Source organism: Lemur catta, chromosome 17 (assembly GCF_020740605.2).
Source record: "Lemur catta isolate mLemCat1 chromosome 17, mLemCat1.pri, whole genome shotgun sequence".
Classification (NCBI taxonomy): domain Eukaryota; kingdom Metazoa; phylum Chordata; class Mammalia; order Primates; family Lemuridae; genus Lemur; species Lemur catta.
In genome coordinates this window covers 13,271,060-13,342,601 of record NC_059144.1, presented here as the reverse complement: position 1 = coordinate 13,342,601, position 71,542 = coordinate 13,271,060, and the positions used below count along the sequence as shown (strand labels likewise).

General features: G+C 46.1%; 1 protein-coding gene and 1 long non-coding RNA gene across 4 annotated transcripts; both read left to right on the top strand.

Annotated features, from left to right (window-relative positions):
• Positions 1-28,887: 28,887 nt before the first annotated feature.
• On the top strand, positions 28,888-33,156 carry FOXA2 (forkhead box A2). Of its 2 annotated transcripts, XM_045529089.1 has the most exons (3): positions 28,888-29,104; positions 30,099-30,168; positions 31,178-33,156. In XM_045529089.1, exons 2-3 carry the CDS (start codon positions 30,100-30,102, stop codon positions 32,477-32,479), a joined length of 1,371 nt encoding a protein of 456 aa, XP_045385045.1. In that variant the 5' UTR covers positions 28,888-29,104; position 30,099; the 3' UTR covers positions 32,480-33,156. The 2 variants fall into 2 exon arrangements, with proteins under 2 accessions (XP_045385045.1, XP_045385044.1); XM_045529088.1 differs by lacking the exon at positions 28,888-29,104 and having other exon boundaries at positions 29,764-30,168.
• A 2,573-nt stretch (positions 33,157-35,729) lies between these two features.
• Positions 35,730-54,351, top strand: LOC123622592. Of its 2 annotated transcripts, none has more exons than XR_006729556.1 (3): positions 35,730-35,779; positions 46,562-46,638; positions 53,758-54,351. It is a non-coding gene; the product is annotated as an uncharacterized LOC123622592 (long non-coding RNA). The 2 variants fall into 2 exon arrangements; XR_006729555.1 differs by lacking the exon at positions 35,730-35,779 and adding an exon at positions 46,024-46,062.
• The last annotated feature ends 17,191 nt before the right edge of the window (positions 54,352-71,542 follow it).

Sequence of the window (71,542 nt, the reverse complement as noted above, 5' to 3'; positions counted from 1 at the left end):
TCTCTAAGCAAGATATTCCACAGGATGTAGGGAAACTAAACTGACATCGGGTGCATGTCCAACTCATGCCCAGGACTGTGCTGGCCACCTCTTTCAGTTTTAAGGGTGTGTCTGCAGACCTTCTCCCCACCCATCCTCCAGGTGAGTGCATGTGAGGCACCTTCTGCCACAGCATTTCAAAAACCCCAAGGATTTATGTTTATTGGTGTTTCCATTCAAACTCATCTCTGACATCTTTCCCACCCGGTGACATCCCCTGCCTTCTGATAACTTGCTCAAACCCAGGGCGTAGCATGCATGGATCTTATAACATGCATGAAGCCTTGCAATAGACATGGAGATTGCAAAGAGAAAAGGCTGGCCCCTGCCCCAGCAGAGCTCACCATGGGAAGAGGGGGCATAGACACAGATTCTGCCTCAACCACACAAACAGTTAAGAGGATGAAATGTCACAGAAGTTAGAGAGAAAGAGAGAGGGCCTTGCTTGAACCAAGTCTGCAAAGAAGAGAGGCTAAACAGAGAAGAGATTGAGGCAGCATGAGAAGAAGCAATGAAAATAGCGAGAACAATCAGTATTTTGAATTCTAGTGTTTCATTTATGTTAGAACATGCAACACACAACAGTGTTATTTGTTAACCTCAATCTGTGTCAGTTATTTTGTTTTTAAAATTGTCTGAGTTTTTTTTTTTTTTTACTTTTTCCAAGAATAAAACACGTGCTCCCTTGAAAATTTCTGAATTTTAAAATTCAGAGCAAAACAAAGAAGGTAAGAGAAATCCTCCAGAAGTCCACAGGCTGAAACAACCAGTGTTGGAGGTTGGTAAATACCATCTAAAACATCCATCTTTGTGTATAGACAGACAAAAACACAAATAGACCAACAGACAAATAGATAGGCAGATAGAAAGATAGCTAGCTAGCTAGAGGTAAATAGATGACTTCAGAAAAACTGTATCATGTTATTTGACATTTTAATTCAGTTAAAGTATTTTTACTTTAACCAAAGAAAAAGATGTTGAAGTAAAATTTAAGGAATTGCTAGAATTCAGATAATGTTTTTCCCACTATGAGAAGTAATAGTTTCTAAACAATCCTTCTAAAGTTAAAATGAATATAAAGATCTCTATCAGATTATGGTCATTATTATTGTAATTACATTGCAACTTTGGACAATATCTGAGTCTTCCTATGAAAGATGATAAAATAAGCAACATTTTTAAATATGCTTTTTGTCCCCTGTATCTATGATGTTTCCACTAATCATCTAATTAGAGTTAGTTGTCATTATCTCAGCCTTTTTTCTGGGTCACTTGCATAGCTTTCAGCTCTATCAGGTATATTCTTGGCCACTCCTATTGCATTTATAAGTTACGTGTAGGAGTAGTTTCTCAATCTATATTCTTAGCTTAAAAAATATCTCTTTCCATTTTATACTATTCTTTCTATTTTCTTGATTTTGAGAATCTTTTTCAATTTTCACTTTGAGATAATTTCAGACTTACCAAAAAGTTATAAAAATAGCACAGAGAATTTCCATATACCCTGAACACAGGTTCCCTGAATGGTATCATCTTATGTAATAAACAGTACAAGTATCAAAATCAGGAAATCAATATTAATGCACTGTTAACTAAGCCTTAGATCTATTGCAGTCTTACCATTTGTCTCACTAATGTCCTTTAGTTAGTCTGGGAGTCAATCTAGGATTGCACATTGCATTTAGTTATCGAGTGCTTCCTTTTCTTTTCCCTTAATTCTTAATAAGTACTTCTACAACATGAAGCCATCACTTGTGGGGAGTTTTGTTTTGCTTTTTGGATTTCGCCTTTTTCCAGTCTGGCTTCTTCATCTCCATTTTTTGCATGTGGTGCAGCTGTTGTGGTTGGCCACTTATTTGGACAACATCCCCCTTTTTCTTGCTTACAGAACCCCAATCTTATTCAGGCCTTGAGGAGAGATTTTTAATCCAACACAAGATGTGCCAGGCCAGTGGGCTGCCATGGTTTATGACACAATCCTGGCCAAAGGGACAATGCAAATTCTGAACCGTGCTGTGAAGATCTGGGGAAGGGATGATTCTCTATAATGAGCAAATAGTTAGTGAGGGGGCGAGCACAGCCCTGCGTTGCCACAGCCCCTGACATTGCCTGTGCTGTGAGGACGTGATGCATTGACCTCCTGCACTAATTTAGCAATTATGAGGGAAAGGCTGAGAACATTGCAGAGATGTTGACCCAGAGCACTGATGTCAATGAGCCCTAAACCAAGACAAGTAGATACCTACCTCTTGACTTGTTATCTGAAAAAGAAAATCCTGTTTGTCTAAAACATTGCTAGCCAGATGTTCTGACAGTTGCAGCTGGACACATCCTAATGGACAGAGCATGCTGTGCTACGTCTTTTTTTCCTCTTTTGCTCAAGTTTATTTGCTTGGTTGGTTTGTCCCATTTCATCTTGCTCACATGAGTGGCTCTGTCCAGACTTTCTATTTCCTCTGACCTAACACAATGACATTGTTCTTGATTTCTTTCCCACCTTTATTTGAATCCTATGCCTACTCCCCTCTGAAGTATCATTTGAGGACTGAGGATTGCAGTCCATCTCTATTTCTGCAGAGATTTTATTCTATTCAATGGGAAGTTAGTGGAGAGCTGTAATGATGGAAATGATGTGATCACATTTACATTTTTAAAGGATTCCCTGTCTGCTGTAGGTTGGGGACAAAATAGAAAAAGAATGCTCACTTACCAGCTCCTGAAGGGGGCTGAGAACTATCAAAGAGATAACAGGTGGGTTGGGTGGTTTGGGCATCTATGGAGGTGGTGGAAGTTGTTTGAGGTCAGGGCCAACAGGCCTTGCTTGTGGATTGGACACAGTGTGTGTGCAAGTAAGAAAGTAAGGATAGAACTTGAGTTTGGGTTTGGAGCCCCTGCATGAGTGGAGATGACATTTAGTATAAATGAACATTGGGAAAGAAGGGAAATGGGGCATGTGGGATGGGAAAGCAGAGGTTCTCCTAAGCACAAATAAGAAAGAAACAAGACAGGAAGAACTCACTATAGGGAATTTTCTTCCATTCCTTGGTATAGACTTTTCCCGAAAAGGGTTCTTCTCTCTCTTGGTTTTGCATGTTGTGGCAGACACTGCAGTTGCCTACACATTGGGCAATGTCCCCACCACTCTTTTCCTTGCTAACAGATTGTCAACTTCATAGGAGCTCTAGGAAGAGACGCCAACCAGTCTACCTTAGAAATTGTTGGGCAATCCTGAGGGCAAGACAGGAAGAACCACAGCCTGACTTCTACCTTGTGCAGGGAAGGTATTATGTACGAATTCATTCATTCAATAGTAAGCCTCCAAAGACCTTGTGAGGTTGCCGTCTCACTCTACCCTCAATTCATAGACAAGGAAAATGAAGTTCAAAGAAGTTAAGAAAGCAGTCCACTGTGACACAGTCCAGAAATGGAACCAGCAGCTGCAAGCCTGACTCATCTCACTCCAGAGCTGTTCTAGCACACGCCACATGCTGTCTCCAAGACCCCACCAAGCCCATGGGAATGCTTCGTTTACCTAAACCAGAGCCTAATTACCCCCTCTACATAACCGTCTGGGACATGCCAGTCCAGGGGCAAAAATATCCGTGCTGGTACTTGCCGTGTCTGTCTCCCAGCACTCTGGGTCAGGACTGTGTGGGAATGGCGGTGGGCGGTGACGTTCTCACCTTCACTGGAAGGACTTCTAATAGGCTGTCACCCCCACTTCTTCTATTCTCGCTCCCCCACCTACAAATAGTTAGGAGAGACAGCATGGACACACTATTGAAACAAAGCATTAGTTGTCAGAGGTAGACTCTAGAGAAGAGGCCAAGGAAAAGATATAATTTTTTAAAAGGACTTAAAGTTTGATGTGCAATGTCTGTTTTATCAATGTTAGAGAAACTACCCCTGGGTAAGAGCAAAAAACACTGACCAGCTCAAAGAAGGCCTGTAAGTTGTGGCCCTTTATAATGTCCTAAGCACTCTGAAATGCCTTTGTTTGCACTTGTCTTCTTGTTACTGTAATGAGAAAGGTGTTGCCTTAATGACCCACATAATGCAAATTTTAATGGTAAAATTAAATTTTGGATAAACACTACGAAAAATCAAATATTAGAAATCCATTTCTTAAAAGCTTACAACAGTGACTTGTCGATGTGCTAGGTGAGCTTGAGTAAGATCATTTCAGATTATGTATACAGTGTTGAGCTCTTGCCATCTAATTATGTCAGAATTGTGTTTTCACTGAGGCTTCTCCCTAATGCAAGAATGCTATTAAAATTATTTTCACTGACATTCTCCTATTAAGCTGGCTTAGAAATTGCATTTACCTTCGACCAGGTAGTTGTTTTTAGAATTAGTGATGCCTCCCTGGGAACGAACCCCACTTCCCATCCACGACGGGGCTGCTGTGAGGATTAAAGGAGACACTATTACAGGTAAACTGCACAGCTCACAACCTGAACATGTTACGCACTTTAAGCAGTTAACATGTTATTACTGCTGTTCTCAGTCTCCATCCATAATTATGCCATCTGTGGCAACAAATACGCAGGTGAAGAAGGGCAGTTGTCAGGCTCCAAATTTTGCAGCTGTCTCTTGGTTACAGCCTGACATTTGCCAGCCACTGACCAGTGCGGAGATGGGAGGTGGGGAAGCTACCTCCAGGACCCCATGCCGTGGGCTGAGTTCCTGGAACATGTCTTAGTCTAGCCATCGTGACCGTCAATGATTAGTGAGGAGGGGTGGGTAGGGAGTGCTTAGATATAACCAAGGCAAACGCCAATAACCTAGGATAGCAAAGTTCAGTTTCACAGCCATGCAGGCACCTGAGAAATGGTTGTGAGAAATGACCCTTAGAGCCACTGCGGCAAAGGTGCTTCCTCCACTTACAGGACTCACAGGGCACGTTGATCATTCACGGACTAATTCAATTATTTATTCCACGTGTACTCTTGGATGTTTACCACACACCAGGAAGATACTGCAGGGAGCAAGGAAAAACAAGACTCCTAAGGCCGGGCGCGGTGGCTCACGCCTGTAATCCTAGCTCTGGGAGGCCGAGGCGGGTGGATCGCTCGAGGTCAGGAGTTCGAGACCAGCCTGAGCAAGAGTGAGACCCCGTCTCTACTAAAAATAGAAAGAAATTATCTGGCCAACTAAAAAATATATATACAAAAAAATTAGCCGGGCATGGTGGCTCATGCCTGTAGTCCCAGCTACTAGGGAGGCTGAGGCAGTAGGATCGCTTAAGCCCAGGAGTTTGAGGTTGCTGTGAGCTAGGCTGATGCCACGGCACTCACTCTAGCCCGGGCAACAAAGTGACACTCTGTCTCAAAAAAAAAAGACTCCTAAACCTCTGCATCTTACCCTCCAGGGAGAAAGCAGATAAAAACAAGAAAACAAATAATCAAACCGAATAACTTCAAATGAAGAAAACAAAACAGAAAATGTGACAAGTAGTGAGTAGCAGCGCAGGGGTTAGCTGAGACTGGGTGGCAGGAAGACGGTGCTTGAGCTGAGATTACCTGTTAATTGCTGTGTAATCCACTCCTCGTTGCTCCCAAGTCGCTTTCCTCCAACCCTCAGGACAGAGGGGGAGGACACAAAGCGGGAAGAACAGAAGGAATCTTGCCACACAGGTTGGCATCCTCAGATGACACCCAGGAGAAAAGGACATACGGGAGTGGGCACAGGACGGCTGGACAGCAGGCTAGAAAAGGCCCGGGGAAGTTGTCAGTAACTGGAGAGACGAGGAAACCTTTAGGGAAAACCATCTGTGGTTATTAGGCTTCTCTGATAGAGTTCCTTCTAGCCAGCCTGAATGTCAATCATACAAGTTCATGACTGTGGCAGACTCTAAGGTGGCCCGCAATTATCCCCAACCCCTGGTATTCACGCCCTTACATAGTCCCCTCCCCTTGAGTGTGCTTGAGGCTTTAGACTTGCTTCTAACCCAAAGCCAAATGGTGAGTGGTCATGGCCATGGTAGCACTACAGTCGGAATACCCGTCTTTCGGGTAGACGCTTTCCCTTGCTAGCTTTCATCAAGCAGGGAGCCACATTTGGGAGCCCATGTGGCAAGGAACTGAGATGGCCTCTGGCCAACAACCAGATAGAAACAAAAGCCCTCAATCCCACAGGAGGCAAGGAACCAAATTCTACCAACAGCCGCATGAGCTTGGAAGTGGATTCTTCCCTGAATGAGCCCTGTGATGCAATCCCAGGTCCAGCCAATCCCGGAATTCCACCTGTGGCAGATCCCAAAGCAGAGGGCCAGCCCCAGCTCCTGACCACAGAAATTTTGAGTTAATAAATGTGTGTTTCAAGCCACTATGTTAGTGGTAATTTGTTATGCAGCAAGAGAAACTGAGACAATGGCATGAATGAAGATTGACAAGATTGCTGAAGTGTTCAGAGAACTAGGAAAACATCATGCGGGAATGAAGACGTTGGGAGCACAGTGGGCGTTTTGCAGAACATTCTTTATTTCCTTTGCTATGACAGAGAAGATCCCATCACAGGAACACTGAGGATTAAGACTTGTCCCCTGTTCTTAAGGAACTCTGCTAAAAAGAAGTTGTCAGAGAAACTGAGATGACCAGGGAGTAAACAGGAAGTAGTCTGGATTAATTCCGGAAATGGAGAGTCATGGCCACAGTTGGATTTTTTGCTTGTTAAAAAAATTAAACAAGCTTGATTATAATAAAATAACATAAATATGATTTTTTTAAAAAACAAAGTAATACAAAAGGGTATAACATAAATAGTAAATTCTCCCTCCTCTCTTCTCAGACACTCAGTTCCACACTTGAAAGATTACCAGTCATTACAATTCCTTATCTATCCTTCCAGAAAATTTCTGCACATATGCATGCATATGTGTGCCTTTTTTATACAAATGAGATTCAACTGCACACACTGTTCTGCCCCTTGCTGTTTTTCTTAGCACTATCTCGTAGCAATCTCTCAGTGTCTCCATACCCCAGTTAGCGCCCCCTTTTATGTGGCTGCATAAAATTCCTTTGTATGAGTCTGCTTTGTGTAACTGATTCCCTGTTGACGAACATAGAGGTTGTTTCCATGTTTTCACTGTCACAATAAATGTGACATGTAAATCTTTGCTCATTTCTATAGTGAAAGGATAAATCACTCAAAGTGGAACTGTGAAGTCAAACAGCATGTGCCACCAATCTGTCCACAAAGCCATGACCATTTCACTCCCAGACTGTCTACAAGGTCGCATCATTTTTAGCCCAACTTTCGCCAACACTACATATTAACACATTTTGGAATCTTTTCCAATGTAACAGGTAAAAAATGGTATCTGAGTTTTTTTAATGTGCATACATCTGTACTTTTACAAGCTACTCGCAGGTTGAATCTACTCAAGGATCCAGAATCCAGGCTAGAGGTTGGATGTTAAGAATGAAACCCTTGGAGACTGAGGGAAAGCATAAACAATGTCAGGAAGGAACGGCTGCTCCAGGCTGATGCACTCCACACCCCACAGTGGCCCTGATCTTGGCAGCCCCCTCATCGAAGTTCAGAAACTTCCTTTTGGTCTCAGAATTGCCACACACTTTGCTTAGGATAAGATCAGGGCATTATAAGAGAAGCAGTATGCATCACGCAATTAAAACACATATTCGAGCACTTGATGGATGTCAGAAAGGATATGTGACCGGAAAGCCCTTCTACAGTGTCTTCCAGAAAGGAGAACTTTTGATTCTCAGGTAATTATCATCCTAAATGCAGCCATGCTTAAGGTGAAAAAAGTCCAGACACTTTCCTTCCACTTTCTAGCTCTTTCAAGTTGAAACTCCATACAGCAAAAGTTACTTAACAGGATGCCTCTATAAAAACCAATAGATGTTATTAAGAGAACAAACCTCACAGATTTATGGAAGAGGGAAAAAAAGGAAATGCTTAATTTACATGTATTAATTTTCTGTTTCAACTGTGTTGAGCAGCTTTGAAGTAGCCTATGAGCTCACATAGCTGCTGGCTCGCTGCAACACAAACATACGGCGAAAGCAAAGGGGCTACTCAGGTCTCTCAGTCTTGAAAGAGACTTTGCCAAAGACTGGATTATTTTTTAAATCTATTTTTGCCGTGAAAGGAAGCCACAGGCATCTGAATATTGGCTCCCTAGCCCGACACCTCATTTCTGCCAGGGCATGAAGAGAGCCTTCTGAAACTGCACCTCTGGAATTTGGGTTGGTTTAAAATGAGATTGGAGCACTTGGGTGGCTTTTGTTTTTGTTTCCCGGTTCCCCTTCACTCTGGTATTCCTTTCCTGCAAAGGACACTGTGTGCTCACCACAGGTACTCCCGATCATCCCCAAGCACAAATCCTGATTCATTTTTTAAAGGCTCATGATTGAAGGCTTGTCTTGTATTTTTGTTTTCCCCCAGCTATAGTCTACCTGTGCCAACAAAATGAGTGTATTCATTTTATTTTTAAAAACCTCCTACAAATCTTCAGTAACTCTTTCAGTATAAAATATTCATACCTTGACTCCAAATTACAGTTGGGAGCGTAACCACTCAACAAGTACTTTTAGTTCAGATTCATTTTAGATTCATACAAGCAGGAGAAGGAAGCTTGAGAAACACAAAGTATCCTTTGAAGGAAAGAAATCCTGAATGAAGAAATGGGGGGAATATATTGCCATCTCAAACCAACCCAAACGCCTCTGCTGCAGTTTCAGAGTTATTTAGGGTGGAGGAGCGGGCTTTGGCAACTAGGGAAGGTGGCCGCAGGATGGGGACAACCGAATTGAGGAACTGCTTGGGCAATGAGCTGATTTAGAGAATTAAGGTAAGTCAATTAAATATGACTGTGTTTCAACTACATCTACTTGTATCAAAATCACTTGGCACGTAATTACAGGAGCTATTCTGAGAGTTTAGTCACATCTACTGCAAACAGCTAGAAAGTTGATTTTACTATGCATTTGGATGCTGGAAAAAAATATGATCTAGATATTCAAAACCCATTTCTTGATTTCCGTGAAGTGCTACCTGGCAGGTCTGGTTGCAAATCATTTTGCAAATGCAAATCCCATTCTCAAAAGTTTCAGGACTTTTTCTTTCCAGTAATCCTCACAATTGTTCTACTTCTAGTGTAGATACTTTTAGAAGAAAAATATTGCTTTGAATCAAGCCTCTGGGCTTTTAAAATGGAGACATTTTGCAAATTAGAAATGAGAGGTTTTATTTGACAATGGTTTGAGAAAAATTTACCAGCATTTGTGAAGTCTGCTGGGCTGTGAGGTGTTTGAAAGGCACAAACATAGTAAAAGGCAATTCTTTCTGGCAATGAGGTTATACTTTGCTAACATTTTAGCAAACCTAACTAAGCCTTTACTGGGAAAGGCTGCACTTGAATGAGTTTCAGGGCTCACGTAACTGGAAGTGCAGAGGTAGGGAAGCTCTTGAGTTTATTTGATCCAGGGGCCCAGTAAGTCGTCAAAGCCCTGGATTCTGTTTTTCTCATCTTCCTTCTGTGTGGTCAGCTTCAAGCAGGATTGCAAATGGATTCCAGCAACTCTCAGGATTTACAAGTTTCTTCCACTATGTCCAGGAAAGGAGAGCAGAGTCCACTTTTCAGAAGAGCATTGCAGCTTTTTTTCCAGACACTTGCAGCCCATGTAGAAGGTAAAGTTGGACCTATTAGCTCAGGCCTGGGCCCCAAGATACTTGCCAGAGACAGAAGCCGTGGGCAAAGCCTTTTTCTAAATGGATGCCAAGGACAGAGTTGAGCTAGAAAATCCAAACCTGGGCACCCATTCCAGGGCCCAGAGGAAGAGTGGCAAATTTTAAGCAAACTCAGGCATCAGGAAACTAGAAGAATTTCAGAGTAAGGAAGAGAGAACTTCCTGGCAGCCAAGACAGAAAGCCTGGAGGCCCTGTCTCCCCAGGGTGGCATGTATGGACCCATCTCAAGAGGCTAGAATGGGGCAGGCACCATGCCGAAGGCCTTACCCCAGCCGGGTCTGGATCACCTCAGTGCTTCTTTCTCATAAAGGTTGTTCACATTTCAAGAACCCCGAGGTCCAGAGGATAGTGTCTGTGCAGTGGAACTTAAGCCAGTGGGGAGATGAAATATCTTAGCGCAAATTCAGCTAGCCCATCACTACATCCTGCTGTGCCCAAGCTGATAAGAAGCATCACAACAATTGTCACTCAGTATTTTATCTCCTCCACTGACTCACTAATATCCTACCAGCAACACTCTATCTTGATTCTCAAGTGCCCTATCTGAAACTGAGTTCTATTACAAATATGCTAATCACGTTCATTTGGCAGAACCAGCGAGGTTCATCCCCAGTGGCCTCAGAAAAGGCAAGGACGTCTAGTTTTCACTCTCCCAAACCAGGCAGGTAGCTGCACCACAAGGGTGCTGAACACTGTCAAAGTATTTAATGCACCCAGAGATGGAAAGGAAGAAAAGTAAAAGGGGCACCCTCTCTTCTGAGGCTCCTGGACCCCTCCCCCTCTTGCTCTCTTCTCAGTTGCAATGTTCATCTATTTTCCTATTTCTAGAACACCCTTGCTAGACATCCCAGATGTTTCTACTGAGTTAATCTACCACTTGATCATGTGACTTCCCAGCTTACAAAAACTTCCATGACTTCCCACTGCCCATGAGGAAGATCTAAGATTCTGGGGCTGGCATTCAAGGCCCAGCATAATCCAGCTCGTCTCTGACCTCCCTGACCATCTCCTACCATCTCCTTACACTCTGCCCATATTCCAGCCCTACTGTCTAATCACTGTTTCCAGAACATGTCTGCCCTCCTGCTTCACACTGCTGCTCATGCCATTCCTCCCAAAAGGGATGTTCTTCCATTACTTCCCTGACCTTCCCCTCTGAACAACTCCAGCCATTTGCATGATTCTCATTTGGCATCCCAAATTGCCATGTGTTGGGTGAATTTACAGGTGTGCATGGCCCTTGAGGGACGAGGTCACATGTCATGCTCACCACAGAACCTGTAGTGCTTCATGCACAGAAGGCACTCGGTAAATATTTGTAGACTGGGTGAGCAAGGGGAATTTACAATTCTAAGTCATCGCTTATTATATTAGTGCTTGAATTCAGCACTTCCTCTAAAAGGAACATTAACATATATGTCTAATACATATATTACTCCCATTATTTGGTTGTTAAGACTGCCATAACAAAGTACCACAGACTGGGTGGCCTAAATAACAGACATTTATTTTCTTACACTTCTGGAGGCTACAAGTCTGAGATCAAGGTGTAGGCAGGTTTGGTGTCTTCTGAGGCCTCTCTCCTTGGCTTGCAGATGGCTGTATTTTCCCTGTGTCTTCACATGGTCTTCCGTCCGTGTGTGTCTGTGTCCTAATCTCCTCCTCTTAAAACGACACCAGTCATATTGGATTAAGGCCCATACTAGTGACCTCATTTAACCCCAGTTACCTCTTTGAAGACTCCATCTCCAAATATGATCACCTTCTGAAGTACTGGGGGTTTGGACTTCAACATATAAATTTTAGGTTACAACTCAGCCTATTGCAATATATGTATATATTATATACATACGTGTGTGTGTGTATATATATATGCACAAATAAATGTACATAAACACAGACATTTGCCATTTTTCACAATAAATGGTAATAAGGTTGAATACATAAAAATAAAATTAAGAAGTCTAGACAAAGTATGAAAATATGTATGACACACTATTCAATTTTAAAAGACTGAAATATCAGGGGTACTGTTGTTGTTAGGTAAAATATGCAGTATAAGGCATATGAATTAAATGGTTTTATGTTGGGATGGTGAGATTTCATTTTATTTTCCTATCAATTCAATGATACTGTGTCAGGATTGACATGCTACACTACTATTCCCAGGTGCCAAGAAAAAAGTGGCTCCTTTATTTCCTGTAATTGAGCTCTACTGTGAAGTCCCTCCCACCTCCATTCTCTCTAATGACTGGGGGTGCCCCGCCTCCAACTGCTCATGGAAGGAGCACAGTCTCCTCTATTTAACCTGCATCTGCCAGCTTATCATCCCATCCACTCTAAAGTTGTCTTCCTGCCACAGCTGATTATCCTTCTCCTTCTGCCTCTTCCAGATGCCTTTAGGTTCAGGAAATGCTTAAGTACCCTCAGATGTTAGGGGAGGCCCTGGTCCCTCTGTAGGAATTCTTCTAGTTGTACTTCCCAAGTAAAGGACATCTCTCACCTGTCTAGATGTTATGCCCCAGGGCCACTGCAGAGTGCTGGCCCTGGCTGGCTCTTTGGGGGAACTGTGTGAGTTCCCTTTGCTAAACTGTCTATAGAGGATGTACCTAGATCAAGGATTGAAGGGTTTACACACACACATGGCTCTCTCTCACCTTTGGGAGGCTGCAGACCTTCTGAGTCTCAGCCATGTCCACCTTCAGTCCCCAACTTAGACCCCCCCACCAAACGGCAATTGTGCAAACAACAATCACCTCTGACCCTGGCAACCCACAGCGGCACAACAAATCTCATCCCTCAGTCACTGTAGTCAGCCTCCCTCAGTGCCCAAGAAATGCCTGGCTACCTTTCTTACCGTGGAAGGAGGTGAGGGAGACTCAAACACCATGTCAAGACTATCCATCTAAAACCCACTTCCTTCCTTGCTATTCTAAAGCTGTCCTGCCACGTTGGGGGACCGTGTGGGGAAGGGAAACAGGAGCATGTGTCCATATGTCTTTGGAGTCTTAGATGTTCCCACATCCCTCCCTCTTCCCGAGATTTGGTCGCAGGGAAGGACAGCCAGGGCCCCACCTATTACTCTTCCCCCTTTCCCTCTGACCCTCCTCTCTAGAATCAGGAAGCTTTTACCATCTGCTTCTTGTTTGTTGAGCAATGTTTTGACATGATATCCTGCAATCTCTCTTTGCCATGACTTATGGTAAGGCTTTAGGGTCTGAATCTGTCAGTCCTCACTTTTGGTATGTAAAGGAAGATTCTGGAGTTTAAAATTTCTTTTTCTCTTTCCCTAAAACCTGGTCTTCAAAATTATTTCTTTGTAGAGGACTCAAGAAGGAGAGAATGAAGCCTCAAAGTAGGTCAAAGGCATTTTGTTATTGGCTTTTGCTACTCAAAGAGTGCTCCCCAGAATAGCAGATTGGCGTCACCTGGGAGCTTCTCAGAAATGCCAAATCTCAGATCCTCCCCCAACTTCAGACTTGAATCAACATCTGTAATAAGACCTTCACTAAGATGCACTGATCTAGAAAAAAAATCAACACTTCCCTCGTGGATTTACTTTCACTTTCATAGTGGATGGGTTGAAAGAGAATGTGACTTAGGAGTGGGCAAAGAAGGCATTGGTTTAATATTTTCAATAATAAAGGGTTGTTCCCAGTCATTACTAACAAATGTGTGCCTTTGTAAAAACCAAACACATGGGAACAGCCAAACCCTTTCCATGCCCTGAAAAACAGTAAATGGTTTATGAGATGAGTTCTCAGACCCATTCAACTTGCATCAGGTTGCATTCATGAGCACCAGGCTGTTGGGTAGCCAGACAAAACCCCAGCTCTCCATGATCTTTGTGAGTAGCGTTTAGTATCTATAGGGGCTCCCTGTGAGTCATCACTGTGCACATGGCAGGCACCATCTCCATGATTCTTGGGGGAAGAAACAAGCATTATCTTCCCTGAGAGAGATGAGGAAACTGAGGCTTAGGAAGGCTAAGTAACCAGCCCAATGTTACTCAGCTCATAAGTGACAGAATCAGAGACTTAAAGAAAGATCATGATTCTAAAGTTCATGCTCCTTACCACCAGTCTGCTGCTACCTGCCAGTGTCTCTCTTCACCGGATGAATACCTTTGGTCTAGACCATCTGTTCGGCTAGCTGAGAAGCCTCAGGGAGGTGCAATTACTGACAGAACCCTGAGGACAAAGAATTCCTGGCAGGGGCTGAGGAGGGACCCTTGGGGATGGACAAGCAGAGCTCCCCAGACATCAAAGGGGGTGACTAAGAGAAGGTCCTGCCCACCATGTTGACATAGTCACAGGGAAAGGTGGTGCTGATGAGTAAGACTAAAGCAAAGCTGAGGTTTTCCCCAGCCCAGTCCCAGCTCCTTCTCACGCATTTGAGAAACAGTGGTTTCAATATGCAGGACTGGTACGCCTTCACCTTCTCTGGTAAAATTGTAAATAAACTCGACCATAGCTATTCCAGGTCCTTGGGATACGCTGCAGTTTTAGCACCACCCGTGGAACATTTTAACGTAGCATTTTCTACTGATCTGGTGGACAAAGATACCCTTCCCAGTCCACTTTCCAGCACATTCTCTCACGAGGAAAAGTGATGATCCACGCAATTCTCTACATGAAATTGGGAAATCGGATACCTCTGAGTTTTCGACCCCTAGAAAAGAGGGTGCTCCCTGGGGAAGAAGTTGTTTAAGGGAAGGGATCAAACCCCACCCCACCCAGCCCTCAGCACCTGCACAGACATCGCATGTGCACGGGTTGGCGCAGCCCTCCAGCCAATCACCTCAGCCCTGCTTGCCCTCCAAGTCCAACCAGGATGGAGGCCTCCGCTCTGACGCTTGTGATTGGCTGCTGCTGAGCACTGGCATCCAATCAGCGGCCCCAGAGAACGCAGACCCCGCGGCAGACAGCCGCGACCAGATTGAATGGCAATTCCCCGGCGAGGACCCCGGGAGAATTCATTATGGGGGTTGTTCTGAACACTCCTTTAAGCATGCAAATCCCTCCAGCACTGCTGTACTCGTGATGGAGTAGAATATGAATCAAAGGCTCAGCCCTTTCTTTTTATCCCCAGATCATAAAGTCTGAAACATCTCAAGTCTCTGTGTGTGTGTGTGTGTGTGTGTGTGTGTGTGTGTGTATTTTTCAAACAGAGGACGTTAAGGCTTTACTTATTCAGTACTGTCCAAAACGAGCTTAGGGAATGGGAAGTAGCCCGTCAGATGCTATCTAGCTTTAAAAAATTAACATGATTAATGTCTAGAACATAAAACTCAATTACAGAAAAGGCCGCTGGGATGGTGATAAAAATAAAGACAGAGTAGAATTTCCAGATAAATTCTGAAGGGTATTGTGACCGATTTAAGGTCCCATTAACCTCATGGGGATCTAATCAAAGGCTTTCCGTTAAAAGTAAATCTGAGACTGGGGGTGAGAGTTCTTACAAGGATAGGAGAAATTCCATCAGTACTTTGTAGAAATGGCCCTGAAAATGGGATGCCTCTTCTCACACATGGTGGGAATTATCACAGTCCTGGTATTTTGCATGAAGTGCTTGCAGTCAAATTGTAAGAGCTTTCCTCTATGGTCTATCCTCTATTTGAGCCCCCTGGTATACTCTCCTGGCCTCTGGGGGTTAGAGATGAGTTAGAGATCCAGCCTTTCTTGTGAGGATTTTCCACGATGATGTTATTTTATCAGTAGCCCTACTCACTGCGAGTGAATCACCTTTCCAGAAAATTCCAAGCAAGGCAATCTACCTTCTATTTAATAGGGGACAGAGTTCACTATCACTCAGTACCTCAGCTGACTCTTTCAACACTGAGCATTGGAAATATGTATTTCCAGAAGGTTTCTGCTCAAACTGGGTATATCCATCTGTCTTCCTTCAAGTAATGAAAAGGCCCTGGGCTCAGTGAGCATCTTGGTGGAAACGAGAGGGCTTTCCATCCTCCTCCTGGCTGCTAACTCTCTAGCGCACATTGTTCTCTCTGTTCCTAAATATTATCCCTAAAAAGTGGGAAGTAACATTTCTGCATTCAGAAGCACCTTTCTGAGTACCTCATTTAATAAGTCCAGTGGTCGTTGGCAGAATATAATTTTTTGTTGACTGTAGACAACTCACCACCCATGAACCTGAAAATTCAAATTTGGTAGGTTGATGCTGTCTTGAAGGAGTTGGAGGAGACCTGTGGCCTCTCCACACTTGGGAATGCAGTTGTGGGGTTCAGGGCATGAGGTAAATTTAATAGTATCGTAAGTCTACTTGCTTTTCCCTTGTATGTCAGCTATTCTTAAAGATATGATCAGAGAATTATAGCAAAGTCACATTTAAACCTCATGACAATTAAAAGGCATTTATCATTGTCCCTGTTTGATGCCTAAGGAGCTAAGGCTCAGCGAGGATGAGTTCCCTAGCTCTTGCCATTAGGAACTGGAGGCACTAGAACTTAAACAGGTGGTGCCTGGGCCCTGAGTACAGCCCCTGAGCCATCTTCGGTCTGCCAGAATCTGCACCTTTGTGCCTGAGGGTGTTCCTGGCAGCAGAACCCTACCCTACCCACAGAGGGCTGGAAGTGCCTGGAGAATTAAGACTCCTGATTGCCAGAGTTGGTGCATAAATACTGCAGCCCCCTCACCCTTGGTAGGGACGACACTGAAGTGCAAATTCCACTCTGGCTCCCAGAGGTCCCTGCAGGATGAAGCCTCAGTGTCACAGTGTTGCCACGTGCTTGATAGCATGCCCTTTACAGCCTGCCTTTCCTTTCCTGCCTCACTTCCTCACTCCCCTTCCAGTGTCTCCTGGGCCAAACACCCTGCTTGCACTTGAATCCTTGCAGCAGGGTCTACTTGTGCAGGAGCCAAAACTAAGAGACAGGCCTTTGATGCCAGGTTTCATATTTTCATTTTACCTGACACTTTCCTCACTGTGTCACTTTGGAGTTTTCTGGAGAAACCCTCAGAGGCTTAATCTACCAGAGAGAAAGATTCTCCTTCCAGAACTGGGCTGTCTCCATGATGGTGTGGAAAGCAGAGAGAATGGTCCATTCAGATATCCTCCCTCTCCACCGAGATTAATGCTAAAACCTCCTGAATGCTGGGTGGTCTCAGCTGGGTTCCCAAGAGGCAGCCTCTGAGCTAAGAACAGAGTGTGATGTGTTTATAAAGGGTCAACGGAATCAACTGGAGGGGTAGAAAGGAGGCAGGAGAGGGCAGAGGGAGGAGTTGGGCCTCCAACAGCCTTGGCTGACCCCATGGGAGCCCTAGAGCTAGTCCAGCCCTAAGAGTTGTCCGGGCTGGGCTGAGATGGCTGGGCCTTTGACACTGTCATCCATCAGCACCAGACATGAGCCACCCTCAGAAGAGCCAGGACCTCAGGGGAGGTGTTCTCTGCAGCTGAGTTGACCCCTGATGGGGCTGACAGGTGAAGACGGCCAGTGGTCTCTACCCCCAGCAGCAGGCCATCAGACCTAGTGGCACGTCAGTGTCAGTGTCCACCTGAGCAGTGATCCTGGCTCCAACGTCACTTCCCTCCACCCTGCTAAGAGAGAAACCACTCCAAACCCATCCTGGGCTTGTCTCCCTAACTCAAAATATTCAGTGACTCTTCAAATCCCAAGAGAAGAGGTCCAACTCCTTAGCCTAAAGGCTCCTCTGGCCAACCTACTCTTGTCTGCTGTGACTCACTGCCATTTCCAGAAATCCCCTTCCCCAGCACCCACTGCTGAGTTGCTCCCATGCCTTTGTACTGGCATTTCCCTCCACTAGAGGAGTGCTTTGTCCCTTTCAGCCTGGCACACTCTTCCTTGTCCTCCAGGGTTTGGCCCCCACAGCCAGGAGGCTCCCCAACTGTCCCAGCCCAGGAAGAGTGAACTGCTGTCATCTCTGAGGCACACAACCTTGCTGCTGCAGTAACATACTGTGTTTACATCTGTTTCTGGTCTACTCCCAGCCCTGTGAACTCATTGAGGACATTCATGGTGCCCCATGAGCTGTGAGCCCTTGGGATATACTGGGGCTTCAGTGTTTGTTGAATGAATATTGGCTGAACTGCTCTGGTGAATGGAAAAATACAACTTTAAATGAAAGCTAATACTGAGATTAGCTCATATCCTGGTCACAGCCATGGCCAAAAGTGAAAAGGACAAGGGCCATTCGATGTGGGGCTTTCAGCAAGCTTTTGCACCTGCAACAGTTCGTCAGAGCCTGCCCTACTCACATGGAGGGCTCCATGTGCCTGGGATGTATGAGACCCCTGGCCCCAGGAGGGCCCTTAACCAATGATGGGCACAGCAGTGAGCCTCACTCACACCCCAGGGTCCCCTTCAGAATCAGTCTGAAGCTCCTGTCTGTGGGACTTGGCTTGAGATGGCCCTTGCTCAGCTTCCCACCTTCCCTCCCTTTCTTACTGACTTCCCTTGGGAACACTGCCTTGGTAAAGCACATGCACATGAGTCCTCTCCTCGGGTTCTACTTCTGTCAAATTCTCTTGAGACACCAGTAATAATAGATCGATTAAAGAACTGGAGAGTATGTATACTGTACTGCGTTTAAAAACAATAGGTCATTCTATGTGTGTCAACATGGGAAGATCCCAAGACATACTTTTGTGGGGAAAAGCAAGTCAAAATATGACACATGTGCTAAATACCATTTAAGGAGAAGGATATACTGAACAATGCTACTGGAAAGTTAAGAAGTGCATTCTCCTCCCCAACCCCTGTCACCATGTGTTCTTGCCCACTCTGCTCCCACGGTCTGGCAATGAGCTGACTTCTGCATTTCCCTGCAATGGGAGAAGCAGCTGCTGATTGTGGGACCTCTGCTCCCACTCATCAACCAAGTCCCTTGGAAAACGGGATAATTCTTCATCAGTAGGAGCAAGGTTTCCATTTTTTACGAACAGGCGGCTATGTTAGTCAGCTTAAGAGAATGCGACCTTCGTGGTTACCTGCAATGAATCTAATTATCTAATGGGTGGAACTTGGCAAAGGTCAACCCCAGAGCGGGTCCCCAAGCCTGTCTGAAGCAGCTGGAGTGGGAGAGGGGTGGGAGACTGGCTCTGGCAGCTGAGGGTCCTTGTAGAAATATGGATGGAGGAAGCTTTTGCCAAATTTGGATCAACAGGAGAGCATCGTCTGGGTGAGAGATGGCTTTGTAGGTGGCAGAAAAGGGGAAGTGTAGAGACTGTTAAAAAACATAAAGGGAGTCAGGAAGGGGAATGGGTGAACAGCGTAGTACTGACAGGGTAAAGAGGGGTTTGCGAAAACATTTGGAAGCTGAGGCTTCTGGGACCAAGAGATCTCAGGAAGAGAGCAGAAAAAGAAGGGGGACAGTTTTAGTATGTGGTTAAGGGTTTAGAAAGAATTGGAAACAGGGACAGGTTGGGCTATCATCAGTAGGAAAAGCAAAATGCTGACTTTCACCTTCAAAGGGAGGGAAAGCCATGAAATTGAAGACAAGGTTGAATTCTTTGCTAAGAACTCACAAGTGGGTAGACACATTTGCTAATCCTGGAACAGTCTTTGGCCCACAGCTCAGAACAGCTATTATATCATTCATAGAGACAAGAAATAATCATCTCAAATATGTGGTGTCATTTTGAGCAACTGTGTTTGTTTTTTAAGAGGTTTGGTTTTGGTTAGAGGTAAGAAGACAAATCATAAACATAGTATAATGCATTTCCCTGTGTAAAATGTTGAGCTCTTCTCAGCTGTCGTGAGGAGAAACTGTAGAAGATGCAGGGGAGATGAAATAGCATTGATCAAATGTTGCAATGCACCAGACGCTGGGCTAAGCCTTCTTCATGAGCCTCAATTCATTTCATCCTCATCCAGCTCGAAGAGGTAGCTTCTCCCATTATCCTCATTTCACAGAGGAGAAATCTGAAGCTTCCTTGTAAGGAGAGCTATTGGGCTCTCAGGCCCACGCATATAGAGTTTCTTGGGCTTTTTGGATGAGAACCCACAGTGAGGAACTCGTTTTCCTTCCTGATGCAGATACATGTACGTTTATATCAGAATCAGAGGTTTTTCAAGACTACACATGCTTTACTATGTGAGATGCACTGAGAGGTTCTATTCTATTCTCTTCTTTTCCTACACTTTTAATGAAGTAAGTTGCTGTCACAACACATTACTAGACCATAAACTGAAGTTTGAAAGGCATTCTCCTAGGATTTGTTGTAATCTGATTTTATCCTTCCAAAACCAGTGCTTACAGGTAAACGGTGAGTTTTTAAATCAAAATCACATAGAATCTGTCCTCTATTTTTCCATCCAACCATATACCCACCCATCCATCCATCCACCCATCTGTCTATCCATTCAATAAACATTTATTTATCATATAGACTTATGGTCTGGAATCCTCATTATAGGAACTGATGCTATCACATCAACACTGGGCTCCCAAGATAGAAAAAGTCAAATCATCAAAACATGTGAAAAAAATCAATAAATGGCAGACACACAACCTAGAAATACCCATTGAGCAATTATAGATGGTTCCAAAGCTAGCATCTTTTCGGCAGCCCGCTACCCCTCTCCCCCCAGAAAAAGAAAATCTTCCTTCAGACAATCAATCACAAAGACAAAGAAACATGCAAAAAATGATAAGTGAAAACAGCCAGTCACTGTGGCATTCCAAGATGTCAGTATTGGAGGTCTCACCCAGCATGAAAAATGAATGGGGAAATGAAACCTGAAATCACACATGCCCAGAGCACTCGCACTTCTTGCTTCTGAATTTGTTGTGAGTCCTGCTAACCGTGACCACAGGCTGTTTAAAATTATACCATTTGCCTTATTTAATTTTCTTCTGCAGTCATAAATATTAATTAAATGAAGCCACATAGAGCCTGCATTTCAATCCTTTCACTTCCTGAGGACCATGAGCAATTAACAGCCACAGCAATTTAAGTACTAGCTGGTTCTTTAAGTCTGCCCTGCGACATCCACCTTTTTCTTTTTAAAATTAGGTCAGATTTATTAAATTTTAGTGGTTTCTTTTTCCTACCTAACTTCTCCTGGCCTGTGGGTGTTCCCACTTTGATTTCTCTTCTTACAAATAGAAACTATGTTCCTTCAGGGCAGGTAACTGGCTTATTTTCTCTAAAACATGATGCAGAGAAGTGTAAATTTCAGTTAATAAGAGCCAAAAATATTTGGGTGCAACATGTCAGCTATCCAGTGTTTGTTTATAATTGTTTTATAACAAAACCAGAAGAGATTATTGTTAAAAATAATGAAAGGTATAAAGTAAAAAGTGGAAGTACTGTCCCAACCCTCCCAGTCCCAGTTTCTGGGGATGTCATTGTTAACAGTTGGTACATACACTTCAAACCTTCTCCATGTAGTGACAAACACAGTCAGGGTTTATTTTATTAAAATTAAATCAAATTAATCATATTCTGCAACTATTTAACTCTTCATTATAAAATGTCTATATTTTCTATATGATTCCACAAAGATTTATATCATTATAATAGCTGGATGATACTCCATAGTAAACTTGGTTTATTGTTTATTTAACTATATGCCTGTAGAGTTAAGATCTCGGATATGTTGTAAATAAATTACACACACACACACATGCATATATATATGTGTGTGTATATATATATATATATATACACACACACTTTTACCATACACACAATTCCAATAACCTGGAAACTTTACCCACAAGCATTTTCTTTTCTCCCAGGCTTCTGATTTCTTCTCCACCTCACTAAAGGAATATTTATTGGGAAAAAGGATAAAATTATAAAATGGAAACAGATCATGATTTGGGTCAGAGAGCCTAGATTTTGATCAGAAGGGCTGGGTGAGTCCTCAACATCTCTCTGCACAAAGGAGCTGTGTGAACCATCAAGTCTGATGAAAATATTAGCCCTTACATCTCTTTGTCCTCTAAGAGCTCAGCCATGAGGAAGGGGCTAGAGTTAACTCTTGGGAAATGAACACGAAGCAAGAATTCTGTATTTCAAAATGTAATATATTAAAAGGGAGAAAAGAATGAAAGAAAATAGGGAGGTAGAGATAAAGCAATCACCTATCAATTCCTCCCTAACTGTAAGGATGGGGGAATGAATATCAGGTTTAAGGCAGAGAGCTCCCACCTCAACAAGCAACCCTGACTCATGTTCCTCATCATTAGCATCTACTTAGCACTGTATTTTGAAGACTTAGAAGAATGAATTTGCCAGGTTTTACACTTAAAGGGCACAGCTAAACTCTCAAGATTTTGAAAGGTACCATACTGACTTATTCATGTAGCCTCCTCTGGAGAACATGATGTATCACCAACATCATAATTTTTCATATAACATAATAGAATTCATCCAGAGTCTGCATCACATATTTTCATCTGTTAGACTAACAGAGCCAATCTATGCGGTGATTTAGTAGCCAGATGTGCAAGGGACAACTGAAAAATAAGTTTGTATTTTATATCCAGTTCCATCCAGGGATCTCAAAGCAGCTTGACACAATTTCCTCATCAGTTTTATCATCCTCAATCCACATTGCTTTAAAATCACACATTCATTCATGCTTGGTCTGAAATTCTTAGTGTTTCTGCATTAATTCTTCATGTGAATTTATAAATATGGTAGAAATAAAAAGAATTCACCCCCAGAAAAATATTTTTCCTCACTTTTAGCCATTCAGACATGGAAGGAAGGAGCCCTTTCCAAAATGAATGTCTCATTTAAATTCCCTGAAAGGGAAAAATGGCCTTATCAATAATTATGAATGCATATTGCAAACAGAATAAGCATGAAGAGAACAGGCTAACATTTTAAATTTTTCTCACCTTTGAGATTCACATTTTAATTCCTGTGCATTTCCTGTTATATATGAAGGAAAATACCTGGGTGGCATACCAAGAACAGTTGTCTTTCTTAATAAGGGGGGTAATTGTGGTGTCTGTGGGTTCTGTTTTAATTATTCCTGGTAATGTTCTTTTCTCATGCATTGGTAGGCAGTTTCAACATCTTTCAAATTCTGTAGCAGAACATTCCCACTTCCAGTTGCCAGCCAAAGGGACCCAGGTCTTTTCAAGCAGGAACAAGAAAACCTCATTTGAAACTCAATAAACAGGAATTTCTTCCTCACTTTCTCTTCTTTTTGATCTTTCTGTTTTGTTACTTAAATGCATATTGGGATCAGAGAAGAGGTTCTGGGGATGTTTAGGAGGTCAGTCCTGTCCCTTTTCCCTTTTAAGCAGGAAGCCCTGCGTGTCCTTCAGGGTCAGTCCAGCATGGAGGTGGATAGCTAGGCAGGATCAGCCTGGGTTTCCCAGGGCCTCTTTCTTACCGAGAAAATGTAAAGGGCCCAGGTGGGTGTTTTTCGATGCCTCATGGCTACAGCTGATGCTCTGCTTAGGCTGTTTTTCTGTACTTGGAAAATGACCATTTCCACGTGGCAAACTGATAATTGCCACAGGTCCCCTTTCCTCCCCTGTCAACCAGGGAGGTCTCTGTCTCCGGAAAACACAGCCTGGAGGTGGGGGGTGGGGTGAGCTGACAATGTGCAGGAGGAGGAGTGGGGGAAGCCGCCCTGCTTTACAGGACATCCACTGCACTGCTTGGGCTGAGCAGACAAGTCCTGAGTCCTGCGGGCTAGGGACAGTGAACCGTGGCTGCAGGGAGGGTCAGTGTGGCTGGGGGCAGCTGAGAGGGGAGGGATATAGATGCTTTAGGCAGAATTTTAAGAGCAACCTACATTTCTTATTTTATCAAGTTACATCTCTCCACCCAGCAAGGGACAGAGAACACGATCAGTGAGAGAAATGGCCTTTCAGGCCAGACTATTCCACCTGTGGTCACTGGGCCTGCAGCACTAGCCTCACCTGCAAGCCTGTTAGGAATGCAAAATCTCCAGCCCGCCCTGGACCTGCTGAATCAAAATCTGCATTTTAACAAGACTCCCAGGGGATTCCTATGCACTGAGAAGTGTGAAGGGCCGTCCCAGGCCTCATTCATTAGCCCAATCCTAGTGGGTCACTGTCACTGTAATGTGGGACCCCTCCTTGAAGCTCTCATTTTGTCAAGAAGCCCCACAACTCTTCCTCTGGAACTACTTTTGAGAGTAAAATTGATGGAGTGCTGAATAACACAGACACATGTATTACAAACATTTCAGAGCTACGTGCCCACTGTGTGCAAGACAGGGCAAGGCTCCCATGGCAGCACCCAGCACCGGCAGCTGCACTTCCTGCATTCTTCTTCCTCCCCAAAGCCAGAAAGCCCTAGCATCCTCCTGATAGAAAACTGATATTGTAGAGAAATTGCCAGTTGCAGGACAGAATTGGGCTACCACAGTGCTCCTTGTCTGGCTCATGCTAGAGCTATTCTGCTGACACCACACTGACCACTGGAGGGCTGAGCCCTTGGTTTTCCTATTGATTCTGGGTGGAAACAGGCAGAACGCTTCACCTGGGGTTTCAGTTCATCTCCACTAGCATATAGACTGTTTTTGAATGGTGAAATGTAGAATTTCCCTTTGGGATGGGATTTTAGCACTTGGAAATTCTGTGGTCACAATGGGAAGGAGCCTTGAAAGCAGAGAGGGGCTGAGACCTGTGGCAGAAGAAGGGAGTAAAAGAGGAAAACAGACTTAATCTCTGTAAGCATGAGGCTTTGCCTGTCCCCTCACCATAAAATAAGTGCTTATTAAATATGGGCCCAAAATATATGACTCCCCTTTGTCACTGCTTAATATTAGAGCAAGTTTTATATAGTTTTCTTGTGCTCACACGGAGCCCCTGTAGCACTTTGAGATGGGAATGAGAAGCAAACAACTGCTTCCTAAGCATCAGCATTGAAATCCACAGTTTGCCAACCTCTTTCTGATCTTATATCTCTCATATGCTTCATCCTTTCATGCTCATTGAAAGTGTATGTGTTTTTCCAAGTAAGCAATCAATAGCTCATGGAGCTAACGGGACAGCTTCTTCAATATCTCCCTGGGTAACATGAAGAATTCCTGAGAAAGAATGCCTGGGGGCCGATTCTTCAGGTAGTTTGTTCCTGGATCTCCATGAGTACTGTCTTTAATGGAGTTTACTGCTTGCTTTTTTGGCAAGAATAACTGAGATTTCTCCCAAGAGCAACATCCAAATATATGAAATAGCTCCCAGGGCCACAAATGCAGATGCATCTAATTTAAGCATCCCTCAAAGAGGAGTTTATTCTCACTCACATTGGCATGTTATTATTGCAACTAAAAGTTGTCATTTCTTTATTTTTATCTCTTTCAATTATTTTAATGACCTGCTATAATAGTCCCACATACCAGAACTGTGCTAAAAACGCAAGAATGGTGAACAGGATGTCAAGTATATACCAGAAATAATTTGTCAAACCCTGGACCTGAATGGGCAGAGCACTGGCTTTCTTCAAAGACCTACACAGACAGGAGTGGAGTCAGCAACTGCTCAACCCAACCACCGAGAATGACCATAAGAGATGAACAATCTATAACTAAAACACAACCTTCCAAGCAATAATCAAATTCTACCTGCATAAAGAAAGAGATCTGTGGGCCAAATTCCTCTTAACATCCCCTAGAAGACAGAGTCTTTCTCCTTCTCCTAAGCAATGTGCAAGGAACGCTCTGGGAAGTCGCCACCTGTGATTGACATGAATATTTCTTCTTTTCCTCCCTCAACTCAAAGAAGAGCACAATCCAGTCTCCGATACCATAAAACAAAATAATATTTGTTTGTTTTTCAGAACTCAAACCCTTCATCAATTTGGGTGGTAGCTTCTCTGATCTCCTTTCAAGGATGAGAACTGAGTGAATATTTGTGCAAGTTATTTTGCCAAAGTTTCCTTAACATCATACGTAAGTATTCTTATTACATATTTCACCATGCAATAAGAGAATGTAATAATAAAATAATAATGATACAAAATGATACAACCATACTGTAGAAAAATATAGTTTGAAGATATAACTCTAATACCCAAACACAATCAAGGTTATTAACATTTTATTTATTTATTTATAGTGTATTAAACTTAAAATGTTGTTTCTTCCCCCTCCCACTTTTATCAGCACTTTCCTACACTTTTGCAGAAGAATGCACCATGCTGAACCTTTCTTCATTCTTTTACATAAATACCCTTTGATAAGGTGTTCTTAGCTAATTACCTTTTCAATTGCCCGCTCCATAAACAACTGGTGTTTTGACTGTCCAAGAACTATGAAAGCCAATGAAAGTTTTTGAAGGTGTGCTCAGTACCAAGCAGACAAATTCTGATGGTCTGATTTTTTAAAATAAATTTCAGAAATAACAACCCACCTACAGAGTGTGAAGTGTTGATTATAACCTTTCACATATGATATGCCTTTTCTTCGTTGAGACTTGGGATGCACCCAGAGAATTCCACCGTGTGAATAAGGTGTGCGTGGGCACCTGACTTTTATCGACTAAAAAGCTTATTTGAGAGTAATAGTGTATATTTTCACAAGCTGTGTTGTTACCTTTCCATCTCCTCTGCCTGAATGTCGCCTGCACATCTGCCTCATAATGCCCTAAACACGGTGGGAAACTTTGGGCAAGGCCTTTGCTGGATATTTATTCTCTGAAGGGCTGTAGGAATAGGAATATTGGTCAGCTGAATGGGACTTTATTACTTTATTCCTTGAGTTATCGCTTAGGGAAGTTGAGATCTGTTTGTTCATCAGCACCAGCTGGTTTCATTGACAAAGAGAGCTCCAGGAGAGGCTTTGTTAGGGGACCCGGGAGCATCCCAGCAAGCGGAAGGCCTGGAATACCTGAGAGACCTGGGCGTCTTTTCCCTAGGGAGAGCAGAGGAGGCCGGGATTTGAACCCAAACTGTAAGCCCCCTTTGCCGCTGGGGCAACGTCCAGAATGAAAACAGCACGCTAACCTCAAGCACAGTCCCAGGTTACAAAGCAGCTTTACTATAGAAGCAGGGCGGGATCTAATAAATTGGAAAGAAAGTGGGGGAGGCCGGCAAAGGAAAGCTTCGCAGGTCTCAGCCCTAGGTGAGGTTTAAACTAACTGGGGATGGGAGAAACATCTGTTTGCAGACCGAGTTTCCCGCGAACTTTTTCCTGGAGAGAAACTCCCGGAGCAATTGAACGGCATTCAAGCCTGAGGCTTTCGTGCCAGAACTCTGAAAGGACCTTTAGAAACCGGAGCTCCAGAAAGAACCCGGACTGTGCGGGGGGAAAGGGGGTGGGGGGGGCGGTAGTGCCGCGCGGGGAAGGGAAAGCGAACCCCAGGCTGTTTGAACGTTCCCGCTTCCTTCGCAGCCGGTGGGTGCCCTGCTCCCCGCAGCCCAAAGTGAACTGCAGGCCGTGCTCGCCTTCCCTGGGAGCGGGCGCGCCGGGAGGGTCCCTTACTGGTCACTCCGAGACTCCAGGCGGTGTCACACGCATCCCGACCCTACATGAGCCCTCAGAACCTCTCGAGGGGGGCAGGAGACTGGTTTGGGTTTGCGCAGAACTTGGGGGAGGGGCTCCGTAAAATACGGGCCCCCCAGAGACATTTTCAGAGCGAGGAGAGGCCGGGAGAAGGTGTCCGGGTGAGGGAGTTGCGGGGTTGGGAGCGCGAGGGTAAATGAGGACTCGGGCTGATCCCACGGGCCCGGCGGCCGACAGGGGGCGCCCTGTCACTATGGAAGCCCATGCTGAGCGCTCGCCTGTGTCCCCGATCCCAGCCACCAATGGGGCTGGGGTGAAAGTGGGGGCTCTCAAGCTCCCCTCCTCCCGTGGACCTCCTCTCCCCGCTCCTGCTCGCTCCTTTTGGCCGTGGAATAATTTCTGGGATCACATTTTCAAGCAGGAACAAAACCAGCAAGGGGAGTGGGCCCGCACATAGGCTCGCATACACTGTCACATACAACACACCACGCACAGACTAGGGACACCAGAATCTTCTTTTGAGTTTTGAATTCCATACACACCGGAAAGCTGCTATTTGCCGTTGTTTCCCGGGTTTGTTCGTTTAGGCACTTCTTTTCTATTAAATGTAAGAAGTGCCCCGTGGGAAGGAGGAAGGGTTGACGACGTGTTTGGGGGTGTGCGTGTACGTGTGTGCCCGCGTTTCTGCCCTGGCCTGAGCAAAAGACTTTGAAAAATAGCTCCTTTTTTGAGCTCCAATGTGTACCCCTCTTTCCCAAGTCCTCTGGAGAGCAGTGAAGTTGTTCCTGTCCGTGCTCAGAGTGGGTCCCGTGGGAAATGCTGGGATCTGGCTCCTCAGACTCTCCTGCGCACACCTCCAGGTTCACAAAGTGCGCTCACACACCTCTACGCACTTCCAGGACGCACCGGGCCTGCCGTCCTGGGAGCCCTCAGCATTAACGGGTTGAGTGAGCACAGCTTCCGAGGAGATGCAGACCTTGGCTTTAGGGGATCGCGCCCTGGCACCTGCACAGTGGGCTCACCAGTGCCCTCCCTATGAATTGTCCAAAGCGTCCGCATTCTGCAGCAAAGGGTGCTGCAGCAGCTGCATCTTGTGTTCAAAACTATACAGACCCCAGAGGACTGGGACTAGGGGAGGTGGCTCCCCTGTATCTCCTGGCTTGCCTTCCAGCCTGACCCCCACCCAGGCCTTCCGTTTTCAATGCTCAGCTCTGTGCCTGTCACCTAGCCTCTGTCTTCTGCCACCATCATCCCCAATTCTGGACAGGTGGGATAGAATCCCAGTATTGCCTATATTTTCTTTATCACTGGGAGGGAGGATACAGGGCTGGATCCCCACGGTCCAGCCAGGTTTTCGGAACCAAAAAAGGGCTTCCATATCCAAACGTCTGTAATGTCACCCTCACCCCAAATCTGGGCTCACTCGGGTCCTGATGGCTAATCCGGGACAGGCGACAATTTTTGAAGCCAGGAGCTGGAGGGGAAATAAAAGAAGTATATGGTTGATGAAGTTTCTAATTTTTATAAAACATTCCCTCTGGAAGGCAGCGAGGACAGAGAGCCTCCTGAAGTCAATTCCACATGCCCTGTTATTGATTTCTTTATTCCTCACCGGCCCCCCCCCCGCCCTGTTTGTTTTAGTTACGAAATGCTTTGGGCACCTCGGTTGTGACTGAAAAGTAACCTTGAAACACGCCGGCCTGAATGTCAGAGACAAATCGCAGCCTCCCAACCGTCGGCGGCAGCCAGCGGCGCTGCGTGCGCCCGGCGCCCCGCCACCCCCTGTGAGTCGCCGGCGGCTGGGCTCCGAGGAAGCCGAGAGCCCAGGCGGCCGGACCGTGCGCCCCGCGCCTTCCCGGGCCGCGCCGGGTCTTAACTGTAACGGGGAGGGGCCTCCCAGGAGCAGCGGCGGCGGGCGAGTTAAAGGTGTGTACACAGTTTTTCTAAATACGACTAAATACGACGGCGCTTTGCAAATTGGCTCTGTCACTGGCTTGTTGTTTTGACAGGGAATAAGCCCTGAGAGCGAAGAAAGCCGGGATAGATAAATTCGGCTTTAATAAGGCTCTGCGGGGCACAGAGGCTGGACGCGCCCTTTGACAGCTTCACCCGGCACCCAGCGCTATGGGACGGGGCGGGGGCCAGAGCCCGGAGCTGCTCCCGAGGGTGTCCTTCCCCAGGTCCCTCTTTCCACAGGGGACTCTCCGTGGACCTGGGAGGAAAGGGGGCTCCACCGGGGCGCCCGCGCGCCCTCTAGCCCCCCGGGTCCGTTTCCCGGTCCCGCCCGGGAGTGCGGGGCTGGGCGGCAGCGGGGTGGGCACGGAGGGGCAGGTGCGGGGCGCCGGCAGAGGCTCCTTCTCACCTAGGTGTGAGCTGATTATTCAAATGGGCTACCCGGGGTCTGGGGATTGGAGGCCCGCGCCAGCGCGCCGCGCTATATCACCAGCCGCCCACGTCACTGCGGCACTTGTCCGCTCCGCGGTCCACACCTCCTCCTCCTCCACCTCCTCCACCTCCTCCTCCTCCTCCTCCTCTGCCCCCCCCCACCCCCGCGCCGCGCGCTTCCCGCCGCCTCGGGGCAGCTCGGCACTGCCAACCTCAGCCTCCACCCGGCAGCCCAGTAGCGCGGCGGCGGCGGGCGGCGGGCGCTCCCTCCGGCGGGGCTCTGGTCCCGGCCTCCAACGCTCCTTGGCCCCCTCCTCCCGAGACCCACCCCTCCCGCCCACTTCCAACTACCGCCTCCGGCCGGCCGAGGGAGAGAGAGGGAGTGGAGCCCAGGGAGAGGGAGCGCGAGAGAGGGAGAGAGGGAGGAGACGGTGCCTTGGCTGACTTTTTTTTTAAAAGAGGGTGGGGGTGGGGGTGATTGCTGGTCGTTTGTTGTGGCTGTTAAATTTTAAACTGCCATGCACTCGGCTTCCAGTATGCTGGGAGCGGTGAAGATGGAAGGGCACGAGCCGTCCGACTGGAGCAGCTACTATGCCGAGCCCGAGGTAAGCACTCGCCTTTTCCGGGGGGAAGTGGAGTGGCGGTGGCGTTCGCTCCTTCCCCAACCTCAGGACCGCTTCCCTCGCTGGCGCCCGCCCCCCACCCCTAGCCTTTCTGGGCAGCCTCCTATTTCGCCCTCCTTCGACTCAAATGGGTCTCTTTTTTATACGACACACTGTTAGCCTTGAGATAATATTAACTTTGTGATCAAATATTGACTTGCGGCGCCTCCAAATCCTCTTCGTGGCCGAGCCACGCACTATCCTAACAGAGTTATGTTTGGCAGCGCGCGGCTGGGGAGGGGTGGGAGGTCGGCCGGCGAGGGGGTGGGGAGCTGAGGAGAAGGTGGGTAGGAGTTGGGGCCTGAGGTGGAGGCAGAGTCAAAGACTAGTGGACAAAGAGAAAGAAAGTTTGTAGCTGCAAAGCCCAGCCGCGTGTAGTTCATGTCTCGGTTCTTTCCCTATTCCCCCATTCAGTGCCTCGGACTGTCCCCGAACTCCGCGCAGGCACTGCCTTTCAGTTCCCCTGGGGCCAGGCAGGGGGTCCCGAGGGAAGGCTGGACCCAGGGGACCCTGACACAGTCTCCACTTGAGGCTGCCCGAGGCGTCCTGTGCGGTGTCCTGCAGGTTGCTTGCTGGGGCGCGAGGTGGCATCCGGAGGTTCCGGGCCTCCGCGCCAGCTCAGTATGCTGAGAGTTGGAGAGACTCTGAGGGATGCATTTGGGGTGCCCGGCTTGGGGGTGCCCGAGGGGACCCATGTCCTAGAATCTGGGAGAGGTTGCAGAAGGGCTAGGAACAGGCCACATGCCCAGAGCGACAGTTCACTCTCCACCTCCCCAAGGGCGATCATGGCTCGCTCTGGATACAGACTCGGTGTCCCAGGACGGGCTCCCAGGGGAGGAAAGGGCTCCCCGGAGGCCTCCCCGAGCCTGGGTTGGCCCAGTGGGTGGGAGGTCTGGGCTTGCTAGAGCCACGGTGCTAACGCTGTCGCCTCGCTCCCCGGGCTTGTCCGCAGGGTTACTCCTCGGTGAGCAACATGAATGCCGGCCTGGGGATGAACGGGATGAACACGTACATGAGCATGTCGGCGGCCGCCATGGGCAGCGGCTCGGGCAACATGAGCGCGGGCTCCATGAACATGTCTTCGTACGTGGGCGCAGGCATGAGCCCGTCTCTGGCGGGCATGTCCCCCGGCGCGGGCGCCATGGCGGGCATGAGCGGCTCCGCCGGGGCGGCTGGCGTGGCGGGCATGGGGCCACACCTGAGTCCCAGTCTGAGCCCGCTCGGGGGACAGGCGGCCGGGGCCATGGGCGGCCTGGCCCCCTACGCCAACATGAACTCCATGAGCCCCATGTACGGGCAGGCGGGCCTGAGCCGCGCGCGCGACCCCAAGACGTACCGGCGCAGCTACACGCACGCCAAGCCACCCTACTCGTACATCTCGCTCATCACCATGGCCATCCAGCAAAGCCCCAACAAGATGCTGACGCTGAGCGAGATCTACCAGTGGATCATGGACCTCTTCCCCTTCTACCGGCAGAACCAGCAGCGCTGGCAGAACTCCATCCGCCACTCGCTCTCCTTCAACGACTGCTTCCTCAAGGTGCCCCGCTCGCCCGACAAGCCCGGCAAGGGCTCCTTCTGGACCCTGCACCCCGACTCGGGCAACATGTTCGAGAACGGCTGCTACCTGCGCCGCCAGAAGCGCTTCAAGTGCGAGAAGCAGCTGGCGCTGAAGGAGGCCGCGGGCGCCGCGGGCGGTGGCAAGAAGGCGGCCTCGGGGGCCCAGGCCTCGCAGGCTCAACTCGGAGAGGCCGCCGGGCCGGCCTCTGAGACTCCAGCGGGCACCGAATCGCCTCACTCGAGCGCCTCCCCCTGCCAGGAGCACAAGCGAGGGGGCCTGGGAGAGCTGAAGGGGACGCCGGCCGCGGCACTGAGCCCCCCGGAGCCCGCGCCTTCGCCGGGGCAGCAACAGGCCGCAGCCCACCTGCTGGGCCCGCCCCACCACCCGGGCCTGCCGCCCGAAGCCCACCTTAAGCCGGAGCACCACTACGCCTTCAACCACCCCTTCTCCATCAACAACCTCATGTCCTCAGAGCAGCAGCACCACCACAGCCACCACCACCACCAGCCCCACAAAATGGACCTCAAGGCCTACGAACAGGTGATGCACTACCCCGGCTACGGTTCCCCCATGCCCGGCAGCTTGGCCATGGGCCCGGTCACGAACAAAACGGGCCTGGACGCCTCACCCCTGGCCGCAGACACCTCCTACTACCAGGGGGTGTACTCTCGGCCCATTATGAACTCCTCTTAAGAAGGCGGCTTCAGGGCCGGCTAGCTCTGGCATCCCGCGACAAGGACAAGAGAGAGGAAGTGGGGTCAAAACTTTGGACGGGGCGGGGGGGGGGTGTTGGAGAGATGCAAGGGAGAAAAATCTGTGACATTCCCAGCCCCAAGACAGCAGTCTCCCCTCGCCCTCTGCAGCCCTTTTCTCCCAAACAGAGGGCCACACTGACACCTATCATTCTATATAAGGAGAAAAATGGGAAAAAATATAAAGTAAAAAAAAAAAAAAGCCTCCGATTTCCACTACTGTGTAGACTCCTGCTTCTTTAAGCACCTGCAGATTCTGAGTTTTTTGTTGTTGTTCTCCTCCATTGCTGTTGTTGCAGGGAAGTCTTACTTTAAAAAAAAAAAAAAAACTTTTGTGAGTGACTCGGTGTAAAACCATGTAGTTTTAACAGAACCAGAGGGTTGTACTATTGTTAAAAAGAGAAAAAGTAATAATAATGTAAGGGTCTGTTGTAAATGACCAAGAAAAAGAAAAAAAATGCATTCCCAATCTTGACACGGTGAAATCCAGGTCTCGGGTCTGATTAATTTATGGTTTCTGTGTGCTTTATTTATGGCTTATTAATGTGTATTCTGGCTGCAGGGGCCAGAGTTTCACAAATCTATATTAAAGTGTTATTACCGGTTTTATCCCTTGAATCTTTTCTTCAAGATTTTTTTTCCACTTTGCCTCACTTAAAAAATAAACAGGTCTGGAAATTATTTCAAGAAGGAGGGAGGGACACCCTGGCTGGTGGCAGGTTTTATTATATTTTAGGGGAAAGGGTGTTGCTGTTTTCTTAACATTTTTTTAATTAAAATTTTCAGATATACCAAAATCGAATGAATTTTACAGTAGGCACATATGGACCCTCTGCCAAGATTCTATAGTTAACATTTCACTATACTTGCTTTATCACATTTTTTCATCTATCCACATCTGCATTGGTCAATCCATCTTACTTCTTTAATACACTTCAAAAGTAATTTGTAGACACACTGGTACACTTCCCCCTAAACGCTTCAGCAAGCACATCATTAAACAGAACTCAATCAATATTGTTTATGATTGCTTTTTGAATTTTGAAGTTAAATTTACACACAATGAAACACACAGATCCCAGGTGAACCACTCCAGCAGGAGAAAACCACTCCCCGAATATCTTAATTTTCTACCTAACCTGATTGAAGATGCCCTGGTGTTGAGGTCTCTTGGACCCCAAGGTTGGTTTCTCTGGGAAGAAGTCTGATTTATACATATTTGGGCTGTGCTTCTGGTCTTAGGCCTCCCTTCATGTCAGTGAGCCTAGGTTGGATTTGCAAATTCCTGGTGCAGCACTTTGTGTTTTCATCACTGTCTCTTTTACCCTCCTGTGGAGCCTCTATGTATACTCCACCACCCCTTCCCACCCTCCTTCCTGAAGTAGGTGCTCTGCACTACCATGGCAGTCCTTGCTGGCCCAGGAGTGATGAGGCACCTGATCTGGGGAACTATTTAGAAGTCGTTCCACTGGAATTAGTTTTAAGTGGATAGCTCAGGGTGACAATCCAAATTTCCTTTGTAAAAATAAGGTATATTTGGGGATGAGGAGATAAGGGGTGTCTGGCACAGCTTGCCAATTGACGGTGACAGTGGCAAGATCTCACTGTCTGCAGATTTGCTCCCTTTCGCTCCCCCCACCACCCCCCAAACTCCAATGTGCTTGCAAAGCCTCCTGTAAGCCCATGAAGTCAGGTTGGCAACTCAGGTTTGCCAGGCCCAGAGGATGAGTGGGTATTTCATGAGCCTGCAAGGGCACTCCAAAAGTATAAAGAAACCCCCAGAATAAATTCTCACAAATCGTGCTGCCTCTCCCCACAGACGACCTCGCAGCCCTAAAAGAGGGGCCAACTACAATGGAAGTTCAACCCAGTGCACAAAGGGGAACCCCGGCATTGGTTTTGCCCGGAACATCTGTTGGCCTGCAAGCTGGCAAGGGTAGGAGCAAGTGTCATCGTTGGGGCCACTCCTGTGCGCAGCTAGCTTGCGGTGTGTAAAAACTCCGCAGGCCTCGAGGCCAGAACTTTTTGCCTCAGGTTTCTAAGCTCAGGCCGCTGTTTCCGAAACTAGATCTTTGGGCTTCTTGACCATCCCAACCTGGAGTGCCCCAACTGCGCCCTAACCCTGGAGACTGCCTCTCTATGTGCCCTCTGCCACCTTTGTGGGGTCTCTGCCCCTCCAACCCTGGCCTTCCCACGCGCTTGAGGGGGGTTTGCGCCTTGCCCCCGTGTCCCCCCTCAACCCCCCACCCCGCCTTCAAATCCCTTTTTAACATGCCACATTGTCCCGAAGAACACAAGGAAGAGAAATTTGTGTGTGTGTGTGTGTGTGTGTGTGTGTGTGTGTGTGGAGGGGGGGGTGTCCGGAGGCCACAGCCAGCAATCAGGCCGTCTCTCCCCCTGGCAAGGACACACACGTCGTGAGCCCTGCCTGAAATGTGTTTCATTATCACATAAAAGGCTCCCGTGGCGAAGGAGCCGAGAGGCAGGGCCGGGGGCCGAGTGGGGGACAATAGAGGCTGAAAGCGCTGCCCTAACCTGCTATGTTTCGTAACGCACGCCCATTGTGCGAGGGTCGTTTTAAACTACTTAGCGCGCCCCCCTCCACTGATCCCGGCAGATAAGATATAGTTCTGTCCGAATACATAAAAAGGATGTCGGGGAGCAGGCGCTTTCGGAGGCTTTTCTGTGCTTCTTGTGTCTTTCACACACACCCCTCGCTGTCAGCCCCCTCCCCAAGCCCGGGTTCCAAGCTTAGGCCCTCCGCCCGCTTTCCCCAACTCTACGTATTGTGGGGGTGCAGCGTTTCTCCCCCAGCTTTTTTCCCTTTTCCCCTCGCCTTCGCGCTCTGGTTTAAGCAACCGTGATCTGTGAATAAACAAAGTCAGTAAACAACCGAAAAAAACATTCTAGATCCGAATTCCAGGAGGGTAAACTTTCCATGCCACGTCACACTTCAGCAAATTTGCACAGATATTATATTGCCTCCCCCCTCCTTTATTATTCTTTTTTTTTTTTTTTGCCAGGATCCCATTGTACTTAACTGAATTTTATAACGCTGATCGATATCTTGGTAAAATATTCATTTTTAAACTAGCGGGCAGTGAAATCTTTGCTTTGTGTGCTAAAGTCAACAGTCGCTCGGTTTGAGCTCAAATAAATGCGGGGATGCCTCGGCTCGGAGCAGTCGGCCGCCTCCCTCCTCGCGCTGGACGCTCCGCCGGCCGCCCGCCAGCCGCCGCAGGTAGGGAGCGCACCCACTCGGGCCGGCCCCGGCTCTCCTCCGCGGTGTCCGCCCCCAACTCCCGTCCGCACGTCTCCCCTCCCCCAGCCGGTCCTTCTCCCTTCCAGCGGATCCGACGCCTGCGCGGGCGTTGGGGCTGGGGGGCGTGAGAAGCTCAGCCGCTAAAGACCCACCAAGGATTTGGTCTTTTTTGCGGGGGATTAGGAGCGTGCCCGTAGTGGAAGGATGAAGGGTGGTAGAGGTACAAACTCATACTGAATCTAGGCTCTGAGCACAATTAGGAGTTTGGTGGGGCCCCGAGGAAGCCACGACAGGCCCCTGCAACCGCTCCGGGCTGGGGATTCGATACGAGGTCCGCGTGTTTCTCAAGGGCAGTGGAGGGTTCGGGGGTGGGGTGGGGAACGTCCTTGGCCTCAGAGTCTAGGGTGGGGGTCAGCAAGAAACCGTGTGCATGGTGCGGGGCAGTCTGGAGAGGCTGATGCCGGAGCTTGGTGACGCCCTCCTCGTGGTGCTCGGGTTCGAGTCTAGTCTCGACCCTTTCCTGGACGCAGTCAGGCTGAGGCGGCGTAGGGGTCGGCACAAAGCGGGAGCAGGGGAGGGGCAGCGCCTTTCCAAGAAGCGCTTGAACCTTAGCTCTCCCTTGCAGGAAGCAGCTGGTGGTCTTTACGCACAGGCGCGCACGGCAGCAGGCAGGTTGGAGAGCCTCCGGGGTTACAAGCTGAGTCCAGAAGAGAAAGTCAGAAGCCCGCCGCGGGGCCATTTATCACTCCCATTCTTTCGGCAACCCAGTCGCCTGTTTTCCTCGGGAGCTCCCATACACGGCTGGCCCTGGGCAGGAGCGCGCTCGGGCGTGCTGGGCTTGCGCTCCGCCGTGCCTAAAAACACGAGTTTAGAGGATCTAATAGAACTAGCCCAGTCTTTCAGTCGCCTGGGGGGAGGCGCTGACCTCTGAAAACTAGTAGTTCCCCGTTGCCTGTTGAAACCGCAGGACCCTCGGCTTTCGAAGGCAGGGTACAGAAAAACGTCTTTCTCCAGGGGTTTACCAGATTCCCTCCTTCACCCCGCCCCCGCAGCCAAGATTCACATTCTCCCCGGGGTCTTTGCTTTAAACGCCTGGGTATCAGGTGTGAGAGGCCCTCGCCCTACTCGGTTACTCTGGGTCTTTTGCCAGGCGATGAGACGCTAGGTAGCCGGCCCACGCAAATCGCCTGCCACCCCCAACTGGGAAGCTCTTCCTATCTGCGCCGGCAGTCACCAGACCGCGAACCCAAGTGGGTGGAAATCGGTTTCGCTGATCGGCAGGGTCAGTGTTATGCGGTCCCCTCCGTGTGAGGAGACCCTGGATGCCCCCTCCCCTCCTTCCCTGGCACCCCGGGCTGTGCGCCCTTGTCCGCTGCGCCCGAAGCCTGTTGGGGAGCGCGCTCGCCGCCCTCCGAGACCTGGCTTCGCCTCACGTGGCTGGTTATCTCCCCTGAACAAGATGGAACCGCTGCAGGACACACGGCATGGCTAATCGTTTTTAAATAATTAATGCCTCCCCGTTCCGCTGGTAATGCGAGGCCTCGAATCCGTCAATTACTTGTCATTAGACGAGTGTCGCCCCACGGCCTTCCCTTGGGCCTTTGATGGTGCCCGGTCACCTAGCCCAGCCCACTCCTCGGCCGAATTAAAGGTGCCCAGCCTTTGAGAGCCGGGTGCGGAGTAGCCGCGGCCCTTAATTCAGTGTGAGTTTTGAAAGAAAGACCCTCGCTGAAGAGATGTAATCTTCCAAATGGCCAATTTAAACGCCTGATCGTTATCGCCCGCCTTCTCCCGGCTTTATAAAGAGAAACCGGCCCTCAGTGCTTTGGGGGCCTTTTAATGTGTGTGGGAGGGTGGGGAGGGAAAACCAGGAGAGAAGGCCTAATAGCGCTTAGGGGAAGGCGTTTGCCCGAGGAGGTACCTGGAGGTACCTGGGGGCAACTGGCTTTCTTAGGGGCAGTGCATCCTTCTAAGCAATGGGTGATCAGGGGGTGGCCTGGGCTTAGGGGGAGGCGTGGCTGAGAGGAGATCTTCAGGAATGTGTAGACACTAAGAGCGTTCCAAAAAAGCAGCAGGGCCTTTTCTGACAATGAATCTTCACCCAGCAAGAGAGGGCAAGAAAGGAAACGTTTGCCGAGTCCCCCCAGCCACTATGGACCCAGAGTTGCAGAGCAGTTGGTTGTAGCTAGTGTCCACAAAGTTGCAGGCATCCAGTCCCGCCACACAGATTAGGCCCACCCCCACCCTCACTCCACCCCTCACCCTACCCTAGCCCAGTAGCCCAGTCAACTGTCCCTGCTGTAGCAAAAGAACAAGGTTTCAGACCTGAAATGCTTTTGCTGGGCTGGGGACAGCGTGGACACCAGCCCTGAAGGCAGCACCATGGCAACCTAGGCCAGCTAAGAGTTGGTGAGTGAAATTTAAACTTTCCAAAAACAAAGCAACAACAACCAAAAAAAAAAAAAATCCCTAAAAGTTTGCAACTCCATGTAATTACACTTCTCATTGTTTCCTTTTCCCATCAAATGTTCTTTTTTACACTAAATACAGATCTGAGGGGCTCAGGATCTTATCTCTCCCCTTTTGAGTGAAAACAATGCACTGTATCTTCAACCCTTCTTGACTGCAAAGACATCTCCCCTCTGGGCTTTATAGCAGACTTCAGATCATAAATTTCTAATAGCCTCTATCCCCAGGACTGGTTTTCCTTTGAGAAGAGGGAAAAAGAGATTTGGTGGGGGCGGGGGAGAAAAAGATAATGAGGTAGAGGGAGAAACTATTTTAACAATGGATGGAGAGAGGCTGAGGAGCCTGCATGACTGGCCTGTTCCCCCCACCATCCACCCCCCTCTCGTCCCCACCCCTGGGGTCCTGGACTGCTCTTTAACTCTTCAGCTCCACACCCAAGCCCTTTCTAGAGCAAATCACCCTGATTAGGATTTTTTTAAAAATTATTTTTTGATGAGATGCGCCGGATGTGGGCAGGATGTTACAGACACTTCCAGAAACAAGGAAACAAAAAAATAGCATGGAATAGATGCATGTCCCCAACAAAGCTCAGCAGGGTCCCCAACTCCTGGCCTCCTCTCCCTTTGACAAAACTCCCAGGGAGTTCCCTACCCTGGAGCACTCCAGGGGTTGCCTCCAAAGCCTAAATCCTGGGGCATCTTCCCCATTCTGTGTACAGCCTTCCTGCCCACTCTCTTATCCCTTTTCTCCTTTCTTCTTTAAAACAATCATGTGTGTCCCCCCTGCCCCCTCCCTCCATTGTATCTGTTGATGACCTAACACACTCACACCAAAAGCCACACACAGAAAACCAACAACGTGGGATGGGAGGAGAGACCAATTATGACGGAGGCTAACAAGCGGGGAACACCCAAGTTGAGGCCGGCTGTCTCCTGGGAGACTGAGGGAGGCTTATTTTACAAGCTGTAATTCCGTCCTGGGCCCTCTTGCCAGACTGGAGGTGATGGCTATTCTCCCCTCCCCCTCAGCCCCTGCACCCTTGGGGCCTATTCCAGACCTTTTGTATATCCTCTGCAGAAGAAGCTGCCACCTTGTGCTAAAGTCCCTCTCATGGAAAGGTTGAGGACAGGGTTGCTTTTATAAGCATACCTTCACAACAGCACATGTATTTTTTACCCTAGTGGCTGTTCCTCAGAGTCCTGAGCTCATTGCCGACATTCACAGGAACTGGTCAGATGTCATTGCCACCCTCACCGCCCTCTCCCCAGGTTCACATTAAAAAGCATTGACTTATTTGCGTTGCCCTTTCTCTCCCTCCCTCTCTCTCTAATTTCACTGTTAGATAACACAATTGATAGCTGGGAGTATTAAAAGAAGCAACACAAATTAAGTAACATTCATTCATGCAAAACTCAAGGGCCTCACATTCTCACTGGGGCAAGTGTCTGGGGTTTAACCTTCTCTTGCTAACTAGAGGCAGCAATATTCTCAGCAATATGAGGAGATGATGCCAACAATACTATATTTATTTGACTTAAACATCATTAAATTAACCAAGATGGAAAATTTCAGCATCACAAACATACGTGTAAGAGAAAATACTGGAGTATGATGTGTGGTAGAACTTTGGAATGAGAATTGTTCGCTGGATTTTTTTTTTTTTTTTTTTGGTTCTACTTGCTCATGTGGTTCCACCTCTGCTTGCTTAAATGGTTGGGAACTAGATTTTTTTTCATAGATAAATCAGCTTTTTCTTTGTTTCATTTATTTGAAAAGAACAAAACACAGTTTCAATAATAAGCGGGGATATATTTGGACCAGAGTTTGTAGTTACTGCAGCAAATCAAAATACGATTGCATGCTGGTAAATTTCGACTTGCTATTGCATTAGAAATATGATCTCAATTCATTATTCCTTCTGTTTTTACAAAGCAGACATAATTATATATTGAAATATGTTGGGAAATATTTCCTTGCTTAAAGGAAAGCATACAATTTCTAATGTGAATTTGTGAATGTTAAAAGAGCATTACTTGAAAACATAAAACATAATCTCGGGAGGTATTTGGGGGAGAGGGCTTGTAAGCAGCTGAGGCATGAGGTGAGTAGCTGTAGAACTGGGGAGGACAGATGATGATTATATGACATTTTCTGTGAAGGAACCGGGTGAAGTGTCAGCCAGGGCAGGACCTGGGTCACAGAGAACTCTGTACGGAGGTCAGAGGCATCTTTAGCAAAGAAGTCAGGATGTCAACATGTGCACACTCTGGTATAAAATACACAGCACTGCTCAAGCTGTCTGCTTTCTTCTCCTTCTAAAACGCTTTCTAAGTTTAAGATAAAGGAGACCATTTTCACCATATATTTTCCGTCTTTGCCTGCAATTTTGAGCTACATTAAACTGAGCACTGCATACACAGAAAGAAGTCGTAACTTCAATAACTCTGTGCCTTGCTAGCTGAGAAAATCTGCCTTCTAGCCAGAAAAGTAAGTCCATTTTCTTGGCAGAAAGGTTGCCTTTTGTTCTACTATCTTAGTGTTTCTTAATGTTCTCCATGCCCCTACCCAGCCCGTCCTCACTTCTCTTTATGGAAACTCTATTTGATCTGACCACCACTTAGTGGGGCACCCCCAGGTCCCAAGGATCACATGAGGGGTCATCATGAGCAAGATCTCTTTCCAGCTTCCTCATGCCCCACGGGTAGAAGTTGGAATTTATGGGCGATGGTCCTGGGGCTGAGAGAAGTTAGGGAACTTAGTTCAATTTCAGAGCTCAGCATTGGGCTCAGGTCTTTCAACTCTATGTTCCTTCAACTTCTTTTGGCTTCTGTATGACAATGGGGCACGGATACCTCCTATTGCAACACAGTAGGAAGGCTGCCTTCACCAGAACTCCAAAGTTTGTGAAGTGAGCTGCTGTCAGTAGTGAGGACATCTGAAGTGTTAAGGAAAGGCTGGCAAGAAACAGGAAGACCTAAGAGTGAGGCTTGGGTAACCCTTGGAAGGATGACAAAGACCCCACTGACTATCATAGAAGAGAGTACAACTGGTGATATCTGGGACCAGGCTGGGTTGTCATGTTCTCTTTTGGGGTAACATAGTCAGCATTCTCATGTGTTCTTTCAGGCCTGGGCTAAGCTCTCCCCCCACTGGAGCTTCAGGGCCAGCTGGCTACTGTGGGAAAGTGGAAGATTCGGAGAGATGGCTCTTGCATTGTGATTAAAAGAGAAAATGCCAGAGAAGAGAAAAATGTCAGGGGCAGAGACCATGGACTGACATATAGGCTTAAAACAATCCACATAGCCAAATTATTTCTGAGCTGCAGCTGGTCAGCCTTGTTCCTCACCAGAGGATTCTGGGAGCAGGGGCCAAAAATGTCCTAAGAGACTCTTACCTCTGACCTCTCCCTGACCTGCACCTGGTGGCATGACAACACAGGTGACAGCACAGCTGGAATGCACGCACCGCCCACAGCTGGTCTCCAGCACACGTTGCCCCAGCCCCCATAGCAGGCCTCCCTCACCCCCCACCCCCCACATACATACAAATGCAGATCTCAATAAACACCTGCCTGTGAGGTTTTCCCCTGAATAGGATGCCGGCTGAGGCAGACTGGCCTGCAGCCACCAGGAGGAGGGAGGATAAGGCCCCGGCACCCAGCACCCAGTAGGCCTGATGTCAGGGAGTAGGGCTCCACCCCAGCAGACTGTGTATGGGCTGCATTCGAGCAACGGCTGAGCACCCGCCTGCACCAGGCCCTGGAACACAGGGTGGAACTGGGCACTGGCCCTCCTTGAAATAGGGCTCAGGGTTGGTGCAGAGGTCTCCTTTTCTTTCCAATGGAAGCTAAGTTTCCTGGCCTGTCCATTTTCAGTGGTGTGAGATTTCCTGCAGGCTTAGCATCTTCCATTTTGGCATTTCAGGGACACTTAGATTAGTGCATTCTAAGGCCAGCTCCACACACAGGGGTGTCTAGGGCGTAGGATTGGCCAACTCCCGGAAGTGAACAGAGTTCCAGATTAAACGGTATTCCCTGCTCCAAACTGGGTAACGGAGTGTTACACTAAGGTGGGAGCATGAGAATGACACAGTTTCCCATACTCAGGTTGTGCGCTGAGCCTTCTAAAGATAGCCCGAGCAGAGGAGAATGCAATTTGGGGGGCTGTGTATGGGGGTGGGCGGCGGGGGAGGAGTATCTGATCTTTATTTTGTCCTCTCTCCATTTTAATTACCACCCCCCTCTCACCAGTAGAGTTTGCCAATTAAAGGCCAATCTCTCTTGATTTCTTTGCTTTAAAAGGACATTTCGATTCACCCAGGCAGACAATTAAATCCCCCTCGCGCCTCTCCCTTCCCAGAGCTCACGAACAAATGCGTCCCTATCTCTTCCCAGCATCGAGCATCGGAAAGAGTTGATCTCAGGTGCTCACCTGCAGTTATCAGAACGCCAGACTCATTTAGGGAGCTCAAGTCTGGAACCCGAGGCGATGCCTTCATTGATTGTGGAAAGCGCTGTTTAGATTTTGCCCTTGCTCAGTAAACAACAAAAGTAACTGCGCGATTTCTCCCTAGCATTCAGCAGAGAATCTCTCCTCCCTCCCTCCCTCCCTCCCTCCGCACTCTTCTCCCCAGCTCCCTCCCTTCCTCAGGCCTCTGGGCTCCTATTAATCATGAAGGAACAGTTAGATCACAATCCCTTTATAACACCCTTAGTTAATCCCCCCCAAGCAGCTGGGTCTTTTGGGGGTGCTATGCTTTCCTCCCAGGATTCACATACCCTCCCAGACCTCTGTGTCTATAGGGAAAGATCCTGAGAAAGGGGCGCCCTTTGGGAAAGGGGCGCCCTCAGGAAGTCTCTACCTGACTAAAATACTTTCCTAGGACTCCCCCTGGCCTTTCCAGCCTCCACTCTGTTCCTCCACCCCCGCCCCTCCACGAGTTTCTCGTAGGTCTTTGATAAGCCAGTTGCAGCTCAGACCCAGAGAACAAAATTGAGGGTGGGGGCCGACCGGCGTTCTGCACTGCAGGAGCCCGGCTTCTGGACTGGGCAGCCCTGGTCCTCAATACTGATCTGTTTGGGGGTGAAAGTGAATTAAAATAGCAAAGTCACTTTCCGATGGTCAAACTTCTAAGGTCCTCAACAAGATCCCCATTTACTCCTCAATTACTAATAGAAAAAGGGAAAGATGTTCCCTATTGTCCACAATTTGCAATTCTCTGAATAGACTGTGTGTTATAATTAGTCCCCTTCATTAGCTCTATCTCTAAGAATAGGTTTGCTGCGAAGCGATTGGGTTGAGCGTGCGCACTGTGCCATCAATTTATGTAAAATAAAGTAGACATAATTGCCAGTCACCCAAAGCAATAGAAAAGCTTACCACAAATCCTAAACAATGATAATTTAAAATTCAGCAATTATTTCTTAAAAAGTCAAACGATAAAGAATAGTTTTTCTGAAAGCATTGGCCAGTCAGCCTGAAAGGAGTGTGTTTAAAAAAAAAAAAATGAGGGAACTTTCTCTTTCAAAGTCAGTATTATTTCAAATGGAATTCTTTTCCTGTTTGCCTAAATGCCTTTCACTTGATAAAAGATATTTTTCAAATTAAAGCACCTCAACTTAAAATACAGTTCCTCGTTATCAGCCAGCCTCAAGCAAAGAGCTTTTTAAGGAGTCTCACACATCCAATTTCTGGATCTATTCTTCCCACGATGTCAAAACCCTAATATCTTTTAATTTTTATAAACATCGCTAATCTTGTCCATGAGCTCTCCGATTAAAAGGAAACCTAAAAAAAAACCTCCAAACATTGTAATTTGTAAATTCTTAGGATTTAAGATAGAAATATCTTTCACAGTATCAGGTATTCCACAGTAATCTACAACAAGCAGATAAATATATTTTTTAATGAAGGAAAGCTCTGGAAATAGCTATTTTATTATATACAGTACCCTTGGACAAATAAAAACAGTATACCCTTTCTTTTTCTAGCACAATTTTGCAAATGGGGTATTAAATGCATTTGGAGTTTAACACATTTGTTATGCGCCAATGTGCACATTTGATGAGACTCAACTATTTCTTTACATAATGTCTGGTTTATGATGTGTACTGAAGAACTGAAAGAGTAACAGATTGGCATATACTCACATTACAGTATTTGGTGTAGTTGTTCACAGGCAAGTCACAGTATCTTACTTTGCCATTGACAGTGCTATTTTGTTGAATATCAGTTTTGATATGACTAAAGATAATTTACCCCGCTTCACTCTGTATTTTCCACTAAATTATATCTTCGATAAAATAACTCAAAAGTGTTAATTAAGCCTTTCTTTACGAAGATGATTTCTTTGTATTTCTCAATATTTGTCTTCCTAGAGATGAAATATTAATTAAAAACATTTCTGGGGGAAGTGAATGTATGTATCATTTTAGGATTGTTTAAAACTATAAATACAACATGGAAAATATTTCTGGGCAAAAATAGAATTGATTCCATGTCCAGTACGAATTTGTTTTCTTTACTGCCTTCGTGTTTGCAATGTTTGTGCAGGTCTCCCACACACATTGGCTAGTTCAGTAGTTTAGATATTTTTTAGCAGTTCTCTACCTCTGGAGCCCGGGCCAAGCCGCGCTAAGTTTCAGAAAATAATTCAGGAGAAACTGGCAGATATTTTTGGGACTCGGGGTGTAACCTCCCTTGGCACTCTGAGACAAGCGACATTCTGTTTGGTGCAAGGGGCGAAAAACACGACCTAACGGTGTTTACATGTGTATTCAGCCATGAAATTGAATATTATCAAAGTTGAAAAAATGCAAATCAAATTAAAACCAGGGAAAATTGTCTTTGGAATTACAGCGGCCTGGATCCCCCAAGTGTTTGCTTAAATTGAAGCATTTAGAAAATGAAAAACATCTAAACTGCCCCCTCACTGTTCTCTCCCCCACTCCTGGGCATGAAACTTATTTTTTAATTCCACTAGGAAATGTATCAACGTTTAAGCACAAATCACTTGCCCTAGGCACAAATCACGTTGGAATATAATTTTTCTTAAAATTAAATGCTTTCCTCTACCGAAGTGTCCCTAAAGTCGGGCCTGCGTCAGAAACGGATCAGGACCCCCTTTCCTCATTCCGAAAAGACCCCCAAGCCGCTGGCTCCCTGCGAGTGGTCAGAGGAGCTGCGGCACCCAAGCGGCTCGCTGCGGGCGCGCGGGCGGCGGGCGCTCGGGCTCCGGGAAGGCGGCGGGTGCCGGGGCTCCCCGTGCGCGCCGGTGCGCGGGTCGGGCCGCCGCCGCCGGGTCTGCGGAGCAGCCGGGCGGGTCTGTCTGGCTGTCCCAGCTCGGCGAGCTCAGGCTGCCGCCGATATGCGCACAACACCGAACCCTGGGAAGCCCCGCGGGGGCTGCTCCTCGCCCCCCTCAGTGCTCACTTCGCTGGCTTACGACCTCCCGGGGGCTTGATGGAAGCGGGCGAGGGAGGGAAATGCCAGCTAGATACTATTTAGGAATCTTTCTTTAAAGCACGAGGCAGGGGGACGGTCATTGTTGCTTTCTGCCCCAAGTTCTACAGCGCGAAGAACCGACCCTGGGCAGCCCAGCCAACCCCACTGGACCGGGCCTGTCCCACCCTAGAAGCCGCGGGCGCTGCCAACTTTATCCCTCTCCCGCCCCTCCCCCATCTCCCGCCTGCCTCCCGGAAAATGAGCGAGTCCTGGGTTTCCCGGCAGGTGCCAAGGTCGGCGGCCTTCGGGAGAGCCGGCGCGGCACCGCGGGGCAGCGGGCAGGACGGACAGGTAGAACGGCCCTGGGTCAAGGTTGGGAGCTCGACCCAGCCCGGGGGTGGGTGGGGGAGCCGGACCGAGGCCGCCACGCCCACCAGTGTTAACCGGGTTGTGGGGGACGCTGGGGACACCAGCTGTGGTTAGGATGCGCTGCCGTGGCCTCGGAAACACTCTCATCTCGTTTGGTGACCGCTGGGGCTTTTCATTTTGCTCCCCCAGCCTGCATTTCCTCCGGTTCTGACACTCGTCCACTCTACCCCCGCCCCAGCGGCCTCGTCTCAGGCCCCAGGTCGCGAAAGGTCTGACTTTTTCTCCTCTGCGGAGCGAAGACAGTTGGTGGCTTCCCCGTCATCCCGTCCTCCCTCCTGCCTCCTCCTCGGTCCTCGGAGATTCCAGGGGCAGCCCTTGTTCCAGAAACACGAGAACTCCCGTCCAGCCAACCCCCACGGAGAGGTGGGGAGCAGTGGAAGCCAATTTTTATTTGAAACCTGCCCCTCTATTTCCTTTCCAGGAACCCCTGGGTCAAGACCTGCTCCACTGTGGCTGAGAAAAGACTAATATTCCTCTGCCCGCCTCTGGGCAGATACTGTAAGTTGTGTTTGGGAGATTCCGAGGAGAGCTGTGAGGGACGTGTTTATGTTTGTTGTTTTCAAAATCAAGCAAGGGAAACAGCAGCCGATTAAAATGAAATATTTTTATTCCCCTCGCGCACGTCGTCAGTGATTTGCCCCCGGGGATCCACAATTTTCCCAAGCCTGTTAACGGGTGACAATGAGTGAGTGCCTCGTGTAATTTAATTTTCCTGTCACACTAAATAGAGCTACATTGTAAACCTTAGATCTACTCTTACTGATAGGATCGCCTTGTTTTGCCATTTGCACCATAAAGACCCCCAAAAGGGACACTGTATTGTGACCTCTACTCTTGAATTATTCAAGAACTTAATGACATTTTCCATTTTAAAAAGGGAACTAATTGCCATTGATGCAAACCATGTGACCTTCTCTGGGTGCCCAGTATGAGAATGTAACCATCTGTATGTGCATGTGGAAATGCAGAATGCAGGTAAAAACAGGAAAAATTTTTAACAAAATGAACTCAAAATGGGCACTGAAACCAAGCATAGTACTTAATTCCACCAGAAGCCATATAGTTCCACAAAATTCTCTCCCCCTCACCTAAAATCTACATAAAATCTCGCATGAATTCAGGCCTATTTGGGAGGACGTGATGTGACTTTTTAGCTAGGACAGGAACATTTAAAGTTTTGCAATCCACTATCCCTTCATAAATGTGGAAATGACTTTGGGTGATATCCAGCAAAATATCTAATAATCTGCCCTCCTTTTTGCTGGCTTTTCTTAATTTGATTACTTAGTTACTCAAAGGGAAAAGAAACTCCAACTGGAAAGAAACTTCACCTCAGTATTTGCTGTTTGAATCAGCCTTGAGTTTCTAGGAGAGCCGGCATTGAAATCCTTCTCTACTAGAATTTTCACTCTTCAAATTACTTGAAAATGGACGCTTATCTTCCTTCAAACCAAAAAGACTCCCAGTGTATTTCTTACTGTCCTTTAGCTCTTCCCCTGACTCTCAGAGGAAAGCAAAGGTGCAGAAATGGGCTTCTGGCAATGTTCTTTGGCTTCATAAATTCACAGATCAGTGTACAAAGATTTTGGGATGCTGTTCCCAATTTACACAAGTCAGCCTGCAATCAATGTTAACCATTTTTTCTTTAATATTAACCATTTTTAAAGTGTGAGTTGTGCTGGGAATTTGGGGAGCAAAACATTTCCCCCTGCTCAGCTGCAGATACTTCTTTTGAACTTTTAAGTGATGCTTGAGACCAGGCAGCTTCAATTCTACAGAGAACAGACAGTTCCTTTTAAAATGACACTCCTAGTAAACATGTCCTGGCTTAATGGAGACCCACAATAATTAAAAATAAAAATTTTAAATAAAAAAATAAATATCCTTTCTGTGTTCAGCTGTGAATCCAAGTCTCTAATTTGTAGAATTTCTGGAAATGAAAATAAAGTGCATTTGAACACCTAAGTGGATTTTCGTGAATCCCACATTTTATCAATATATTTGACAGAATGTTGCAGCCTGGAGTTACTTATAAATCAGAAAGCCCGACACTCCATCTGTGGAAGTGTACTAAATGCTATTTTAAAGGAAATTGTCATAAAACCATTATTACCCAACTTATGTAATAGAGCAACTGTTTTCATATTGCTTTAAAAGAAACCTGTTTTCCTCCTTGATACTATGTGCTCTTTGTTGCATAATACGGCAGAAGAAATTGAATAAGGGTACATAGTTCTCATTGCTAAAAACTGTATTTGAAACATTTTCAAGTCAGGAAAAGTTGGAACATGTATGAGAAGAGGGGCCAGCCACTCTACTGCATATCCTCTGTGATAAAAGCAATACTTTATGGGTCAAATGTCAATTTTGTTTTAGAGATTTTTCATCTAGTTTACCACATTTAAACATTGTAAAAGAATTTGATGTAGACTGTAAGACACAGAAGAAATGATATAAGCATCTCTCAAGAATGTTTATTCTCTCTAGTGTTCTATAGTATTGTAATTCAGTAATTTTTCCACAGTGACAGTATGCTTTCAAAATGAAAGTTTCATTCACTTTCAAGTTGTCATGATGGATAAATGACAGTTATGTTTCTTTTAGTTTTACAAAATACTTATCTTGATCAAGGACCACTTGAAGGACATTTTATGTACTATGGAAGGTTTGTGGCATCTTTAGGACACAGCAAAGCTTTCTCCTGACCCCATCTCTAGACAGCACCCTCTTCTGAATGAATATCTATGTTGGCAATCCAGAGAGCAAGGAGGAGGGATTTTATTATCACTGAGTTTGACTGGATGGTTCTAGAATGGTGTGCAAGAGATTCTGATTTTGCACCATGTTTCACCCAATTCCCATTCCTGTCCCCCACCCTCCAATGTAAAAACAACTTTGGAAAGCATTCTCATTTGGCCTTTACAAAAGGTTAAACAAAATACCTCACTCATTTTAGTTCTTCATCTGTAAAATGGGTTTCTTGTTTATCTATCAAGCCTGGTGAAAAAGGATCCACTGGGCTTTGTGGTTGAGGGGACCACATGTCATCACACTTGTTTGTATTTCTTGGTTTTTGTGGATATCAAGAGTGCTCTGTACTTTGGTTATTTTTAAAACTGCTGTGCACATATGCCAAAGGAAGAATGAGGCCATTATTGAGGGAAAAATAATTCAGCTTATAATGCCTACGAAGATATGTTATCAGACCAGCCCACACTTACTAATAGATAATTTCTTCAGTTTTTTAGGTGCCAATAAGTGTTCAACAACTGCAGTATGCAAACAGCTGGGGTTCTTGTCTTTGTCCAAGACCGTCAGCTTGATACATGCCTGTTTTCACCCTCATTTCTGAATAGTTTTAAACCCTTCATCTCCTTTTTTAAAGATTTGAACTGCTAATATGTGGTCTTTAAAATGCTAGAGCAAGCAGATGTTGGCACTGACTTTCTGCCTTACTGTATTTACCTGAATTTACTGCACTTCTGACTGTCCATTTTTCTCCCTCTGGGAAATGATATCAAGGTAGCTCAACTCTGACATGGTCACTAAAAATACTTTAAAAAAAAAAAACTCAGTTTCTACTGTTTAGTAAATATTTATTTCAGAAACATGAATTGCATTCCAATTCTGTGTCAGGATTCTACTTATGCGTAGAACATTGTCCCAGCCTAAGAAGATGGTTGTGATGTCACTCTGCAGTGAGATTTCCCAGCATGAGCAAATTTTGCTCATGAAAAAAGTAACACTCTGCTCTGGTGTGTCCCTTTTCCTCATGGAACTTGGGATACAAAACTCTTAAAAGATTTTCTTTATGCTGGGTGAAGTTCATGTGTTACCATGCTGGTTCTCTGGGATGCAGACTTGAATCACAGAGTAATTAAACCATGGATAAAATAGAGCCAGAGTTCACCCAAGATAAATGCTGTAGCCATTGAAGGCATCATTTTTGTAAGGAGAATACAGGGACTTTTAAAACATGCCATCAGTATGTAGTTCCCTTTTCAAACAAAATTCTGAGAACTGCATAACATTTCTTGACCACATTCTTACATTTTTTCTGGACTTACTTATTCAGAGCCACTGGGACAAAAAGATGAGCTGGATAAAGGATATTTATTATCCAAAGGGTCTCATGTCACTGAAAACACATGAATTTTCCTTGGGCTGAGCTTGGATCATCACAAGTTTCCCCAAAAGGTCATGGTGCTGCATCAGATTGCTCCTGGGTGTTTTCCTCAGAGTTCTCAATGAATGTAAACTGAGAGATGAGACACAAAACCTATCTAGTTAATACAGAGGTGATGGTCCAAGACCAGATGGGTGCTGTGCATGAGTGCAGAGCTCTCAGAAGGCAGGAAGGAGCCCAAAATTGAGAGCTGCAGAGTTGTCCTGAGCCAACAGACCTACAGCCATTAGCATTTGTCAACACAAAGCTCTTGAAGTAGAAAACTGTCGATGTGTCCTGCTGTCAGAACTTAAGTTGTGACAATCAAGCTGCCCAAGTAGATATTTAAGCTCCCCTGAAGTTATTACATCTTATGATGAATAAATAATGACGAGTAGCTAGTTTTTAGAAATCCTTGGCTTATGACAGCAGCACTTTTCAATGACCAAAAAATGTCAGGAGTTCAGAATGATTGTTTGGGGTGAAAGATGGCCCATTACCCACACCTTGAGGGCCTTTCTTTGCTGGTCTATAAAATGTTGGAAATGAACCCCTGCCTCACAGAAAGGTGAATAGTGACAAAAGTGAGAACAGGCCCTGGGAGCCCACTGGAGGAGGGTGGAGTGGGTGTACTTTCCCCAAAGAGCCCTCAACCAACCCAAGAGGGCACACAGGCGGGACACACTCAACAATGCCCCTGCCATCTGCCCACCAGGGTGCACAGATGCAATGCTGACGGTGACACATTCCCAAAAGGGGGAATCAAGGAGGACCCAGGGTGTGGCCAGGGTGAGGAGAGTTTTACTGTTCTTAGTACCATTTCTAATTATTAGGGTAAAGAAAGGCGTAAAAGGAATGGAACCCAAACCTATTTAAAGTAAAAAATGTCAGCCACAAAGTGCACAGAGCCATCTCCTCATCCCTTTTGAAGGCTAAGTGTCCTTCACAAGCTGGTATTTGCTGCACGGAGGTTTCTAATATAATGTGATTTTTCAGTGTGCTTTGTCTCTGTGGAGAGGCTTCAGAAAGCCCTTGAAGTCCTCAGCCTTAAATCCATGTTAATAGGGGAAGTCTTTTTCTTCTTCTTCTTCTTCTTCTTCTTTTTTTTTTTTTTTTGGTAGGTGGGGAGATTTGGTTGGGAGAAACATTGACCCAGACTGCACTCTGGGTAAACTAGGGCAAAAGACCTGATATCATCTGCAGGGTACTTATTAACCACTCTTCATTTGCGGGATCAATATTTCCAGCAAAGGAGTCAACACTCAAGATACACCGCTATGTCTCGCTTTTTCCTTGACACAACAATTTATTTTATAAATGCATCTGCCCGAGAAGAAAAGGCAGTATGAAGGATTGTGTCTTTTATCTCCGGGATATGCAAAGCGCATTTATTTTCAGCTTTTATCTCTGGAATTGTATGTTGATCCCATACATATAGATTGATTTTGTTCAGGTAGATAATGAAAAGTCAAGTGGAAAATTACACAATGGCACTCACGATCCTAGTCTTATATCGGTATATAAATTGGTTTATTATTTCATTCTATTAAAGAGGCTTTTTGTGTGTGTGTGTGTGTGCCAGGAAAACTTCAAAATGCATCGTGTTGTCAGCTTCACTGAATTTTTTTTGGAGGAGGAGGTGGGGAGGGGAGGCAAAAGGAGCAATTTCTTCTCCTTTTGCTAATTGTATTGGCTAAATGAATTTTCAGGGGGCTTGGGGGCTGTGGGGGGCGGGTCCTGGCCACTTTGGCTCCCCCGCTACAGCTGACTTCAGAGTTACACACGCAGCTTCGGTAACTCTCCAGCCTTTCTGGGTCAGAACAAAGATGTCCAACATGCACATCCTATGACATAGGTGTACATTTTTTTCACCCCAGGCAATTCTAAATTTTGTGGTGAAGACCAAAAGAGGCAACCCCCTCCTGAGTACCAAGAGACCAGGGGTGAGAGGGTGGCCACAGATAAAAGGCCACCACCAAGGGACAGCTTGGAGCCACAATCCTGGAGGAAGCGTTATTAATAAACATCTTCTGGACATTTGGTAGCCCGTGGAGCTTGCTCCAGCTTAAAGCAATTAATTCAGGACACTGACATAAACTCTCCAGGTCTTTGACAGCTTGGAGCCGAAATAAAAATGCTAGTTCTCCGGGGAAGAGAAGAGGATGGCTAGCCCTTTTCTGGACTGTTTGCTTATAGGCCCAGAGAGCAACCTTCCTTGCAGAATGAAATGCAAGGGCACAAACAATGTACCAGGGAGAGAATAGAAGATGGGAATGAACAGTTTGAACTATTTGTTCAGCAGAAGGGCACCACAATGCTGGGGTAGTGGCTTTCCCATGCAGCCACCGTCCCTTCTTTGGGATCCTTTGTTGTCCCCTCTCTCCTTTGGCCAGATAAGAGCACAGCTGCAGCATTGCAGCTAATAAGTAAGGCTGGACTTATCCCCTTAAATCTTGGGGTGCCTTTACTGTAATGGGTTACGCTTGGCTCTCTTTTATTTTACAAGGGGATGGTGAGGGAGAGAATGGAAGGATGGAGGGGAGGAGTACAGGACCCTGACAGTGCTTATGTCTGATTTGTGCCTTTTTTCTCTTCCTTTCTTAAATCCAAGCCGTAATCAGACTCGATCTTTGTGGGGCATTTAAATTGAAGGGTTCAGTATCTGTACTGGTTGCCGAGCCAAAATATTGCCTTTTCGGGAAAAGGGGGAGAGTGTTTCTGGAGCACAGGGAACAGTGGTTTTGAGGCAGAGTTTTTGGTTTAAATAATCAGACTGCTTTTGGCTGCTGAAAAGAGAGGAAAATTTTGAATTGTTAATTTAAAAACTGTTCGATTATGATTTGCCACATCTGAAAATCATTGGGGACTTCCCCTTCCCACACTCATTTTGTTCAGAATCTTAATGAATAGAGGCGGCTGGAATCAGAGTAAAAACAGGGTGAGCTGGAGATGGGACATAAAATGTACTTTTGTTATTGCCATAAATCATACCTATAATCAGAGTTAATGTCATCTACAAAAATAATCAAAATGTCCTTTCACATTTGCTATTTTAAAACCAGAGCCCATAAGAGAATCATACCATCAGAGAAAGCAGATGTGATAATAACATAAAAATAAGCACAAAGTACAGTTAACACTAAGTTGATTTTTAAAGTCAAAAATCTAACTCGCGTTTGCACTGTTGGGTGTGTGTTCCCAACTCAGTGGGTTTTGCCACTGATGTTGGTTTTGGGAGCCATGCTACAATGCTTTAATTCTATTGTAACACAGTTTATTTAGCCTGCCTGGTTTTATAAGGTGAAAAGGCAAAACATTTTAACTCCAAAGAAAATTAATGCTTGACTATGATTACATTAAACATTCCAGAAGCCCAACTGGGGGAAATACAAAGTTTTAAAGCTGTGTGTTTTTTTGTTTTTTTGTTTTTGTCCCACTGACAAAACTGGCAGGAAAAAAAAAACTGCTTCCGTATATTTTTCCTGCTGGGTGGTCAGAAGGAAAGGCCAGGAAGCCAGAGGCCTCCCATTGAGATGCTGCTCTGCAGAGAGCCGACCTCACGTGCGGCTGCCAGAGAAGACAGCACCTGTTCATCTCTGCTCACTGTACCGCTGAGCTCAGCGCTGGCAGCCAAGAGGGGCCACGGGTGTCCCCCCGAAGCCACCGAGAGGGCTCCCCTGCAGGGAAACTGCACCTGATGTGTCTGCACCACACTTAAGACGGCCTCTAAAATGTCCTGGAAGCCAGTGTCCCGTAGAGCGGCTAAGTAGTTTTAACACCAGTGAGTATGACATTTGGTTAAAAGGGTGCATGTGTGTAGGGGTGACTGTGTGTGTTCAAGCCTGTGTGTGAGGCAGGGAAAGGGGATGAAAAATGGAGGAAGGTTTCTGTTTAGACATTTGCAAACGTTTGATGGCACCATGAAAAGACAAAGTAACAAAACCCATAAAATAGACCATCTTTTGCTATGATTTTGTGTATACGTGTACAGACGGATGGTAAGCTTTTTTTTCCTGTAAGGGCTATAATAAAACTATCAAGTACAAGTTGTTCTACATTTCTTTTGGAGCATAAATTTTAAAATTTTGTATTTAGTGCAGAATAATTCATAATATATAATAGAGGAACAAACACAATTTTTCTTTTCCTGATGAGGTGCTTAGCCTAAATGTATCCCGTCTTTATGAGAACTGAGGTCAAAATCAAAATTGTAGTCTGCCTGGGTAAATGTATTTTTTTTCTGTCTCTAAACTCCTGACATAAAGAAAAACTTGCCCAGGGAAATGTTTCCACCCTGGCATTTTAAGATTAAATTTGAAAATCATATTGAATCATTGTGGATAACTCAGAGAAACAGGTGGGGCTTTTTTTATATGAAAATAATTTCTTCCCTTTAATATCAGGGATTTCCACAAGAGGGGAAATGTTTTTGCTTTTTTTTAAAATTTCCAGTTTCTGCAAAGAATACACATGCAATTGGTATCCTTACAGAGGTGCACGTGTTGGGAGCCCAGTGAGGGAGGAGCAACGCTGTAGGGGAGGGCAAATGCACAAATAATGAATCAAGTTTAAAAGACTGTGGTCAAATGCAAGGAGCAAGTGATACTGATCTTATATATGAGGGGCTTGGACATCACACCAGCTGCCACCGCGTTTGATTAATGAGGCATTAAGGAGATCGAGTGACACTTACAGCTAGTTACTTATGGTGCTAATTTCAAAACACTTTGCAATAGACAAAGAGACTCTGCTCATAATGCAAAGTAATTTGTGGTGTGTTCCTGCCGAATGCATTTAGCGAAGCAAATATAGTTATGCAGAATTTAAATTAAGGTTGACACTAATGTAAACAGAGCCCAAGAACCACTGTCCAATAATTTGATGAGGACACAGGTTTTAATCAAGCCTCTTCCACTAAAATAGCAATTTAAATCCCCATCGTTTAAACTGGATAAAATACTTAAGCCGTGAAGGTTGGGGGAAAAATAGAAATTTACTTGAAAAGAAAAATGAAACAGTATCTCTGGGGGAAACCTTCATTGTGCTTTGACCCAGCTTGGATATACATGTTGATTTAAATATCAGGTTGATTTCAAGCCCAGATTCCAGGTATTTGAAGGCATTTCTCATGTATCTTTTTTGTTGTTGTCAAGTTATGGTTGTATTGAATGTATAGAATGTATAGAATTCTACACACTTCTGGTAGTATTGATCTCAGAATAAAAATACTCCTGGTAGTGAGAAAGTGAAGACTCTAAGCCGATTCAGAAGGCCGGGGGAAGCACTGACATCCTCCCCTCTCCCCAACCAATTTCTATTTGAAGTGAAAAATTCCAAATTGAGTAGGGGTGAGGGGGAAGGGGTGCAGGCCAGCTATTTCCAGGGGATACCCACACCCACACACGGCTTTGTTGGGCTTTGCCAGTTTATTTCCCTTACTCAAACTCATTTGGGGAGCGGTGGGGGGTGAACCCAGGCATTAACATTAATTAAAATGCCAGCAGCCTAGGTTCCAGGGCCTGGGAGGCCTTGTATATGGGAAACAAAACCGAACAAAATAGTAATTTATTCTGTCACTGCTCTTGGAAGGAAAAACAAGTGAAGGTTTGGCAGCACTTGCTAGGGCCTCCCAACTTTACTGTCGGCAAAGGCATAGGGAGGTAAGGGAAATCAGTCCCGAATTTTCTGAATTGTGCCTCTGACTTCTTCATGTTACATTAATGATGTATCTTCTGGGACAAGGAATTTGTACAATGAGGTGTGCTTTCCAGACCGATTCTGAAGAAAGGGCCAAAAAAATCTTTGGGAAAATCTTTACCTGTAAAGCACTCTGAGAATTCCTCTAAGTAATATTCACCATCATCCACCTTAAGGAACTTAGAGCCAAGAGTGAAAGGTAAGTGGGAAACTGGAGACTTTGCCATTTGGGGGATGAAGGGAGAGTAGTCTCCACACACTGAGGATTGAGCAGGAGGCGGGCACCATGGGCTTGGTTAGGAAGAATGTCTTAAACACGAAGAAACTGAACCCAACCAGGTTAAATGACACTCCTGAGGCCACACAGGCTGCACAGGCAGAGCCAGCCTGCTCCGATCGCACATGGGTCCTGCCGTCTTCTCCGTGACTCTGCCCCTCGAAGGCACTCCCTCCTAGGAAAGACACCCCTCCTCTCCCCAGTACCCTTTACTATGTATTCCTTAAGTGGACACATCAGCGCTGCTTTGGGAAGACTTCATTTCTGGCATATTCCCTGAAGAACACCCACATCTCAAACTCCTGTCCTGCAAATATGTGGAACTTTGTCCTTCTGAAGTTAGAGGAAATGAACTGAGAGGCGTCTATGTTCATCATAGCTGCAAGGACAGCAATCCCAAAAATAGCCTGCAAGGCTCTCTGTGTCTAAAAAAAGACAGATCCTTGGACCTTACAGTGAGAGAAGAGAGGAGACGGGGCATCTCTGGCACCCTGTTGGGAGGTGCCTGGGGAGACATAGCCAGGGGTATCCTCCCTTCTGCTGGTCAAGGAGCAGCAGAGAGGGTGGAGGGAGGAGAGACGGGAGGGGCTGGTGGGAGGAAAGAAGCACGCAGGCCAAACTTGGAATGTCAGTGCATCTTCCAGAATGATTGATGGGTGTATGTGTTTTTAAGAAAGGAATGCAATTTGGGGGCCTCCCATGTTTGGGGTCCTCTTAGGCCCCCTCAGATCCCTGGTGGGAAGGTGGAGGACAGTCCCCTTCAAAGCACTTGGCTTTGACATAGGATTTTGATTTCTGCCCTTCGGAGACACCACCTGCCTGGCCTGAGTGTGTGTGTGTGCATGCCAGAGTGTGGCAAAGTCACCGCTCGGGGCAAGTTCTAAACCCTGGGGTGGGACACGGGCTTTCCCTCACCTGTGCTTCTGGGGGATAGTTCTGGCAGATATTCTACTCGGCTCCTGGTGGGACCCCCTGCTGCCCACGGCAGTGACCAGCCTAACAATGCTTCCCAGAGTTGGCTTTTCTGCCTTGCCTACCTCAACTTCCCAAATGCCTCACTCCTGCTTCCCGAGGCCGCCTCCCCCAGGAATCCACGCACACACTCTTTCCCACTGAGAGAGTTGCGCTGTGAGCATCTCTGTGAGGTCACAGGGCTGCCCAATGAGTCCATATCTGAACAGCAGCACAGGAGAGCCATTTGCCTGTTCGCTTCATGTTCCTGTTCACACAAGGGTTCTGGAGGCCTGGGACTCCGCGCTCCCTCGCCAGGCTGCTCAGGGCGTCCTGCTCCTTGCTTGGGCACACTGACTTGGCACCAACTCCAGGTGGCTGCAACTTCATCCTCGCGGCCCCAGACGTGGGAGAAAGGCTTGGAAACGCCAGCTCATCTTTTTTGGCATCAGCTGTGCTCTCTCTTTCTCCATCCGAGGATAAAACAAAACAAACAATTTCATAGACCATCGTGAAAAAGTTTGCTTCACAAAGTCTTCTGGAAATGAGTGATGCCGGTGATGTGTTGGGGCCGGCTAGGGTGTGAGCACAGCCACCGTGCAGCCCGCGCTGGGCTCTTGGCTGCAGACTGGCAGGTCCTCACATTCCTCGGCCCGCTCTGTGAAAGAAATCCAAACCCGTGCCTCCTGCCCAGCCTTGCGATTCGGAATCTCAGTGCAAATCCCAACATCAACAGGTTGCTGTGAATTTTTATGGTTATCTTAAGAATTTGTCTCAAGTGAGGCTCAAGCACCGTCGGGGGAGGCGGCTTCCCTGCCACTCTGGGCCCAGCTCACACCACCCTCTTTCTTCCCTTCTGGTCTCTGCATGCAAATGCCACCTTCTCTGATGCAAACCTTGCTTTCCCACAAGAACCAGGACTTTTGCCGTTTAACTCTGGGCCCAGAGACTTGCACTGACTTCCTCTTAAACAGGGAAGAGATGACTAAGTTTTTCTTATCACCTTTAAAGCACTCCCTGTTCACAGGGAATATTGACCCCTTCCACGCCACACCACTCCTGGACAGAGCCCGAGGCCTTGGGATGGCAACCTGGCCCTGGGGAGGGCCCCGAGTGCCTGGGGAAGGCTCTTTCCCCACACAGCTCTCCTGTACAGTTATTCCAATCGAGACCTAATTCATCATGCCTATGTGAGCCGTCCCTTGTCAAATGCCAGCAGTTGTGGTGGGCACTCTTCCTAGGGAGGCAGCTGGGAGTGATGAGACCCTGGCCCTGCTGGAAAATGGGCAGAAACAGGTTGGCAGATAGATGTTGGGGGGGGGGGTGTCTGGGAATGCCCACTGATAAATAGGTCTAGTGACAGGGCTTGGGGGGATTCTCCACTGAAATCCTAAACTGAAATGCTCAGATTTAGATCGTTTCTCCTAATGTGCTTCTTCTAACAAGCATTTTTGGGGGTAGCTCCAGGACTGGGTCATTTCTCTTAAACCTGTATTTCTAGTTTTCACCATCTCCTTTCCCCCTGCCTCCCTCCTCCCCTCCAGCGTCCGGAGGGGTTTCTGGGTGAGCCTCCTGCCTTTCGGTCTGGCCTCAAGCTCCCAGGGCCCAGGCTCTGCCGTATTCTGAATCACAAACTTTCACTTTATTCTACAGAATTCTCTGTATGTGTGTGGGTGTTGGCAGCTCCCCACTTCCCAGAGGATTTCTTAATCTATAACCAATTCATTACTAGGGACTGAGGCATTTGGATATTTTTTCTTTTCTTCTTCTTCCTTCTTCTTTCTTTCTCCCTCTGCTGCCCAGGCTGGAGTGCAGTGGTGTGATCATAGCTCACTGCAGTCTCGAATGCCTGGGCTCAGGGCATTCTCCTGGCTTAGTCTCTCAGGTAGCTGGGACTACAGGTGTGCACCACCCTGCCCAGCTAATTTTTTCCTTTTTCTTTTTTCCCTTTGAGATGGGGTCTTACTATGTTGCCCAGGCTGGTTTCGAGCTCCTAGCCTCAGTCAACTCTCCCGGCTCAGCCTTCCGGGTTGCTGGGATTACAGGCTTGAGCCACTGCACTTGCCTTATTTTTCTGATAAATAGAATAATATTTTATTCCTTTAAAATGCTGGTTGACTCATGACTGTACTTTATAGGATGTCTCTGAGTAATGGGTCTACTTGTTATTTATGAGCAGTGTTCCTCAGAAATGTTTAGAGATTAGGGGGAGGATTCTCATGGCTTAGGGAAATTTCTGGGGTTATCCGAGCATGCTAGCTATCCATGTGGTCAGAGCAATGCCAGGTGGGGTGACCCTTGGCCCAAACCAGCAGGACATTTTTCATCTTCTTATGAAACTTGCAATTCACATTCTTTTGTTACTTGAGAGTCAGTTGTCAAGGTTTTGGTGATATCTTAACTCTTTCTTTAATTATTTACCAAATCCTTTTAATTCTTCTTTCGTAATGTCACATTTATCGCTACTTTTCCATTCTCTCTGCCAGCATCTTAGTGCAGACCCTTTGTACGAAGGAAAATCTCCACAGTGGCTGTTGTCAGCAACTTCCAACACCAGCTTCCAGCACCACGTGTGTTGTTAGCAATGGTTCATGTCTAGCGGTGTCTGTTAACATCCACAGAGAGGGATGAGTAGAGGTGAATCAGGATTGGCGTGAGGTGATTATCGTGCAAGCCTATTTCTCTACCATCCTCCATCTGATCTCAAACTACTATTTTAGTCTCATTTCTCACCACACAAATCCCACATTGACCTCCTCACCGACGGCACCTTTCCCGAAGGTTCTGCATCTTCCCGGTTTCTTCCTCCTGGCCGGTTAGCAAAGCCCTACCTATGTTTCAAGACTTAGCTCACTGAGGGGTTGTAGATGGGCATGCTATTGCCACCCCAGCTTACCTGATCTTAGCTTGGCATGTAGGAGAAAGATGTCCGTGAACCAGCCAGTCCTTTAAGATGCCTGGCCTTAAATCAGTGTTCCACCTCCCTCGTCCATTTTATTTTATTTATTTATTTTTGAGACAGAGTCTTGCTCTGTCTCTTGGACTACAGTGCAGTGGCATCATCGTAGCTCACTGCAACCCCAAACTCCTGGCTTCAAGCGGTCCTCCTGCCTCAGCCTCCCAAGGAGCTGGGACTACAGATGTGTGCCACTGCACCTGGCTAATTTTTCTACTTTTTGGAGGGTCTTGCTCTTGCTCAGGCTGGTCTCAAACTCCTGGCCTCAAGTGATCTTCCTGCTTTAGCCTCCCAAAGCGCTAGGATTACAGGTGCAAGCCACTGCACCCGGCCATCTCATCCATTTTAAAAGGGAGGTAAAACTCCGCTCAGTTGCTCACTGTGGCTGGATAAAGCCAGGCACTGTGCCTGGGCTGTTGGGGCTTATAACTGTGAACTTGTTAATTTCATCTGGAAGTTTTTTTCTCTTGAGTGACACTATAAACTCTTTAAGGTAGGAGCTGTCTCCCTTCCCTTATCACTCACAGGCCTGATTGCTGAGTAAATGTATATTTTGCCATCTTCTTCTCCCAACCCAGTCCTAAACCCAACTTCCCTTCCTCTCAGCCGCAGGTGTAAAGATGCATGCATGCGCATGTCTGCAGACTTTCGGGAGATGCCCACTCTCAAATGCTTTGCCATTTTCCCCCCACTAAGTGCATTTATCAGGTGTTATACTTGCATTTCTTGGCTTAAAAAAATGTCACCAACTGGGTCCCACTTTTGGTTGCGGGGATGAAGTCCCTCACTGGCCTAGGCAACTTGGGGAGATGTGTGCCCTGTTGTAGAGAATCACCCGGGTCTGAGTCCCTCCAAGCCCCACTCCCCACCTCTCCAGCATGTCTCACCTAAGCTGCCTTTTCTCTTTTCCAATCTTCTCTGAAAGATTATTTCTAAACTTAATTGTATATTTTCTAATCATTACAATTGAAGGAGAAAAATTTCACCTCTCTTAACATTTTTAAAAAATTGATCAAACATATTTTGGATACTTGCCCTGTGTCAACAACTGTGCTATACATCAGGGGTGCGAGGGTGAAAATGACATTATGCCCTGAAGAGTTCCTGACTCAGCAGAGGACAGACAAGCCACAGAAAGTGCATTTACTTTTTGTGGGGCCTTGAGGAATCAGTGGATAAAAACAACGTATTTGGAAACAAAGTGTGTTAGCTTTCTAGGGTTTCCATAATAAAGTACCACTAACTGGATGGCTTAAAATAATAGAAATTTATTGTTTCACAGTTCTGGAGGCTAGAAGTCTTGAATAAAGATGCTAGCAGGGTATCTCTGGACCCATTTCATAAAGTGTAAAATCAGTATAGCAACATCCCCTTGTAATGTTGTTGGAACAACCAACCTAGTTAAAAAGATGGTGCCCTTAGCATTTTGCCTGGCCCCCAATGAGTGTTCAATAAATATTAATTACTATTGTTATAAAATCTACATGCTATATATACATACTCATGCATATATGTCAACTCAATTATTTTTACTTAATTTTATCTTTATTTAAATGTTGTGGCTGAAGAAATAGAACTATTTACTTGAAACAGAATGGAAATGTACACATTTTGTTCTATATATACATCTGTGTGTTTTATTGATAATCGACAAGGAACAGGGTGGGCATTGATGTAAAGTAGATTGGGAATTTCAATAGCTTTCTCTCTGTCTCTGTCTCTCTCTCTCTGATTCTCTGTATCTCTCCATCCAAGTCAGTTTGTTCCATGACGGAGGTACCAAGATGAGTAAGACGCATTCCCTCACCTTCCCTCACCTTTATATTCTGGGGGGAGGTTTAGCTATATATATAGATAGTTTCAATTATAACATGGAACGTGCTAGGTAGAGAGGTGAATGGGTACTTGAGTAAAGAAGAGGGAACCATTTACATCAAGTCGGAGGGTCCAGGAAGCCTGCCTTTGAGTTTGGGCCCCAGCCAAGTGAAGGGTGGTGGTAGCGTCATGCTTGGCCCAGGTGCGTGAGTGGCAGCAACCAACGCAGGGATCCCAGGCAATTCAACAGCACCAGCAGTAGACGTGTGTTGACCATTTGCTGTGTTCCAGGCATTATGCTGAATTCTTGACACCTTAGTTTTCCCTGTAAACCTTGCAACCCCCCCTGAGGAATCATCATTTCCATTTTACAAAAGAGGGAGGCAAAGCATGGCCAGCCCGCGGCTTGCCCAAGGCTACGTGGCAGAGCCCAGCTCTTAGGCACCTCCTGGGCTGAGTGTCAGGCTGAGGGGGAGCCCAGAGGGACCTGCTGGAGCCCTCTGCAGGGACTTGATGTCAGGGTGAGTGAGGGGTTAGGGCAGGTGAGGGGTGGGGGAGAAGGTGAAATGTGTGAAGCTGGGAATCATGAGTCCAACTGCACTTTCCAGATGCTTCTGTGTGGAGCATGGACGCAGAGAGCAAGTGTGCAGCAGAAAATCAGGCAGGAGCCTTCTCAAGTTGTCCTGAGAGCCGCCGGCAGTTCTTGGTCTCCGGTAATGCCCCGGAGACATCTGTGAGAAGCCATCAGACATGACTCTGCTGATAGCTGCAGGACCAAGGACCATAGATCCAAGTGCAATAGGTGACCTTCCCTCCAACCAAGCCATGGACCATCCTGTGTCCCACTTCCCCTCCACTTCTGGAACCTTCCATCCCATACCCACCTGTAATTTCCTGTTTCCTGTTAGGTGTGCATGCTTGGTTCCTCTGCTCCTGTCTGGAGGAATCTTGCCTGAGTTCTTCCCCTGACAATCGCCCCAGCTGAGGACCAGCACGGCCACAGGCTGTGAATGTGTCCGGAAGTTCCCTGGCACCAAGGTAGTTGGCTAATATATTTGCCTAGTTATTTATTTCTTTATTATTTATTTGTGCTCCTCCCTATCCACACACATTTTCTTCTCTTGAAGATTGTCCTTAAGAAAGCTTCAAGTTTTGGGGGAATGTCTGGGGACTGATTCTCCAGGCTAGCTCCAAGTCATGCTTGAAAAAGAAGTGGGACAGATGTGGGTCTTGGCAGAGTCTGCTGTCCACAAGGATGTGCTTCAGGATCACATGTGGGGCCCCAAGTCTGCTGAAAGCTGAGCACATCCTGCCTCCACTCACCTCACCCCTCCCATATGTCATCGCTCCCCAAAGCACTCAGGACTCTGATATTTTCCTTCTGTGTTTGCTTAATGTCTGTTTCCGGTCACTAGGATGAAAGCTTTCATAGAGCAAGTGTTTTCTCTGTTTTGTTTACTGTTGCACACAGTGCCTGGCACATAGTAGACACTCAATAAATATTTGTTGAACACATGAATGAATGAAACTTCTGCATGCGTTTTGTCATTTTTTATCCACTGATGGGTAACAAGGGAAGTCCGCCTGGGCCATAGCTGAATCTTGGGGAGATGGTGGCATCACAGATGGTGCTGACACTGTCTCAGGGTCACCCACCAGCTGGGACCACTCCCCTCCTTGTTCACATGGACCCAGTAGCTTGCAGATTATTGTTGTCATCAGAGTCTTTCAGCTTCAAGAGTGCCTTTGCTGTTCATTGTTTGATGCAAATAAAAGCACACCGCCTATTAAATGCCTGAAATGGACCAGGAGCATTGATATCCTTGTCCAAAACCTCGTGGCTCAGTTGGAAAATCCTCAATTCTAACTTAAGCCAGTTTGTCCCCAAAGGCTGTGCTGATTGCCACGTGTCCTGGCCCCACACATACCTGTTGCTTTAGTCCAGTGAGTGAGGACTTTAGGACAATGACAAGTACCATCCAACAAGCACAGGGACTGTGTGTGTGGGCATCTTGCTGTGTAGCACCCCCCCAGGATCCCAGCTGGGGTGATGAGGAGGAGGTGGTTGGTGGGCAGCGTCCTCTATGTTTTCAAGCTGTTAGGATGAATAGTGAGTTTCAACCATGATAAACTGCTGCTATTTCACAGATTATTGACTTATCACTATGGCATTGCTAATGGCTCCACCTAATAGTGGAAACAAAACTTCCAAGAGAAACTTCTCAAGTTATTATGATTATAAAAGTTTTTCTTAGCCCTTGAAATCCTAGTCATCTCCCAAGGGAGGTGCCACAAGAATGAACAAAGTGCAATGGAAGAATCAGTGTTTAAATCAAGTGTTTAAATGTTGGGAGTCAGGGTGGTTTCGAAGGATGAGCAGGAAGTCTTCCAGGCAAAGGCGAGGAGAGGTGGGATATTCCAGGCAGAGGAAAACCAGCTTGCCACCTCCTAGACCTCCTAGACCTTCTTGTGCTGATGGTACAAGACTCCTCTTACTGAACCCAGGTGGAAGGGAGACTGTGCTTCATCTGTTTTGCTTCCTGCTCTGTCCAGATAGGCAAGACCTTGCCTGCCATGATGCAGTCCCTTGATAAACACTTGTGAGTGTTGAATAAATGGCATCCCCCATGCCCAGCAGTGACTGGCTAGAGGAAGAGCCATTTTTTACTCTCTAGCTTCTCACACTGTCAGCCTGTGGCCACAGCCTTTTCTTCTGTTTCTCTTCCCACCAACTCTGGCAAGGTCCTGAAATTAGAGCAGTAGCCCTATAAATAATCTCCCCATGTAGAATACATGGAGTGTCTGTGCTCACTCCATTTATCCTACCCACTGCTGTACACCTGGTATTCCTAAAGAACAGTTGGAATATTTACTTTCTTCTTGCTCAAAACCTATCAACGACTCCCTGCACCTAATGTGCTGAGTATAGATGCCTCATCTTGGCTTTCAAGATTTAACACAATGTGACCATACTACTAATCTTTAACTTCATCACTTACATCTTATCTCTCTAAGTTCTGTGTTCCAGTAAAACTGAGATGTTTTCTGCTCCCAGAACATACTCTCTACTTTCTTACCTTTACACCTTTCTTCATATGGTTCCCAGGACGTGGAAGAAGAGCTCTCCCCTGCAGGTATGCCGTTGAGATCTACCCATCATCCACCTTAAGTGCCACAACCACCAAGAATCTTTTCTGATTAAGCCCTCCTAACACTACATCTTTCTTATGATAATTAACATTTCCATCTTGGAATTTATTCTCTGTCCCCGTGTTTCTAGCCTGGAGTGTTGGATGGAGTAGGCATTCTAAGAGATTTGTGGGATTGAACCGAGTACCAGTTATGTGCCAAGTTCTCAGCTAGATGCAGGGGATACTGCAAGGGATACCTTCTGGGGATGATATAGGAGAAAGCATGAGGAATTGCTTTGTAAATTCAGAAGTAGCGTGCACGTCTGAGGTTGTATAAAGAGGATGATGATGGGGGTAATGATGAAGGTGATGACCGTGATAGTGGTGGTGATGAATGTGCAGGATGCTCATACTTCCTCCTCCAGATCTACTCTCCACTTTTCTCATTCTGCTGTGTCCCCCAGGAAGCTGATCCCCATGGACTGTATCAGCCAGGCTCCTGTGCTCCTCCCTTTCCTATTGGGTTCAGCGAATGTCAATGGAAAGTCAGAGAGTGAGAGGAGAGTTTAGGTATTTATTTCCCCAGTTCTTTTTGCTGGGCCTCAGTTTGCACTTGAGAGATCACAGTTCCTTTCAGCTAGTCCCTCTCCTATAGTTAGAGCCCCTGCCAAAATCTAGCAGCCACTTCCCACCTGGCCTGTTTGGCCGGGGGTGGTCACAGCTCCCTTTGTTGCCAGCCCAAGGTGTGTCACTGATAGGTTCCCACAACCCTGCCCTAACCACCTTTGGACAGCACTCTCAGATTCCCCCTTGTCCATGAGACCCTGAGACCCTGAGACCCTGTCCCCTGAGACCCTGACAGACACAATGACCACTGATGACAGCAGTGGTGATAGTGGTTGTGGAGATTTTTCTCCCAGCTGGGAGTTGGAGTATCCTAATGAGGAGAGCAACTCTATGCAGAAAGGCCACAGAATTGTGGCAAAGGCTAGCAAGATGCTCACTGGATTAATATCCATTGCTGCATAATAAGCTATCCCAAAGCTTAGTGGCTTAAAACAATAATAATAATTTATTATTTCTTATCCTTGTGCAGGTCAGGAATGCAGCAAGGCATAGCAGGATGGCTTATTTCTGTTCCATCATGTCTAGGGCCTCCTCTGGAAGGTTGGAAGGTGGGAAGTTTGGAGGCTCATTCACTTACATGTCTTATGTGTCTATCAGATGATCTTGGCTGTTGGCTGGGGTCCATAGGGGAGCATGCAGAGAAAGAGAAAGCTATATTGCCCTTTATAACCCAGCCTCAGAATCGTGCAGCATCCCTTCCACCATGTTCTACTGGTTGATATGGTTGTAAAGACCCACCCAGGTTCAAGGGGAAGGAATGTAGACCTCACCTCTTGATGGAGTTGATGTCACATTGTATGATATGGACTAAAGTGATGCATGCCACTTCTCCATACATGGCCAGCTCTCTCTTCCCATGAAGTAGCAACTGTGCAGTTCATACTGAAGATGACAATGACCCCAAAGTCAAGGAGCCTGCATCTCTGTGTCATCAATCAGAGGAGAGCCACCCAATCCATATTGACCTGAGAGAGGGAAATAAACAAACTTCTAGTGTGTTAATCCTCTGACACTTGGCAATTGCTACGAGGATAAAAGTATATCCATATCCTATAACTTTGTCTGAGTCAATGTATCTTCCTGGATAAACAGCACATCTCTTAGGACTACAAATCTGTGCCAAAAGCAAGGAACTAGTTAATTTCTTCTTCCTCCGTATAACCCGCACACTTCTCCCCACCCCACGTATTAGTGAGCCGTAAACTGGCCACACGGAGGAGGAAGGAAGTCTTGGGACTGCCAAGGTCTCTGGCTGGCGGGATCACTGACTGGCTCCACAAAGCGCTTGGCCAAATGCTGGAAAGAGGGAAAATGTTAACATGAATGTAGTAAATGTTCAGTCCTTATTTGAAGGGTCTTGGGGAAAATGGAGATTGCTGTGTTAGAAATGATTGGCAGGTGTGTGTCTGCAGGGGCCTTACCCCACCCAGAAGACATTGTCTGAAGGACAAAGTCGGCCCAGTGTCCGTCCAAATAAAAGCCTGGGAAAAACATCTGTCAAGTGATATTTAGCACTGACATTTTCATAAGGATCCAGTCTGTAGAGGGTTTTCCCAGGGCTTGGAAAACCACATTTTTCATTCTTCCTCCTTCCCCGTCTTCTGTAATTAACAGTGCGCACAGGGTTAAAGGTATGTTTGCAGTGATGTTCTTTAAGGACTACATTTTAAAAAGCTTTCTGGTTGGAAATAACTTCAACAATAATAACTTCAATAATAACAGTTTAATCATAATAATGATAATATTAATAATTTCAACAAATAATATTTGTTTCCCGATTTGAGAGTAAGTTGCACCCATCACGGTTCTTTACCTCTAAATGCTTCACTGTATATTTCTTTAAAATAGAAGTATTTTTACATAACCATAGTGCAGTTGTCAACCTCAGTAAATTTAACATTGATAATATTTTTTTTCTAATCTACCATCAGCATTCTGATTTTATCAATAACTTGACTCAACAAAGTATTCTTTAGCATTTTGTCCCCTTAGTATACATTGTCATGTCTCTCTTGTCTCTTTTTTTTTTTCTGAGACAGAGTCCCACTCTGTTGCCTGGGCTAGAGTGCCGAGGCATCAGTCCAGCTCACAGCAACCTCAAACTCCTGGGCTCAAGCAATCCTACTGCCTCAGCCTCCTGAGTAGCTGGGACTACAGGCATATGCCACTATGCCCGGCTAATTTTTTCTATGTATTTTTAGTCGTCCCAGATAATTTCTTTCTGTTTTTTTTTTTTTTTTTTTAAGCAGAGATGGGGTCTCGTTCTTGCTCAGGCTGGTCTTGAACTCCTGAGCTCAAACGATCTGCCCTCCTTGGCTTCCCAGAGTGCTAGGATTACAGGCGTGAGCCACTGCGCCCAGCCTCTCTGGTCTCTTTAATCTTGAAAATTTCTATAATCTTTCTTTATATTTTATAGTATTGGCAATTTTGAAGAATACAGTCATTTTAAAGATAGTATTTCGTTATTTTCATGTTTTCTGTTTTGTTTTCCCGTGATTAGATTCAGCTTGTGCCTCCCCAGGCGGATACCCACAGGTAATTCCATGTTCTTCCCAAGGTATCACTTCAGGGGCACACAGTGTTCATCTGCCCTCCGTGGTGGTATTAGTGTTAATCTCAAAGGGCAATGACTTCAGTAAAACCCTTAAAAAAAGAAGCCTTTTGAAAATATAATCTAAATCCCTGAAAACCATTTTCCAAGTTCACATCTGCAGAGCCTCAGTCTCTAAGAATGCAATATTGGGAGTGAATGCTCTTCTTGACCAGAATGAAGCAGGGTAAATATGTTCTGAGCTCAGCAATTGTGCTGCTGACCTGGACCTTCTAGATACTGCTGGTTCTGAACCTCCGGCAGGGTGAGAAGACCCAACCAGGACACACACCTGGGCAAATGCTCACTGCCAGCTGGGTTCTCAGACACCTGAGGGGGGCCTACACATGACCTAAGCTTTGGGATATGGAAGCTGCAACCCTGCATTTGTTCTCAATCAACCGGGGAATTCCTGAAGGAGTGAGATGGCTGGAAGACATCCTCTTGGATGGAAGACCCTGCTCTCTGCCATGTCTAATATTTTCCCATTCTGCTCGCATGAAGAAATAGAAGAAATAGAAGGGACGCTCACCTAACTTTCAAGGATACTAATTGGAAAGGGCTGGTTACCTTAATCTCAGGATCACAAATGATCTTCATAAACTGGACCAGTACAAGGCTCCATATTAGGTTATTAAGTATGAAATGTTCTATGTCCTTAAGTACTAAGTTTGACAGTTGATATCTCTGACATTTCACTTTGACACTTCTTGTTTTATTTTTATTGTGAAGATACATCCTCATTTTTTCAAATGCACAGTTTGGCTTGTGATTATCTTTCAAATATTTTTTTAGAGCAATTTTTGTGAAACCATGGATAAGTAAAAAAATTGTGTTTTTTTAAATATGAGTTCTGTTGTGGAACAAATGCTTCACAGACTGATAAAAATATCAACGAAATATTTGAGAAATATGTGGCTAATGAACACACAGTATGTCAATGGTTTGCAAAGTTCCATTCTGGTGATGTTAATCTAGAAAATGAGCCACACAGTTGACCTGAGACCAAGGTGGATACATTTTTTATCAAGGCATAATTTATATACACTAAGTTTTTCCTTCTTATTGTACTATTGCATGAGTTTTGACAAGGCATATAGTCATGTAACCAACACCAAAATCAAGATTTATAACAGTTTCACCCCCCATAAAAGTTCCTTTGTATCCCTTAGTAGTCAACCACACCCCCCAGCCCCAGGCAGTCATCGAGCTGTTTTGTCTTTATAGTTTTATCTTTTCCAGAATGTCATAAGAATGGAATTATATTTATGTAAACTTTCCATCAGACTTCTTTTACTTAATGAATGCACTTGAAGTTAATCCATGTTGTTGCATGTATTAGTAGGTTGCTCCTTTTTATTACCGGGTAGTATTCCTTTGTAGGAATGTAGCACAGAATGCTCATCCATCCATCATTTAAAGGACATTTGTGTTGCTTTCAATTTGGGGCAATTATGAATAAAGCCATTTATAAACATTCATGTGCTGTTTTTTGTGTGAGCATATCTTTTCACTTCTCCTGGGCAAATAGGACTAAGGCTCCTATGTTAGGTCATATGTTAGGTGTATGTTTACCTTCCTTAGGAAACTGCTAAACCGTTTTCCAAAGTTACTGAACCAGTTTGCCCTCCCACCAGCAACGCATGGGAGTTTCATATCTTGATATTATCAGCATTCTAATATGGGCAGATTGATATTTCATGGTGGTTTAAATTTGCATTTCCCTAATGACAAATGATGTTGAACATCTTTTCCTATATTTATTTGTCAATTTGTCTTCCGTGGTAAAATGTCTGTTCAAATTTTTTATTGGTTTTTTTTTTTCATATTCTTGGTAAGTTCTTTATCTGATATATGTTTTACAAATATTACTTCCTCCACCTAGGCTGTGCCTTTTCTTTTCATTTGCTTAACAATGTCTTTTTGTTTTAAAACAGAAGTGTTTAATTTTCATGAAGTAATTCAATTTATCAAATTTTTAATGTGGTGGATTTTTAGTGTCATATTTTAAAAATATTTGTCTAATATGAGGTCACAAACATTTTCTTATGTTTCCTTCTAGAAGTTTTATAATTTTACATTTAGGTCTGTAATCCATTCTGAGTTTATTTTTTTATATGGTGTGAGGTAGAGATTGAAGTTGTGTGCATTTATACGTGGTGGGTTTTACTGTTACTTTCCTGTGAAGATAATATTAAGTCAAGGATACATCTTACAAATGATAGACCTTTCAACTGAAATAAGTACTAGACATAGAAGACCAAGGAAGCCTGGCTCAGTTTTTGTAAGAAAGACCTAGAAGTTAAGGTTATCTACATGCTCACTAAATACCAACAGTGTGTCTGATCTGTTAAAATAGGTTGAGACTGTGACATTCATATTGACTCATATGAATTGACATTTCATATTAAAAAGAAATACTAATCCTGCTGTTTTCCATACTGGTCAAGCAATGCTTGAATTTCTGGTAAGGTTTTGTGTGATTTTTTTTTTAAAAAAGAGGGACAATGACAAAACAAAGAAGGATTGGAATGATCTTGGTGGGTTTGGCCTAGGGGTGGAGGGCAGGAAGGTGAGGGAGGTCAGGATGTGACCATCATTCTTGATAAGCAAAAAAAAAAAAGGCTTCATTCTTTGGAAAGGCATCCTAGTGTTAAGAACTCAAACTTTGATATCAGCCAAATTGGCTTAAAATTCTAATCCTGTATCACTCTGACTGTTGGACAATAAGTGACTTGTTTAACCTCTCTGATTTTTTGTTTCTATGTCTGCAAACTGTGTATAAGAAAACTCCCTCTCTCATAATTTTTTATTGTGAGCAATTAACATAAGATAATCCATGCCAAAAGCCTAGTTCAATGCTTGGTGTTTTGTATGTGCTTCAAAAGTGCTACCTATTTTTTTCTTTTTTTGCTATTTATTATTTATCCACTCAAATTTCATTCATTAAGCTTCTACCATGTATCAGGAAGTGGGGGTATCAAAATGAGATAACAATCTCTCAACAGACTTAACCTAGTAGAAGTGGAAATTGGACCAATCTAGACAAGTGAGTCAATATGGAATGGAGGGTTAATGGGTTGCATCCAAGTTATCATGTGCATGTGTGTATGTGGGATGTACAGGGTGGGATAGGGATTGAGCTTGTGTACATTTACTATGGTGGGCTTTTTAAAAATTTTCCAGTGAAGAT

Bases quoted from the DNA above. Each gene is read 5' to 3' on its own strand.
- FOXA2 (XM_045529088.1), top strand. From the start codon at position 30,082: ATGCACTCGGCTTCCAGTATGCTGGGAGCGGTGAAGATGGAAGGGCAC. The intron at 30,169-31,177 runs GTAAGCACTCGC...GCTTGTCCGCAG, and splicing joins GCTACTATGCCGAGCCCGAG to GGTTACTCCTCGGTGAGCAA.